Below are 72,089 nucleotides of genomic sequence, written 5' to 3'. Positions count from 1 at the left end.
TAAAAGATAGCAGGGGTGGTTAAAGGGGAAGTTCACCAAGGATGATTTTTACATATGTGCTAGCTTTGTGGTCACTTACCCCGGAAAAGCTATTTTCGCCATTTATAACTCGCAAGATTTTTACAAAAACCGACAGAAGTAGTACAGGAAGTTACCCATGTAATTTGAATCATGGGAAAAAGCGCCAAGCTTGGAGCTTGCATAATCTGATATGGAAGAGACCATTTTCCCATGGGTATGGCATTGTCCAATCACCCATGCTTAAACCAGGCTGTGCGTATTTACATAACTTTCGTTTATACTGAATATCCTTGCATAAACGATGATTCACCTACAATAAACTGTCCACTGTCACATTTTGTGTTACTGTTTACTACCGTGTTACTTTGAGTGGACAGTGTGGGGGCCATACCCGTCAGGAGATGGTCCCTTCTATATCACATTATGCAAGCTCCATGCTTTGAGCTTTTTTCCCATGATTCAAATTACATGGGCAACTTCCTGTACTATTTTTATCGTTTTTGTAAAGATCTTGCGAGTTATAAATGGTGAAAATAGTTTTCCTGAGTAAATGACCACAGAGCTACCACATTTGTAAAAATCATCCTTGGTGAACTTCTCCTTTAAGACTGAACAAGTGTCATTTCCATTCACAATGATCGCAATTATACCTTTGTATACGAACCGAAGATTTTCATTAAACAACTCGGTTGTTCAAATGTAACCATGATCATCAAAAAGCACCAAGAATATCTTCTCAGTAGTTACTTTCAAATGAAAGGAACAGTCTACCAATTACATCTGTAAATTAAAATATGATTATGTCTCTTTTTGTCGGTAAGTGTTTTCAAAAAGGCGAATCTTTATGAAAGTTTGAAGAAAGTGACATTGATATAACATAGTGCTATATTATAACATGATCATGCATTTATGCATATCATATCAATGGAATCATCTCACACATAGCACACCCTATATGCAATCGTCGGCTCTAAGTGCGATCGATGTTAACATCAGAGATGTAAACTGGTCAGAAGTGCACATTAGCCCCTTTCAAAGATCAAGGAACAAGATGGGTGTCGAGAACTCAATTCAATCGACAGCATTCACCCCAGACAGTACGCCCAGACCTTATACGAACAGGTGCAGCGTCCATCTTCGTGGCATAAACTTGATCATATTACCAAATTAGCTAAGAACTATTTTCCCTTGAAACCATATACTTTCCTAATATTAACCGTTGTAGTTAAGGTTCCGAATACTCCCTAAAGTACTCAAGGTAATGTGTACGCCTTTCATACACCTATTGTCGGACAAACTTCACTTTGCGTGTGTGTACTTGTGTGATACCTTTCGTCAAACGGGAAAATTAGGATTATACCAATATTATACCTCAGTACCTTGAGCCTTATTCCAAAAACGCTTGTTTTTTATTCGATAAGAACCGTCGTTTTAATCTGCGCGATCAAACTGATACTAAGGTCCATTTGACGTTTGCAATAAACAATTAAGAAATAAAACCCGCTAGCAACTGTTAACCATGTAATTTTCAACGGTATGCACAAGCGATAGCGAGTGCATACATGTAGTTAACTGGTAAAAATCGAATGGTACACCGTCACTTAGTGTGATTTATTGCTATTATCACATGCACAAGCCAAGTTTGTCGTCTCCGAACAAAAAATACGGGATTTATTCTCTGGTCGTTCTACGTCACGACAACCCGCGTCTATGTCATCAATTTTGGTGCGTCGGACCTTTTTTTGTCGATCTTCGGTGTGCTCGTAAATATGTAAACAAACAACATGGCGGCCGATGTTTCTCTCACGATCAAAAGTAATGAAATCGATATTTTCACAGACTACGACATTACTAATCCGAACAATGTAAACACAAGAGTGTACCGCCTGTATATCCCGAGGGAATTACGTGAATAATTTGCGGAAACAACGAACTCGAAGCTGGTCGCGTATACCGTGGGTTCCGTACGTACGCATTGCAGGCAGGGTCAGGCGCGACGTTTACAGTGTTCGCGCCGTCGAGATTCAGTCGATATTTGTTCCCGAAAAATAGCGTATCTCGTCTGTGATAAATTTCTAGGACTATGCTATCTTTGAAATAGAGTATAACTTTGCGGAAGGTAGCCTACGTGTAGACCGAGAGCTGTCATTTGCTCCACACACGAACGAACGTGAGCGTTAACGCACACTACCGACGACTGGAAATGATTGACAACTTGTGCACGGCGTACTGATATTTATTCCTAAAGTAGTTCAAAAGTTTAAACGCGGAATCGTCATGGAAAACTTATTTATTTTGCAAAAAATAACGAATTCTTGGCTTGTGCATGTGATAAGTATATTATTCCCTAATATTTTTCTTCGTTCAGCTCGGAAAATACTCGTAACGTAATGACCGTGTCACCACTCGTCTTCGACTCGTGGTGACACGGTCATTACGTCGCTGAACGAAGAAAAATATTAGGGAATAATATCTAATTATATCATAACAGTATATTGAAATTCTGGCATGGAGCGTCAAAATTTGAACTTGTCGCGAGCTTGCGCTTGTGCAATCGGCCATATCCTGAATATACCACGGTTCTTTTCACGTCATAACCAATCAGTTCGCTGTATTTGCGCCACCAATATACTGTAAGAAATAATTTCTAACACCCAAGCCTTGAAATTCGCACGTTCTGTCTGCATTTCATCATCAAAAGGAAACAACATGTGCCATGCTTGATGAGATTGATTGCTGTACTGTATATTTCCATATTATACCTAATTTTGTCGACTAAGAACAAATGTTTCTCAGAACGGTATATTAAGAAGTATTGATAAATCTACTTAAAAGAATAATTCAAAACATAAAATTATGGCATAAAAAATTTTTTTATTTAAAAGATCATTCTGATTTTATGTTGCCTTCATCGATTTCTAACTTTGTAGACATTATGCTTCAATCCTGTTATTTTTTATAGTTGTGCTACCAGTATTTGTAATTTGCTCGATGTTTTATCATTATGATAGTAATATGTAATCTACAATTATTTAGGAAATTGTCCCATGCATCTTCAGATATTCACGTCGATGCATTAATACATTGAATTTCTCATATATCAGTTGTTTATCATTTGTGCATTGTTCTCATTTTGATTGCTAATCATTTGATGTCGTCTATTTTTTGGGGGGATTTTAAAATTTTAGTATACTTATGTTCACTGATTTAGTTGAAAATATTGTAAGCTCTTATTCGGTTTACAATACTCATTTAAACAGTTCTCCCTCTTCTTTATGATAACGGTCACACCTGTGTTCAATAAGGGGGTTAATTGTCGATAGTTTTAATTAGTATTCAAAAAGTAATGGAAAATTGTTAGGTTAATAGTGAAAATTTGTAAGATATTTGCTTATGATTTTTTTTACAATTGCTTGTAAACATTTGTTCAATATTTGTATTCATATTCCATTAGCCTGAATAAATAGCGCTTTGATATGAGGAAAAAGGTATTATTATTATTATTATTTTTATTATTATTATTATTATTATTATTATTATTATTATTATTATTATTATTATTATTAATATTTTGAAGCGAATGCACTTCACTGACGTGTTAGCTCATTGTTCATAACTGAACAAAAGTAAATAATTTTAAAAGTACAACCACTCATGAAGTTAAAAAGAGAAAACTCAAAGTCACTGGATGAAAACAATAAAATAAAGCAAAGGAAGCCTCTAAAAATTTACAAATAAACTGAGTATAAAAGTAAGTTTTCAATTGCACTCAAAACAGTCAACATTTCTAGCTGCCATGATTTCCAACTACAAGTCATTCAAGAGTGTGGGCACACAAACAGAAAACGCTCTCCGACCGTATATCTTGTTGACATTATCATGAAGTAGTGTTAAACGTAAAATTCTCATTGGGTCGAAGTTCTCTGGCTGGTTCGTATTAATTTACGAAATCTCCCAAATAAACAGGCGCATGTCTATGAACAATTTTGAAGGTTAACAAGTCTAGAGTATTTAAATTTAAAGGGCTGGTGAAGAGTAAAAATGAAATCGCTGAAAATGTGATTTTCACTCGTTAAATAATACATGGAAAGGCACAAGCAAAAAATTTACGGCGGAAAAATTGTTTAAGTGCGCATTTTCGGGGGAAAAATGCGTTTTCCGAAGCTTAGTCACATTTTCCCGCGAAAAAATCAAACCCGGAAGTGTGACGTCACTTAAAGCACAGCCTATCTGTACATGTATGGAACACGATGGCGACTTCTGTCGAGTAGCGCGACCAAGACAGTGTTAGAAGACGAACAACAGCTAGATTTTGGGCTGTACATGGCAGCTGTAGGTCTCTATCAAATTGTGTCAGTCATACTGACAAAACGCTCGCTGGCTCCACTGTTATGTTAGTCCTACTGACTAAACGCCCACTGGCACTGTCCGTATATTATCCATAGAGGTAGAACTCTTCTGGTACCGCCGCGCCGTGGTATTATCGTACTGTCTTCCATGTCAGTCCTGACAAAACGATATGGGCTGCGCCGCTGATAAAGGCCGAAAAGGCTAGGCTGTCATCGCCGAACAAACCGGGGTTGTGAACATTACCGGCCGAAACAATTTGGGCTAAAACCTACAAGTGCCGAAACAGCTAGAAACCTGTGGAAATGTATCTGTGTATCATTGTATGATCTGTTGCAAGACAGTGCGCGAGCTGCGGTGTTTTCGAATCATGTACGCCTGAAAACTTCTAATCTTTGACATAGTTTTGACGTGAGATTCAGAGCCCATATAAGACGTGGAAAATTGTGGTCTCCATAATCATGACTCAGTATCTCACTTTATATTATTCCCATCGATCTGTAAACGTTGATTGACCGACTGTCAAAGGTCACGCCGTGCCGAGCTACACAAGCCAACGGCACATACGTTTTTTCAATGAATCGTTGTACCGCACACGTTTTTAAATTCAACCGTAAATTTCTGATATTTTTCACAGAGTTATTTCTTCGGCAATGTAAGCTTAGGTCTGTTGTTGTTCTAACTTCTACACTGAATACATCGTCAAGTGTGAACGGTATGACCCCCACGACTACGTACATCAGACCACAGAGTATCATAGACAGAGTGGCAACACCTATTGTTTAAGGCGTGAAGCGGTTACGTAAGCAATCCGTGTTTGCCTCGCCTCACGAAGCTCTTGGCTCTCTTTTCCGAAGAGTGCCGACCATGCACCCTTCGGTAATTTTCGGATTTTCACCAATTGTTAAGCGAAAGTATGTTCGACAAAGTTTGTGTTGTTCTTGTCGTGTGGTGCTGATCGGAATTGATGTGCTGGCAAAAACGGGAGTGTTTTGAGCTTCAGGAAAGTGGGTTTTACCGTTTTAAAAATTCCTCTCATATTTTTATGAATATATAATGAGTGTGTTTGAACCAAATTTGAAAGTCTTTTATCGATACTGTCTGGTTTTACAGAATGGTTTACGGTCAGTCATACCGTCTTTTACACGTGCGTCCAGAAAGGACATGTTTATGAAACTGCTGGCGTGTTATGTTTTGATTGGCGTGAAGCAGTGTTTCTGGCCTGAGAGCTCACAAAGTAACTATGGTTGCTACGCGACTGGCAGTACGATGCCATCTCGTCGTATGTTTCGCATAATCTCGTGTAATTATCAACCACAAACAAAGCCTCCAAAAAGTTTAACACCTTTGAAGCTCATTTTAATATGAAAAGCCAATAGTCTACCGAGACGACCATGGAACAAAAGGCATGCAAGTGTTGCCACTCTGTCTATGATACTCTGTGATCAGACGATCGATTGCGCAACACATGGTTTTGGCCACATAGAAATGCTTGGAAAGCAAGCACTGCAGTCGTCTGAGTCGTTCGACATCTTCGGTTACGTAGAACTCGTGGGGTAGAACTACAACACCAAAATAGTCTGGCCAATCACTAGTTTTATTGATAATCTTATAAATTACGGCTTGCTTTCTGGAAAATTCATGATCGTATTTCGTGAAAACAATATCGTCAGTGAAGTGTGTGTAGCGAAGTAAATGTACGCGCCTGGCTAGCTTTGCATGGCAGGGTCTGTTTTAAAAACGCCGGGCAGATCGTCTATGTAGCCGACACAAACACGAACTGTCTGATACCGGCTACCAAATACTATGAAAAATAGCAAAGAATGAGCTACAAATCACTATCAGTTTTAAGTTGCAGGTAGAATAAGTCTGTGCCTTTGTATAAAATACCTGTTATTACGGCCTCCCCGTATAACGCCGGTAACACAAAGCCCTGCCATGCAGAGCCAGCGCTTGGCTACAGGAGTAAAATTAACCCGCTTTGCTTTCACAAATTTGGTCCATTTTCTGGCCAGATCTTCATCCTTTGGCCATTGAAACAATTTTGATACTGAATGAGAACAATGCGCAGCGACACAACGCTTAGGCGCTGTCACAGCTTTTTACGATGGATTTCGAGAATGCACACAAAAGCACTGACGTGAATATATCGCCGGCGGTCAATGTGCTGTAAATTACGTCATACCCGACATTTGCCGAAGTGTACCGAAGATTTGTATCTTTGTTGCCAAGGGCGTCGCTAGGGCCTTTATTCGGAACTGGGAACGCAGTTTTGAAAATTCCAATGCAGATCTTTTTCTGACCATTTTATTCATCAAAATAAACAAGCAATAAAAAATTCATTTTTACTTTTCACCAGCCCTTTAATGTGGGCATCTACTGCATGACATGTAGCCAATGAAGATCTGTAAACGGGAAGATACAGGACCGTGGGCGCACAAAAGGGGGATTACTGATGAAGCAGTCATTTTTATATACTTAGCTGGCCCTTCTCATTTAAAGGATAGTTTATCAGGGGATATACACTATCTGATACACACAAGGGGGATTTGGAGCATGCAATTATCACCTTCTGTCTGAATATCAAAATCGCGGTCTCTGAACACGATCATATTCACTGGCCAGTCGAAATCTGAGTTCATAAATTTGTAAACGGCACAACTACTTTACACAAAAATCCGGAAAATTCATTGTATCTTCAAAACGTCCTGAAATCATTTTGGATCCAATCTGTGTACTTCACTATCAACGCAGTGTCAAAAGATACCCAGCAAACATTTATCGAAAGCAACGTGCACATATTCTGAACCAAGAGACCGCACAAGTTGTCTCTTAGCAAATGTGACCGTCTTTTTTAGTGCTATTCCTTTGTTTTGGAACAATTCCTTAGTACCTTCACTAATATAATTCAAATTTGTGGGCCACCACACTAAACGCAGAGTCAAAAGAGACAACCCTTTGACTGAGTAACATGGCTGCATTTTACGCGGTCAAGCGATGCGAGTGGTTAAAGTACATCAGGTATGTTTGACGCGTTAAACTCGGTCGGCAACTCGTTACCTATTCCGTTCGACCTCATAAAAGTATATGCGATGCATTATAGAAAACTCTACTGTGTTTGAGTGTCAAATGGCCTGCTGTTTGATCGATCGGCGCTTGGCCTTGGGAAGAACATAAATCATTTTTCCCCGTTTTCTTTATTTTTCCAAATTGATTTCCAATTTTTCTTGCTGATCATGGAATTTTCCGTCCTATCAACTTTTCTGAACGATTGAGCAGGCATGCGCATATGATGTGAATGTAAGTATTGGCATCAGTTGCTTGATGGCTATTTAGCAGGTGATTGATAACACTGGGTCAGGGGTCGATCGTGACATGGACATGTCATATGTCAAAGGTTAACCTTTAGGTGGCATGACACAGAGTGAACACGAAGCAATTTGCCCAAGACACACAGTCGCATATTGTTAACTATACATGGTATACGATTCGTGAAAAAATACTGTCCATGGATTTCAAGGTTCTGACGAAAGCAAACTGAATATAGTGGTAATATCACGGTTAAGTTCGTCATTTGAGCTATTTTTGATGCAAGTCATATGAAAATATGAATTCAGATAGTCAATGGAAAAGTCTTAAGAGGTATGAAACACGTAATCAGACATATAATGGATAAAGATAATTAATTTACCATGTGGGAAAAAAATTGTAACTTACATTTCATGCCAAGACGTCCGAGAGTAATGTTTCCATGTAAAGGAATTAATAAATTTTAAAAGTTATCCGACATTTGTCGCTCTTTTGCGACACGGTGTGATATCCATTATTTCAAACAGTCCGGTGACGGTTAATAACGCAAAGGTTCATGGGTATTGTGTGAGGAGAGAACGAGTTTTCATCCCTTTGTAAAGCTTTAGGTTTGCATTTTCAAAGTTCATTGACCGTTGAAGAAACCCCATTATTCATTAACAGGTGTGTTTTTACAACCGCTGCAACTTTCACGTACATTAGCTCTGTGATATGTCATGAACCGTTGGCTTGGATACTTCCTGAGGAATTTCTAGAGGCTCGACTAGGCCATTATGAAAATGTCGAAATTGGATAATTTTTTTGAACAACAATCTTTTGGACTCGTTCAAAGGCATAGGCAGAACATTTTCACATGAAGCCACTTTCCAAAGACTGTCCACTTTCCAAAGACTGTTCTATCTTCAGTTTTGTATATACAATATGATACAGTTTCACATATTATATTTCAAGTAAAGAAGACTGTTTCATCAGTTTTCGATGAATGAAATGAGTTCTGTCTTGACAGAAAAATAAATGCAGGGAATATATTTTCCAGGGCGCGGTACTTCAAATTGTTGTGCTTGTCAAGTTCTCTTCGAAATATCTACAACTCAAAGTCTAAAAATGTCATTTATATAGAATAACTATTCATAGCTATTCGGAGACTTACTTTCTAAGGATATTTGTATAAGATATATATTTCATTTTGTTTTTTCTGAGACAAGACGATTGTTTACATGTTCGAAAATGTTTACACTACGTGTCAACAGCTTTCAAATACGTAGACCACTTTCCTTGGGGCATTCTGATTTGTGAAAATACCGTTACAGGTATTGTTGAATCTAGCTTTCGTGTTCTTCAGGTCCAATTCACCAAGTGTTGGGCACATTCAATTTGACGGTTTGCCTAGGAGACAAGGAGGTGATAGCCGGATTGGAGGCGGGATTTTCGTGTAACCACACATTCTTTTGCGTATATGCAGGACATCCGTTTGTATCCTGTTTACCGTCCGGTTGTGTTGCCTTTTGACCTCAGTCACTACAATTTGTTTGCGCAAGTAGTCGACAAATAACAACTTGTTGACTTGCGGCGCGAAAACTTGGGCGCAAGATGGGGTTTGAATATCCAGACAATTTACAACACCAACGGATAGAATGCATGCACACATGATGAACTGCGCCTGCAATGACTCCCATGTTTGCTCAAGGTCAAAAAAAGTTCTAGAGCGTGAAATCATTCACTCATTGGTTTATCTAAGTGACCTTAAGTGCCCTTATGCAAAGTATATTATAAATATGCATAGAGTGTTATTGTGATTATACGAGATGACCCTATAACAGCAGGGACAGCCAACAAACCAATGCTTTTTGAAAACTGTTAGAGAGTGACCAATGCAGCGCACCATGACTGTCTTAGAAATGTCAACCAAAGTAGACGGTTACATTGTCATAATAATTATATTTTGGGTCATACAGGAACGATGTTTTCAGTTCCACGATACAAAGTCTTTCGTCGACATTTCCGATTACACAGACATACCTTCACGATTTACAACCAGCAAGCAAACTCCCAATTTAAAATGGGCTAAAGCCTACTAATTTCCTTACACCATTAAACTTAACTTTTCCGTTTGACGGACATTCTTGTGTTATTTATTGTGTAAGCTAAACAACGTCAAATTCCTCAGCAGGTGTAGCGTAACATGGTTGCCAGGATACTTGCCACCTGATAAATGCTTACAATCTGATACGCTCTGTCATGTGTTTTTCGTCCTGAGGTCTTATCGGTTGACCTTCTCAATATGATGTTCTATGGCTGGCGCCAAAACCGTTTTGCTCTCTTCATGTTGAAGCAGAATAAATCCATATATACATGTATGCAACACAAATTGCGCCCTCTGTAGGCATTACAAGGACAGTAAACCAGCAGAATCGTGTTTAAGAATTGCCTCTCTCTCTCTCTCTCTCTCTCTCTCTCTCTCTCTCTCTCTCTCTCTCTCTCTCTCTCTCTCTCTCTCTCTCTCTCTCTCTCTCTCTCTCTTCTGGGGTACTCTCGACCCGGAACTTACACCTGAGCTCTGGCCACTTTTATTCTATTTGCTGTCAGGAGAATTGTTTATAAGATCTTTGACCACAAGAGGAAACAGATGCTATCAAGAATCTGTTGCTTAGATTCAGTTTGTCAACTTGAATTGCTGATCAATAAACCACCTTCTGCTTAACACGCCAAAAGGTGTAATTATAGATAGCGGATACGCGTTTACACATCATACGTGTTATAAATATTATGCTGTTTGACATGGGCGTCTAATCATTTTAAATGACTACCCTGATTTGCTCTTCAACTGGTCCGTAAATATTACCATATACCACATGAATAGCTTTGGTGGCCTCAACATTAACTTCCAACGCTGTCTTGAATCCACCCTGTAGCACTATACGAAAGCCTGTTTTTAGGGTAATGCAGCTTTGTACAAATCTGGTGTATGGGCATATGTCATTTTTTTTCCATTTTATCATACTAGTACATGATTGTATATAGATAGTACAAATGCGTATACAGCTACGTGGTAGAAACATGAAAATGGCCGTGTTATATTCGCAATATAGAAGGGTTTAAAAACGCGCGAGCAAACAGTAAGAAAACAATTCCTTTTCATAATTTATGCACGAACTTTAACATGTTATAAGTTATGATAGCTATGAACCACCTAACGGATTCATATCTCGATTTTGACCAGTTCATACAACTTAATATCGCTTGTGTATATATGTCCTGAACGCTAGTTGCCCCTCTTTTGCGTGGTTTATTGCTTTGCTGTTAAAATTTGGGCAAATATCAGGAAGTATCTCGGATAGCTTGGAGCAAAAAATTATTAACGTGGTAGGAATATTGTCAGTACTACGCGTGCAAAACTAATTTGGCTGAATTTGCGATGTAGAGCTCTTTCATGGATATTGACCTATAAGTTTGATGTTACTTAATCAGATGTGGCCCAGAATGGTCTCGTACCGAGAGTTTTTGCCTGAGAACATAAAAAGGCTAAAGGATGACGTACGCCTGGTTATTGTATCCAGGGACTATTACTTAAAGCTGCAGTAATACGATAAAACATACCGATAGTGGGTTCTCTGGTAATCCAATCATGCCTACGATAACGTTGAGTGGAATAGCCCAGGCCACATCAATTAATTTTAGAAGGTGGACATCCTAGTTGAAGATAGTTTATTGCATGGTAATGATATTGTGCAGACAATATAAAACCGGCAATGACATTATTTCAGTCATTAAGACGAGACAGAGGGCTGATGGCAACGACATGCAATTGCTATGAATGATATCTGCTTAAGGAAGGTTGACATTCTAAATGCTGTACTAGCGATGATCCCCGATGTAATGAAACGACTAGTTTTCACACGATGTCAACCGTAACACTACTGCGTCCACTGGTTCATCTTTGATTTGCTGCTGGATCTTTAGGCACCTGATCTCTCTACCTTATATATGTAGACCTCGTGTTTAATTGTAAAATTTGAAAACACAGGACTCCGTGATTCTTGTACCAGTTATGCGTCTTGCTCAATTTATCTCTCCTATGTATAGTATCCCAACAGAAGTTCACGTGTTTACTTCATATTACATGTATTTACCTATTTATACAGCAACGATCGAGCTTCATTGTCGGCAAAAATAGAGTTACAGGTCAACTAAAGGGGCGGGCGATGTCGAGTTTTGTTTACCTTCAACTAAATAATTTTACTATTTCTAACGAAATCGTCTCGCACAAAAGCGGACGATCACGCGACGCCTGTTGGTAGTTTGCCAAAGCAATTCCTAATTTAGTAGGCGAAGCTATGTCTGGTGTTATGAACGAAGGGCACGCGTAAATCAAATCAAAACGGGTTGGTTTTTATTGAAAGAGTGTCCTGCATTTGCAGAATGCCGTGTCAGGACTGTATTTTGTTGAGGGAAACTAGTTTAACTTGCTTCTTTCCTCGACAGATTTACAGCCACATACGGCCATAACAGAGAAGAGCATTACTAGTCAATAAATATTCATGAGGTAGATGAGTGTTTACCATTGCAGGAAAAAGGAGTTCGGGTTAAATCGTAAAAGGGGTATTTAAGTCGGGAATAAACAAACGTTTCCAATTTGACAGAAATAACGGAAGGCAAACCACAACCCACCTCAAATCGCATTCTCAGTCTTTCGTATTTTCTCTTGTTACCTGTCGTCAAGCCATATTCCAAGCTTGCGTTCCGTTGCAAATATCGCATTTTTATGTTTTGTCTACACGATTTTACCTTTCAACATTCACATAAGGCATGGCCTAATGAATATTTATGTCATTCATGCGGCATTGGTTGCTCATTCGTTGACAGGGATCTCCTGTCGCTTGCAGTCCTCTTCAAGGCTTTCGGCGAGTTAGCATGTACTTTCCAAGTCTGTGAAAAATCACTTCTCTTCCTACGTAAGTACAAAAGCATTGTGGTCCTTTACATTGGCATTTTACGTTTATTCTGTTCGGGTTTCAATTTCATTTTCAGTGTACCAACGACAGTAAAACAAACCACAGACCCCAGAGAAAACGAGCACGTACGCTGGTTCTCAGAGCAAAATGGCGGACATTTGATTCCATTGTGCAGATATCAAAATCGGACAGGTTTTAAGTACAGAGAAGAATGGTTTAACATGGCAAAATATCGTTTAACCGTAATATGATCTGTGCCAGAGTTCACTTGAAGTCCCTTACATATTATATAGGGCGTCGGTTGGCATCCAGTGGAGACGTAATGTTCAAAATTTAACAGTTTGTGAGAACCCAGTTTTCGTATGTTATGATAAACCGCAAACTGAATGGTCTGTATATACACTGTTAGACACGGAATGAAATAGTGGGAGCAGGCTGGGTTCCGATCGGCCCATGCACTGCAGTCAACCCTTACCGTAGTACTCGCCCCACATCCACCAAAAATCATACAGAGTTAGGGAGCTGCAAAATATTAAAGTTGGTAAGACTGTTATCTGCATTTAAATAATTTTGCCAAATTTGCGATGTAGAAATTCTCATTTACATAGACGCTGGGTGTTTTGTTGATTTGACTTTACTCAATCAAACGTGACCCATAATGGTTTAGGACAGAAACTTATTTTTTCAGACTAACTTGAGACACTTAAAAAGTCTACAGGGTGACGTAGACGCTTTGTATTGAGTTCAGGGTCTATTACACTTACGACTGTCGCAATGGGATAAAACATACAAGTGATTTGTTCTCTGGTAATGCTGTCACAATGTATATGGTGATATTGAGTCGATTAGCCTAGACCACATCCATTGGTTTTGAAGTTAGGGTAGATGAAGATAGCGTATTGGTAATGGTATTGTACGTTCTCCATAAATATGCGATACCAGCCGCATTGTTTCAATTGTTAGGAGGAAAAGACAACATCGACTGGCTTGTGGCAACTGCGTCCAACTGCTATGTTGGCATCTATCCAAGGTGAAAAGGTCAGAGAAGGTTGACACTCTCAACACTGTACTAGCAATGTCCCTGTCATAATTAAACTACTATTTTTCACACGATGTCTACTCCGTCCACGTTTCATATTTTGCAGCTTGATCTCTTGGCGTGAAATCTCCCAGCCTGATATATCTCGATCCCGCTTTAACCTGATTCCGCATTTGATTCCTTCAACAGTGTGTATGCGTCTTCTACATTAAGAATTACGTAGCAGTCCAATAGCCTTTCTGATATTTACTTCATATTATTTACCAATTTATACTCCAACGAGCTCCACTGTCGGCAAAAATAGACTTCCTGTCGATCATGAAAATCACCTCAAGGGGCGGGAAGTGGCGAGTTTGTTTACCTTCAACGAAACCTGTAACTATTTCTGACTAAATCCTCTCTTGAACAAAAGCGGACTCACATGACGATCACGCGAGGAGTGTTGGTAGTTTGCCAAAACGATTCCTAATACGTAGTTGAAGCTGCGTCTTGTGTTGTGAACAAAGGCATCATGTTGTCGAGCTCAACTGAAAATCCTCGTAAATCAAATTACAATTTGATGAATTACTGTTGGCAGTTTGACAAAACAATAGTGAAAAAAACTTGTTTTGTCACTGAAACATTGTGATATATAAATGGGTTCGTTTATGAAAGCATGCCATGCATTTTCACAATGCCGTGTCAGGACTGTATTTTGTAGAGGGAAACTACGTTAGCTTTCTTCTTTTTAAACACATTTGCAGCCATATACGGCCATAACAGAACGATATAGCTAGTTAATGAATATTCATTAGGTATGATGAGTGTTTACCGCAGCAGAAAAAGGAGTTCGGGTTCAATTGTAAAATGGGGCACCGGAGTCAGTTATAAACGTTTCTAATTTGGCAGAGGGAAGGCCGACCACCACCAGCCTCAAGTCTCATTCTGCGTCTTCCGTTTTTTCTCTCGTTTCCTGTCGTCAAGCCATATTCCAAGGCCTGATTTCCTTTGCAAATATCGCATTTTTGGCTGTGCCCACCTTGCAAAGTTTAACAGAAGCATATATGGTCTCATGAATATTCATGTCGCAGCTACTGATTCGTTTAAAGGGACCTACATTGCTTGTTGCTTGCAGTTCTCTTCAAGTCTTTCGGCAAGTTAGCATGTACTTTTCCAAGCCTGTGAAAAACCATTTCTCTTCCTACGTAAGTACAAAATCTTTTTGGTCCATGACATCGGCATTTCAGTTTATTCTGTTTCGGGTGTCAGATTTCATGGTCAATGTACCAACAACAGTATACTAAACAAACCACAGATCCTAGAGAAAAGTAACAAACGTATGGCTGCTAATGAAGACAATTTAGCCATTCGTTAATTGTTCACAAAGACTCTGAGCGCCTAAAATAGCAGTTACTTTTGAGAAAAACATGTTTAACTGTACATATCTATTTTTACAGGCAAGGTAAAAATATACATGTACAGCAATGCTTTTAAAGAGTGGCGTGTTTTGCTTTGCTTGAACAAACATCCGAGAGAGACGCCATTTTGTGAAGGCTATAATCACGTGATTCGTCATTAGGATAATAATGGGTTACTATTATACACCTGTGTCTCTAACCTATGGAGTTTCGTCGTACAGTAAGTTTCGGTATCAGAAGACGCGGAGTCCGATAACTTTACACCCAAATCAAATCGTGGTCAGTCCAAAACCTATGAATTCGAGTGAAATTATGCTGCTGACCTACAATTTCTACCGTGTGCATTGCGCAGCGCGGGTTAAATTTCGTTCTGCGCGCTTAGCATACGCGCTCAACACGTTCCCAGTCTGCTCGTGATCGCACAGTACAGTGCGCGACGAGCATCCAAAAGACGCCTTAATTTCAACTTTTTTCTTGTAATGTTGGACTAAAAAGGTGTATAGTAATAAGGTTATTCCCAAAATACCGGGATTTATTTCCTCGTACATCGTACTCAACGGTACTATTTTCCTCGACGCTACGCGTCTCGAACAATACCTCCGCTGCACGATGTACTTGGACATAAATCCCGGTATTTTTGTAATAACCTTATATCATGCGGCTACTGGTTATTATTAGAATTAGACATGTCCGTGCATGGTGTAAGATATCTAACTCTCGTTCATGTGTCGTAAATCTTAGAAAAAGGAAATCAGACAAGCAAGTATCACAATGCCTCTTGGGTATTTGTCATTTCGCTTGTAGGACAACAGCTTTTACTACTCAGACTCAGCAAGTTGCAGCATTGCTTTTTTCCATCTTTTATTCACTCATTTTTTCAAAATGTAAGATGAATTCGATACTTTGAAATATATTAATTTATTTCAAAGGTATGAAAATTGATAATTCAAATTATAGTAATATATCAATAGAGAGGATCATAAAGCGGTGTATTATTTTGGCGAATTTAGTCTTTTGACCCCTACTTTGTTCATCAATTACACATGAAATGAGCATAGCATAAATATAAAATTAAAAAAAACTGTTCACAGGAAAACATATTAAAATTCTGACAATCTACAAAGCAAGACGAAAATTTACAGTTAAATAATTTTAAGTGTTATGTTCTCACGTGCTGCTCCTTGTTATACCGAATCTGCAGACGCCATGAAGTGACGGCAAGACCACGCTTGCTTTTTATCAGACCATTTTGACCTTAAACTTGTTGAACAGAGGTTTACATTACGATGTTGAAATTATCGGAGATGATTCAAATACCGAGTTAAAGGAAAGTTTCTGATCATGATTTTTACTTGTTTGTTGACAGCTTCTGTTCGTCGGGGTTTACTTCGGCGAAATCATCTCCTAAACAGGAGAGGATAAGGGAAGAGAATAGGATAACTTTCGTTCAGCGAATATACATTTCTACACTTTTCTTTCCTTCTAACTCAATTACAACCAATACCCATCTGTAGAGGAAGACATCTTGACAGGTATGTGTAGTGGTATTTTACTGAAAATATCCGAACCAAGTAAAGTAATGAACCAAGTGATGCGACAGTTGGTCCTCGTACAAATTACGGGATATAACTCTAAGACGGCGTTAAGTTCCTTATGCCGATGCTGAATGCTGGTCGTTACTATTCCTCGATAGTTACCCTCGTCAGCTATTCAAAATAACAAGGGTATTACGGCTTTCTGGCCTGAAAGAAGAGTAGCCTTAATTGTTTTAATGACGAAAACTGGTTTCCAAGCTAAAAATATTAATCCAGCGCGAACGTGGAAATTGTATGCTTGCCTTCGATTTCTTAATACTAATGAAAGGCAAACCTTTCGCATACATTTATTGTCGACCAACTTCGCTCTGCTGCATCATACTTAACACACAATACTTTAACACAACAAAATATGGTGAATTGCTAAATGTCCTATCTGATCCTGAAAATCTTAAATTTAAACACGTATATGCCAATGGTATCTAATATACTCTTCAGATACGGGTACCTGTAAGTCGACATGGAACAAAACCTTACTGAAAAAGGGAAAGTCAACAAGAAACGGTAAGATCAGTATACTTATCTAACTCTTAACAAAATTGTCATCTGGAATTTTAGCTGGGCAATGGTAATTATCGACGGAATATTAATGCGAATCATTACTTCTTTTTATCATTGCAGATCATTCTGGCGGAGCAGGAGTGTCTGTTGCGTTCCAGCTGAACGTAAAGGAAATATTGCAGAATGTGGAAGATATATTGAACGCGTATATCAAAGGGTTGAGGTGTGAGCGTGGCAAGGGTGACGATAATGACTTTTAATAATATGGACGGAAAACGAAAAGGTTGCCAATGATATCATTGAAAAAAGACCAAAGATCCTCGAACTCCTCGGGGTTGAGAAGGTGCTAGTAGGAGTTCACGATTCAACGACGTTTACAGGTAAATTATAAACGTATGCTTAGCTCCAGGCGTCCTACAAAGATTTTAAAAATGTAACGAAAACGAATGTTCACAATGGCCATCGAACAATGTTGAATCACAAAATAGTTTAGAATGTTATACTGATAATCTAAAGTTCAATTAATACTTCGATTTTCGATTAAGTCTGTTGAATCATCCGAAATTTTCAGACTTGAGAGGTTTGATTTCTGAAAATGGGGAGGATATCAAGACTGAATTACAGACCAAACACACAAGGTTCCATTACATGCAAGAAGTAAAGCATCAAAAAGAGATCATCGGCAACCTTCAGGTAGAAAATAAAGTTCTTCAGGAACAGCTAGAAGAAGAAAAACTTAAAAACAGGCTCATAGAAAGTCAATACATTGAACAGACAGAGGAACTCAAACTCTCAAGATCCGTAGCAAAGGCTCTGATTGAAAAAGATGTCTCGTTCCAATTGAAAATGGGAGAGTTGACAGATGAAGCTGAATATCTGAAGTGTCAACTACAAAAGAGCGAAAGAAGAGCGTTATCAATAAAAGAAAATAATGAACATGAGGAACTCGACACTGCTTCTAAAGAAGGTGAAAAATAATCATCATCTTTTCATTTCACGAACTCAACATTCTAGGCGCAACTTGTTGATCCAAATGTGATATTTGCATTGACAGAAGACTGCGTTTATTTTCCTGTTTCTCTGCCGCTATGCTAGTCTTGGTTATTTTATGATAAAAGTCTTTAACCGTTTCATTAACAATTTTCCACTCACATGTATTTTGCATTTCATTATCGCAGTAACACATGAAGAAGAGTCCGGTATAATCAGTCCACACGAAGTTACAGAGCTTGCCAATGGGAATCTATCGATTGGACGTTTTGGTCAATTGTTTCAGGCATGTTATGCAGGCAGACCTGTATCAGTTGAAAAGCTGGCTTCGCCACCAAAGTAAGACCACAAATATTGATTCTTTGGCTATGTCAAATATCCAGTTGATCTCCTGGTCAAATATATGCCTAAGATTATAAGAAATTCGGACAAAATTTCTATTATCTTGATATATCCATGAGCTCTCTAAACGTCGTGAAATAGGTGTTGGTGAAACAAATAGTTAATTTTTCAAAATTTCAGTTGACAAAGCTCTTAGTCATGTGTTGACGAGCATACAGCAAGGTATTTCATGCTATAAGCGGTAGACGGAGAACTAGTGCTCATACAGTGTTAAACAGAAACAACATAACCAGAGTTCTAATCTGTTTTATATTCAAACAGGATGAAGTTAGACTATCTTCGACAGGAGCAACTTATCAGAAGATATCAGCGTTCATGTGTCTTGCGATGTGATTCCATCGTGGAGGTGTATGGTTACTGTTCACATTCTGACGAAGGTTGTGCAATTAATGTTCTAATTTTTTAAGTTTTAAATACAGGTAATCTTCATAGGTGGCGTCAATGTCCGACTACAGCCTTTGCAATATTTTTCGAGGCAACCTTATTATTATACATCTTACATTCGTAACTGGGGCATCAAATTGTCCGATTACTGATCGTGAATAATCAATAACAATAATTCATCTTCCGATTTATAGCGCAAGCACAGTGTGGAATGCAATTCTCGGTCGTTGACACGCTTCTAGTATTGTGCGCTGCACATACATAGCGTGAGGCAAATTCTGGCACTCGTCCAGTGGGTCCCTTGAAACCGTTCAACAGTGAAAACGTAGACACATCCGCAAGGGCGGGGAGCCTGGAGACGGTGTATGTTATGAAAAGGCATTCAGTACAGCTATTTTTACCGCACGCAAAATCCTATCGTTCTCTACAATAGATGTAGAATAGCCACCTTAATTAAAGACTTCAAAAATCTATTAACAATATGTTGGAGAAAGTGAATAGTACAAGTACCTCGGGGTTGATCTTACACCTGCATGCAAAGTATAGCACAGTTTGTCAGTCACTTTATTCGTATTTACGTATCGTTTTACAGCCACTCAAACAGAACCTGATGGCGTACCATTTGTAAACACAATATTTACTATTTGCAGACATATTTTGGTTGGTAATGGAATGCATGGCCAGAGGGTGTCTGTCCGATGTACTGGAAGACAGTTTGTTGACTCTGACATGGGGAGAAAGAAATCAGTTGGCACTGGATGTTGGAAGGGGAATTGACTTTTTACACAGCCGTGACATGCTCTTGAGAAATACTTGCTGCGCCAACATTCTGGTATCCGAGGACCTTCGGGCCAAGGTAAGTTTTCCTCTTTCCTGATTCTAATCTTTGAACTTCATATTCCTTTTCCGTGAAACAGTCACCACACAGTGATTACTTATCCCATGTTTTGATGTTTTCTTTCAGATTTGTAACACCGGCGATGTTGAAACCACAGGTACAGCAGAGAGAGAATATCCAATTTCTCCAGAACCATACCAGCCACCCGAAATTTTGAGTGAAGAAGGAAACAACTCGTTTTACAATTTAGAAGCTGAAGCTTATGGGTAAGTCAAAGTAATAGGCAGAGTGGAGACATCAAAGTTTATATCTTCATGTAAACATATAACTAGAGAAAGCCGGGCATTGAATTTAGTATCAACATAATCCATTGCAAAGTGGCAAATATAAACTTTTTATGTAGCATGTGTCCATTTTACCTCGCCAACTTTCTTAAAACCAAGTTCAAGTTTTAGGATTTTTTTCAGTTAAAAGACCCAGCCAATCGTACAATCCAATGAAATGTAAATACAAAGGAGATTGGTCTCGTGACCTTGTACTGAAAGGACATTTGTTTTTTTGCAAACGTTGATTTTTTTTCATCCAATTCTGCGAAATTTAGTTTCAAATCAATTCGTCTTGTTGTCTTGGATGAACCGTGGATATAGGCATTATGACCTTGAGAGTAGTTATAGGTTGTTTTAGGTGACAAAAAATTGGCGAGGTGTCACACGCCGTCGTACACGCCGAACACGACTTTGGCTATCCACATGCAACGCATCGCAGACTAAAAGTTGCTTGAAGTTCTTGTATTCTGTTTGGATGGCATTAAAGCTAAAATGATCTAGAACGGAATCTTGTTGAATATTCTTCCTGGAGTTTACCAAAATATTTTTAGTAAACGATGATTTGTATTTTTTATATCCATAGGTATGGGAAGATCCTGGAAGCAATTGCAAAAGGCAGAGATATAGTCAATGGTCAGTGTGGCTTTGTTTTTTGTTTGTTTTAACTGTATGTATCTTATGAAACGTAAACCGACACTGTTCTGATGTTTGTAACGACGAATTGATATATTAAAATTTATTTTCATTTTACATTATAAGTGCCATATTTTGTTTAGCAGACTGGAATTTGAACACTAAATTAGCGATTATCAGAGGTGAAGATGTGACTCTGCCGGACGACTGCCCGACACAGTACAAGGATGCCACTCTTGGTCTCACACGGCATGAACCATCAGAAAGATTGACTGTGCGAGGTATGTTTCCTTTTTAACTTCACAATAAAACAGTAATTTATACCTTTTGCATAGTTTAGAATAGAAATATATATAGTCTGCCAGGTGTATTCGTTTAAGGTTGGAAAGTCATCTGTGGCCTTATAATTAACCTATTGTAATATGTTCCCGTTTGCTTGTAGACGCAGTCGAACTACTGGCAGTGTAGCAGATTATGACCTCGTCGCTCCGCAGACTTAATTTGTTAACCAAATTAGCTGTTGTCAAAGGTGAAATGTCACTTCTCCGTTTAACGTCCTGCCTGACGATATGCTAATCGGACTTCACGTTGCATACCGAGCCACCGTTGATTTGGTTGGCAATTAATACAGAGGAATCAATTCAGAGACTGGTTAATATGTTAATAGACTGATGCAGTGAGCAAAATTCTAAAATTTCAAGAATCTTTGATGAAGCATTTATATTTTAGAACACTCACAGCTGTTATTATGAGCATGATAGTTATACATTTATGATTTACATGTTTGATTTTCAAATTGCTTTCAAGTTCGATATGGGCAGATTTGTTGGTCTTTCCTAAAGGGAAATTCTAGAAAAGGCACAAAGATGCTTACAACCTTAATGTATATATTCTTAATTGTATGGTTTCCTGAGAAAACATACCTATAGAGGCGTTTTTATGTTTTCAATAAACTGGACACAAGGAATGACCAACCATTTCAATAAATATGTATGTTGTCTTGTCATATCTATACTCAAGGAACCAGAGCACGCGTGTTTAATTGAGAATTAACACATGATTCATTATTTTGTGTGATTACTGGCAAGCTGCCAATAGTATAGTCGGGAATAGTTTGAAATCATTGCCTGTAACTAGCTGTTATTATTTCATTATTGCAATGACACTGTGTTTGTGAATTATTAAAATGGTTTCAAATTACACCGAACGGCGGTCGTTTGTCTTCATATTACCTGAAAGTGGCATTCAAAAATTTGAGAGAGACCTAAGAGTCTAAGAAGAGCAAATGAGAAAGTAGTGAAAGATTCGGGTTACTTTAAGTTGATTTGGTCCCAAATAAGTCTGTTGATGTTAGTGACTTCGTAAATCAAATAGAAGTCAAATGTTCCGCAAGCTTTTCGTTGAAAAATCTGTTTTTCTGACTTCCCAAGCTATTTCTCGCGTCACAATACCCGAAGTTTGACACGTAATTATAACTGTATGTACACGTTTATCTTATAATCTTACTGCTCGCAGGAAAATAAGTGACACTGAAAAAACGCCTACGATGACTCAGGTTTCGACATTACTTTTAAAAAAATAAGGTCAAAGGTTACAATGTTGATCAGAGCAACAAACGATTTGTTTTTGCACAGGTTCGATGGGCGAAATGGCGAATTTACAGTGTTCACGAGCAGACTATACATATCAAACATGGCCTAAAATTCACAGTGAAAACTTTACTGGTTATTGATCCACACAACACATGTTGACAAAGAAAAGCTGTCTAATCTCTGAATATAGCAACCGACGCTTTACTATGCAATAACATGCAAAGTTTGCAACCAATAAACGGACCAAAGGTCATGCCCCTTTTGTCCGAGCAAGTTGTTGTTTCGACCGAACAGATCTCTTACACAATATGGCGGACAACAAAGTGAAAGTAGCTCAACGGCAATTACGAGTCCCTTTTACTTCGACAATCACTAATAAAATTCATCCCATTTGAGAACATTCAGATCAATGATTTCTTTATTTGTCCATGCGAGAGAAATTGATAACACTGGACATAGTTCCAAAAATTAAGGCTGGGTATATAAAGCCTTGAAATTGAGAGTCACACGTACACATGCAGAGATTGATCAATGCATTCTCGTCACTGTTCTTTTGTGTTACAGTTGACGAAATTGTATGTGTTTCCCTTTCTTTCTCTCTGATTTGTATTATTCTCTGTCACAAGTTATGTATTCTATATAACTCCTCTTTGTATATGGGCCTGTGGCCTTGGAATGCAAATAAATACTCTACTACACAATTCGGAGCTTTGATCCCCTTTTTTGTGTATGACCTAGCTCTTGTGTACCTGTTTGTTTATGGTCGCCTAGGAGCTACTGGTGTTGTATTTAGAGTACCTCTGCACGCCTTTAATCGTCTCTAATAGCAACCGAAACTTTACTACATAAATACGATGTCATGTAAAGTTTGCAATCAATAAAAGGGTCAAAAGTTCATACCCCTTTGTCCAAACAAGTTGTTGTTTTGACTGAACAGAACCGTTCGTCCAACACTTACTCAATATGGCGGAAATCAAAATGAAAGTAGCTGAACACCAACAACCCGTCCCCTTTAATTCGAGAAGCACATAATAAAATGTATTCAATTCAGGAAAAATTCAGTTGACTGAATTGTTTGTCCCTGCAAGAGAACTTGTTAACATTGACATAGTACACAAAATTAAGACGTTTTCCCCACTCTGTTTTACCTGAAAGTTGTCCAGTCTCATAGTAGCAGGATGCTTTACATCTTCAGCTAAAGACTAAAGACTTTGAATTTCAACGACAGCATAGGCAAGCCCATTATGCGCTGGGCATTTTTATAACAGTGCACCGCATACACTTGAGCTAGTTGCTATGTTGCTCTGCAATATGCTTGAAAACAAATGTGGTAAATATATTTTATCAATTATTCAAAATAATTACTTTTTCATACCACAGTGATCAACTTGACAATGCTCCGGTTATGTTGTACAAGCAAGAGTACTCAAGGTAATTTAAGAGTAGTAAAAACGTGTTCACAAATTATGGTTACACTCTAGTCCAGCGCAGCATGCTCGAGAATATGTACTTGCTGTCTTCATATATAAATTTGCAGTATTCTCAAGCAAAGTCAGAAAACAATTGTGTATTGCTAATTTGCTATTCTAATTAGTACCTGCTGGTTCTGAAAGACAGTGTTAGACCCCATTTCTTTTATTCCACAGCAGATAACAGAGTAACGGATTATGTGAAGCTTTATGTACCTTTCAAGGGTTTTAATATGCTGGCGAAATACAAGGTTCACAATGGTGATGAGCCACCGAAAACTCTCTGCTTTGATCTCAATAAATTGATGGTTTTGTGAAAAATCAAGTAACAAGATAACAAAAAATAAGTCAAATTTTGTCTTGCTGCGATATAATCAGTGAATGTGCTTTCTTACACGACCTTTCAGTGTATTTTTTATGCCTTCTCAGGCCAAACAGACGTGCTATCAATTACATTTGCTGGCTTATTTATCAATCGTTGTAAAATTTGAGGCTGGTAATTGAAAATTGCAGTACTAGAAAACGGTAAGGGAAGGCTTGTCAAACCTTCTTCTTAAATATATTGAAAACAAAATCCAAACCTGTGATGGACATTTTGTGGATGACCAAGCTCTTGTGTACCTGTTTGTTTATGAGTCGCCTATAGGAGCTACTTCACAGTACAGTAATACCCACAATTTTCTTTTATTTGTACATTAAAGGTTACTTTTCTTATAACTTTTTCAGCTCTAGGAGACATAGTAGAATTCACTGAAAACTCTCCGAGGATACAAATTTTAAAGAATTATGGGAAATCTACAGTACTGTGTACTGGTGCTGTCTTTAGAGTCCCCTGATAGGCTCTAATCGTCTCTAATGGCAACTAAAACTTTACTTTTGCCTATGACTTTTCCGCCAGATGACTGGGTACCGTACATTGTGAGTTCGAATCCGACTGAAAACACTTATTTGTTGCATGGCCAACCTATTGTGTACCTGTTTGTTTATGAGTCACCTCAGAGCTATCGATGCTATATTTAGAGTTCCTCTGTTCCTGACACAGTATTTTGCTGTGTGCAGTGATGCAAACAGTGAAGACTATTTCAGCATAGGTGATTCAAATGTTGTCGTTTAGATACTCTTATGAGTTGCCTTAGTCTGAATTAGTATATATTTCACGCCTTCATAGTCTTTGTACAAATGTAACACATATTTTATTGGATCCTGAATAGATGATAGAATGAATAAATAGGTGACAATGAACAATGACATCATTTCCAGCTGTCCCGGGTTCAGATAAACGTTTTCACAAACAAGGTTAAAAGGTTACCCTGGTGATCAAAGAAGGTAGACGGAAAAGTATAGACCCACACCTCAGAATATTTATGATTTGTAACACAGGTGACATTGAAGATGAGAACCACTTTCCCATCTCCTCAGAACCAAGTTTTTACCGCGATTTACATATTTTGAACCAAACAATAACAAATTTCAAGCACTATTATATGTGTCACCTGCAGAAAATAAGACACTCATCGACCTTTGCAAATATGTGTTCAAAGCCATGGAGTTGAGATCTTCACTTACAGTATCAGCGAAATGTGATTGTGTTTGTATGTAATTACTTGCGCATCACCTGTACTTATTATTTCACTACTAGTCGTGTATCTATTTTGCATATGGGCCGGGGACCTAGAAAAGCAATACACCATTACTTACTCTATCAGAGTAACACAATAGAGGCTTTGTGTGACCTTTCGGTATGGAAGATGGCGAACCTGTAGTGCAAACGAACAAGGAATAAATTTCTAAATTCAAGGTCTCTGAATTCAAGATAATATGATAAGCTTATGTACTGCCTCCAGCCTAAATAAAACTTTATTGGATGCTGTTCTTCACAAACATAATGCATATGTCGATTGTTTTCTAAATTATGGCAACTAAAATCATTACATCAAAGCAATTGCGTCAAAAGTTCTTATTCATTACACACATCAAAGGTGCCCCCCCTCGAAATGGAACTTGTGTGGAAATTGTCATAACTTTCCAGAGAAAATAGGACAGTTATTTACGACTGTAGCCATACAAAAGCCCTATTGCGAAATATTATACATACAATGGATCGATCACTAGATCTCTGTTCGACTCCATCAAGCTTTGTATGATTCTTGGTGATCCAGCAGATAATCTTAATGTGAATTTTGTGTCTTTGGTAATTCGTAAATATGTTTACGGATCAAAATTTTCAGGGCAACCCCTTTCTTTTCGGGGTTTTGTTTTATTCCTCAGAAAAATTCATGATATTAAATTATGTGTAACTAAGACCAAATGTCAAACAGTCAAGAATTCATATTAGTTTTTTTTTCAAAATGGCTGTGAGCTGTCTTTTTTCAAAACACCTCATTTCACTTTAAATTAAATGTACAACTTCCATTCGAATATTACCGGCATCGAACTTCATTGAATGGTATACAACAAAATACAATAAAATACATAATAGGATATATTTAACTTCCCTTTACAGATAATATATTACCTCTTAGGATGTAATATTATGCCTTTTATACCTTATATGTATATATATATATATATATATATATATATATATATATGGGGGGGTTGTGTGTGTGTGTGTGTGTGAATTTTTTGTCACTCAGTTCTAAAGCAGTCTGTGTCAAAGGCTAAACTCTACCAACCACATATAACAGCACACGAAATGTCAAAAGGTCAAGATTTCCTGATGGTGATTTTCGCAAAGGCTGTAGTCTTCTATCTAAACACTTTTATGAACTTTAAATAAAATATATAAACAGATCTACAAACTGATCAAACTTTGAATTCATTAATGATCGTCAAGATACCAGCTAAACAGTTTGTACTAACTCCTACGTTTTTGGTAAAATTGGAGTAAAATAATGTTAGACAGATAATGAGTAAGAAATTCAGTCTGAAAACAAGTAGTTGAAACCACATACGTACAGGAGGTGATTATAAAAAAATTATAGAACAAGATTAAGATGAAAGTATAAAATAACTCCTGTAAGGAGAGCAGAAAATGGAATGCGTTATAAGCGTTGGTTTTGAGTATAAAATTTTCATGTGTTGCTACGACCTGCAATCTTTGCATTACAATTATCTGTGCGCTTGTTTTTTCACATGTAAAGGGTAGCTTCTTTGCCACTTCCAGTGTAACTCGCAACATTTTTTGGGGCGGAAGTGATGACCAAAGTAACGATTGTCTGACTGTCTGACATTAAACCTCAAATTTTGAAATTAAAATTCAGTAAACGAACAGCACTAAACATATAGTATCATATAATCAAGGTAAAGGTTGACCTTAACTATCTCCAAAGTACTAATTAAAATAGACAAGGTGATGAAGGTAGCAGAAAACACTAGCAACAAATAATTTTGCTTAACTTCATCAAACATTTAAGGTGACCAAGCTAAAACTCTAGACACTAGATATTTTTCATTAACCATCTGAATGTAACTAATGTCAAAGACTACAAACAAACAATTTCACACAACAGGGGGCCCATTTGGAATTCATTCAAGAGCTGAAGGATTCGCTTCGTTCCTTTCATACAACGTATACTGCCGTACTCGGCGGCATCTTTTACGTATTTGTTTCTACATATGATCTGCCATGGTAGACCATTAGTTAACTATCTTACCTCCACCTGATTTTGCTCTATATTAATGTGGCCAGTACACAATGATGTATCATTTTGATTGCAAGTTGGAATATGGCCATTTTCACTATTGAATGGTGGCTAGCTCATGGACTTTTGTGTTTCTGAGCTTGTAAACTCGTTCGGATTCTGACTCATACAATCAATTAAATTTATTTAGGGTTTGCTCTATTAAAAATAAAGATTTTGTTCAATTGCCAATTGATTCAACATGTTAATTCATTAGAAACCCACCATAATCATCAAAAGAAAACTTCCCATTTTGAGATATATGTTTTAAAGGTAAAGATAGACAGAAAATAGACAGATAGACACACAAACCAACAGACAAACAGACAGACAGATTCAAAGATAGATAGATATATAAAATACTAAGGGACTGGGCGTAAATTAGCAGGGGGGCTGGGGTGATTTCGCTAGAGTGTGGCCAAAATCATGACCCTCCCCCAAAATTTAGTCCAAAAACTTATGACCCTTCCATAAAGTAAGGCTGGAAAATTTATGACCCTCCCCCAGTTTCAAAGAAATAGAATTTTACAAATTGATCGAATCTTCGAAGTTCAAAACTTGAGGTGGGGATATATCACACAGGGTAATATAGATGGACACCAGCAAAGGATGCCTGCAAATTTCTTATTTGCTTCTGCTTGTGACAAGAACAAGTCTAGATTTGGATGTAAGCCTTGCCCATGAATACTTTCGATGAATCGGTGTCAGTCACACATGACCAGAACGGGTAAAACTAATCTTGTAGACAAAAATCTGGATAATTTTATGCTACATATTTTTCAGTACTTTTAATAAAAGGGAAACCCCTGATTTCTCTGCCTACACAATAGCATTTCAATTGTTATGATAACGGTTTAATATACTGTTTAACTCTTACACTGTTTAAACTTAGTAAACTAATCACCAGATAAAGGAGTACTGGCATTCTTGTTTCTGGTGTGGTATGGATGGATTGTTCTGGGGAACACATGGGATAACATTATGATTGAAATAATTCATCGTTTGATTTTCTGCACAAGTTTGATGAAATGCTCAATTTTACATTTTGTCAGCACACTTGTAAATGTGGAACAAACCATAAAAACGGTTTTTAAGACTTCACTGGACAAAAAAAAATGACACCACTGCTCAAGTGTCACCAGGCTTTGCTGACAAACTGAATCAATACAAAGCATATCAGGCTAAAATACAGCAACAAATACTGAAAAATTCTGAACATAATATTCAGCTCCTATCCTCTTTTACTGCATAAAATTTATTCAACTTCCTCGCCAGGTCTTTTGTCGTCCCTTTAACAAACCTGTGGTACAACACATGTTTGGTTCAGCAAATTTAGACAATTGCCAGGTCAGAGTTGTGACAGCAAGTCTGAACACACATCTAGAATACTGTAACGTGTTGGGTCTGATATCCTTGTTCAATAATGCATCAAAATTAATTATACCATTTATAAATTTTCTATAGTAAAAATAAAACCATTTTTCCTGGTAAACTTCTGAAATGTTATATATAACTCTGACCTGCAAAGTAAGCAACAACATGAGCAACAACACCTGATCCATACACCATTGTTTAAATTACAGTGACTGACAGGCAAAAATAACAAAACAGCAAACATGGAATTTAGCCATTTTCACTAGCCATTAAAGGGACAAAGTCACTCATTTTTGACAAAATTTTGGTCACTTTAATTTCTGTTGAATATATGCTTTTCTTCTGTTCACTGAAAGGGGCTCAATTGCAATATCTGGTTGTCACAGCTCAACTCATGTGCATGCATGTACATAACATGTGATCATTTAACAATTTAATTTTAAGGTGTGTCCCAAAATTGTAACATAGTAAATTTCACATGTTAATGTGTCTTGTAAAAGGTGAGAATTGAATTGCAATTTCAATAACCAGAGAGTGAGCATATTTCAGTGAGAATGATCTATCAAAAGAAATTTAAAAGGCAAAATAATGTCAAAAATGAGCAACTTTGTCCCTTTAACTTGGTATTAACTAGTATATAACTAGTATAGATTCTTTTAATTTATGTGTCAAGTAGCATGACCATTGCACTGTTGAAGTATTAAAATGGTGGCAATGAATATTTTTATCATTGGTGCATTGACAAGATAGCCCTGTAAAATGTTGACAAAAATAGCTTTGTCCAAATTATCATAGTATTAGCCATTTCTGAATATTTGAACTCAAAAATATTTCCAGTATGAAAGTGCAGTCTTCTGCTGAGTGCCGAATGATGTATGTTGTACACCATGGAGGTAGACACCAAGCATAGTATCATGTGAATTTAAGTCTTGGTACTAATGACCGCTAAACAAGATCGACAGTCTGCTTGTTTGAAAGCTATTTAAAAACTTTCTTCTGGGCCTACTTCACATCATACTTGACCCCCTGGACTTGAACTGCAAGCTTGGTACGTACATTTTATTTACATTTACATTGTATTTACATTGTATGCCGTTGTTGGAGGCAATCAGAGCAGCCAATAGCTGAATACTCTCTCCATTCTCAGAGAGCTAAGACTTCACCAAGTCAATGGCATATATCATGTAATGTAGGTAGTAAATATGAACCCTTTCACTTTTGCTTTGAAATGCACATGTGGAATGTTATGATTCAACAGGCTGTCCAATAATTCCAATAATAACTGCCCAAATTGGCTCATAATGGACTGGAGCACACTTATACTCCATTAAGAGTGATTGTAATAAATAATGCACCTCAAATGTTTTCTTTTATATTAATGCACATGTGCCTGCCATTTTTTCTTATTAATTATAATTTAACATTTATCAAGATATCAGTGAAATTCATATTTTGGAATGCATCACATTGACAATTGAGGGAACACTGGAAACACAATGTGACACTAATCTCCACAACAATGTTATACGGTCATGTACAATATATTGAGCTGTTCAATTTCTTCATGGGGAGGAAATAGGGGAAAGTATGTTTAAAATGTTTTCCTGGTACAGATATAAAACTACATGTGTGTGCATGACCCCATTATTCACTGAATTTTATTATATTCACGATAGACCTGTGTAGTCAGAGAACTGAAAATACTTGTACATGTGCTCATAGCAAATCCAGTTTTACAAATGCACTATGTCTTCCAGTAGACAATGAGAAGGTTTGGTCATGTTGTCCTGTTTGAAGGGAAAAGTCGACTGAAAGGTTATGCCTATTAAAGCAATAATTTAAGCAAACAATTCAAAGTATGGTCGTAGATTGAATGCTTTAGTGTGAAATTATGATGTTTTAACATTGACAATACTATGTAAATTTGCGGAGGGGAAATGTTTTGTGCCTTGTTTCTTTGCATTTTGAACATATCACAGAAAGTAGCCTAGGTAATAGGGGATAGATTGATACTGATATGATACAAAAGTGGCAAAAACTATTTCAATCAAGTCTATATGTTCTAAAATGACATTGAGTAGGGTATATTGCTTTTTAGTACATAATGTTATGTCGAGATTCTCAGAAAAGGGATTTCACCATATTTAATCAAGTTCAATCTGAATTTGTAATCAACATGGCTAATTCAAGAATTTTCAAATGCACTAGGTTTTCAGGGTGGATATTATCTTTGGAATGGATGTAGTATATTATTGTTAAGTTTGGTTTGTGAAATTATGATATAAGATGCATGTATTGACCTACAGATTTTATTTGTCTAGTTTATGTTCTGATTACACCAAAAAGACAATAATTTGTAAGAATTTAATTTTTTTTTCAATACATTCTTGTTTATTCATTACCCACATTGGATTTCAACAAATGCCATATATCCTGCCACCACAACACAAATGAAAACTATCCATCCCAAAGATAGTGCCCACGTGGTAAAGCCAATATAAACTTGAAAGTGCCACAAGTAGCCATGCAAATCAGATGACTGTACCTAAATATTTAAGTATATTAAAATCACTTTTCTGGAATCATAATTATTCAGTATCACACCAAAGTTTGCTCTTAATTTCAAGCAATTGTATCTCTAAAAACTAAAATTCATGTACCTAAAAAGTGACTGATGCAGGGTAGAGCTTGGCCATAAACTCCAAAGGAAAGTGGCTTATACAAGAGAAGCAACTTTTATTGATCAACAAAAATGGTATGAGAGGTTCAAGATTGACTACATCAGTAGAACAATGTAAGATATTGTGGTAGTATCCAGCAGTGTTTTTGTTAAGGGTGGTACCTAGGCAAATATTACCGGGGTTCCCCAGTCATTTTACCAGGGTTACCCTTGGTATATCAGTGCAGTCATACTAGCGGACAACAGAAATTTTACCAGGGTTCCCAATGTTCCCCAACCTTAGCAAAAACACTGTCCAGTGTTTATTAACAAAACACACTACATGTACAATGTACAGCCAGAATGCCACGAGTCATTCCCTTTAATATGGTGGGTTAGCTGAGGAACAATAGATTGGATTTGCTATAAACTTAATGGCGATAAGAATAGCAACAAGAGAGACAATCCTGTTTAAGATAATGGTTGGGAAGAGATACACAGAGAGTTGGGAATGAGCATTTAATAGAAAGTAAGAGGCAGTGTGCGAGTGATGTCATGTGCGCATATTGTCTTTACAAACAATTTTGCTACTTTGAGTGCACCGACAACAGGCCCGAAAATTTGTGACACTCCCCCTCAGAGGAGCTCAAAAATTGTGACCCTCCCCAAAACAGAGGTTCAAAATTTGTGATCCTCCCCCAAATCCCCCCTGCTAATTTACGTCCGGTCTCTAAAATTGGAAATAAAACAAAAATAAATCATGAAAAGGTGTATGAAGGAAGTGGAATTTTCCATCACAGTTAATCATATTAGCAAGATACTAAAAATGTGATAAAAGGCCTATGCCTTGCTATTCCAGATCCCTACCGTCAATACTAACCGCTCAGAGTAAATAGATCAGCGACACATTTTCACGCATGAGTATGCTGGTTTCAGTCGAATGAGTCATTGACCAATACATGACCTGCCACATCAGGCTAGTCAACAGCATCATGGGAACTTTGCCCTGCTTCTGGTTTCAAAGTGCAATTTACATATAAATTAGCGGGTGTTTGTATCACAAGGTAAACGCGTCCACAAAGCCAATACAGTGCCTTACCTGAATGTCTATTTTTCTGAGTACCACAAAAATAAAAAGAAAACTGATGTTTACATTGCTTCAAAAATTATTTGCTGGAGATCGTATGTCGGTCATCAAATTACATTTAAAATGGTACAAAAACAAATTGCAACATGATTTTCTGGTTTGGTCTGCAGCTATATCCCTTGAGCAAATTTGTCCATCCCGGTCGCTATTTACTTGTTCTTGAAATTCGCTAACATTATCAAACTTTGGATGCTGGTTTGTCAGTTTAATATTTGATCACATTTCTTCTTGTAACAATTTGTCCGATTCCAAAGGAGCCAGCTTTACTTGTGTGAAGACATTGTCTGAACACAAAATTACATTTTCTGCAGTCGGTTAACTAAACTTGAAAGCGGGAATCCGAAATTGTTGCTCATGCCGTTGTTAAAAACGGCGCATTGTCAACCTTCGTTCTGCGAAAATTTCGGTACGTTTTGCGCATTGAAATGCGAGCACAAATATTTGACCATTATAATTCTTTTGCGTTTTCACCTTATTTGACCTTCATTTGACGTATCTACGGTATAATAAATGAAGTACAAATCAGGCCCCCCAAGCTCATTAATATTATACCAACAAGAAACTACATGGTGGACAATGTCGGCAGGCACATAGGAGCAATGGACGAAAAAGTAAGTTAAGTATATGGCAAGCATTTCATTCGTTGATCTTTACCATTGATTAAGTTGATTCTTGTCTGTCCCATCAACTGTTCTACAATTTCAGGATCAATTTTATCTCTATTCAATCAAATAAATTAGTATCGGTATAATGAATTCTCCTTGTGAACGGTATGCCAACGCCTATCTGTATAAATAGCTGGCAAATATCGTATTGTTCACTTACCACGTAGATTCGCGCACGAAGGCTAACAGACGACGCAAGCGCCATTATAAATCATTGGGGTACAGTCCAGCCGAAAGCTACCGAAAAACCAGTCATCAAAGGAGAGCAAAATTGATTCAAAATGGTTGGCCCACCTATGAAGGGTAAGTGTATAACAAGACACGAACATAACAGTAAATTATTCTTAAATTCGGAACGGTTTTTGTATAAAAAATAACCCAATAAATAAAGTGTATACTCAAATCTTATATGTCATAGGTATACTTTAATCGGAACAACGTTGCTTATTTGAATCACATGAACGATTCTAGTTTTTAGCAGTATTGTCGAGCAAAAAACTTGGGGAAACATTCTTTCTGAATCAAAACAAGAAAACACAATAGAGCTACGTGGCTCATGCTTTAAGATAGACACATCAGAGTATCAAACTCGGTATATTTCACTAAATTCGGCAATGGTGTTTAATTACAAATGAAAGAAAGAAAACCTTTCGTGTATTTTACAAGGAAAAAATGACAGCCTTATTACATTAAGTGTTCTGCTGCGGGAATGTTTGTTTCAATCATCTGAAGTTTTATGAGAGAAAATGGGGGTGATCAGTTATATAGTGAGAATTGGGAACATACTTTTATTATAATAAGCATTATTAGTACGGCAGCCTTTCAGAAACCGTGTCTACGTTTTAAGGAAGCTACGTAATGAAATTGACATTTTCAAAATGAGAGATACGTTCTAAAGGCAACATTTTAAAACGTAATCACAAACTAGTAAGAGGGATGCCGACTAACTGAAATTTCCGTTTTAGTGATATTTTGTTCAGGGTGAAATATGTACATATATATATTTTTTCCATATTTATAGCACATTGATGTTATTAGGTAAAGAATCATTTGTGCCGCTTTTATTATAGAGACCTTGGTAAACGGTTTGATTTTTTTTGCTAGTTGGGCATGCATGAAGCAATAAAAGGAAAGAGATGTTTAAGGTGAAATGTGTGCATGTGTGCGAGCGAGAGAGGGGCAGACGAAAAGACAGATAGCCTCTATCTTATCGAGTGAAGAATTAATTTTGATTTAGTAGTGATGAAAGAAACATTCTCAGTTCGTTGATGAGGAATGCACTCTCGATATTTGTTTTTTCCAGGAAAACATCGAAGAAAAATAAAAATGCTAGACAAGCGTCGCTTTATGTTGATGAGATTGCCTCCTGACACTCCTCACAAGAATATAGTTCGCTATCTTGAAGGAAGGGCGTTTACATGCAAAACGCCAACTTGAATTCGATGTCAGTCTTCGTTGAGTTTCAAGAAGATATCGAAGGTATGGCACATTTCAAGCATGTTTTGTAGCAGTGGCATTCCTTGTTTTAGCCAATTCATCGTTGATGAGAGACAGAGCAACATAGCAGAAAAGCCGAGAAAGACGCTGAGAACGACTCGGAGATATACAAGCAGCTTGACTAAGAGAATATCTATGACCGTTTTCCAGAATTAAAAAAACCCGTAGATATCACCACAGCAGGGACGTCAAAACGTGACGATCGCTTGTTCAAAAGATGTTACATTTACACAATGTATATGATGTGCATTTCTCATTGTCTAGATTTCGAAAAATTGAAGACCAGGATCGCAGAAAAACCTTTGAATCAAGCCCAACCATTGATAAAGAGACTACCCATGCATCGGTCGAAGAAAGAACAAGTTCATTGGGTCAAATCTGTATCCGTACAATAAAAAGATGATGAATTGGTTTACTTTGCTAAACACAGCATTTACAGTCGTCAAAATCCAATCTCTGTAAAAATAACATTAAGTGACGTCATTATTCTTTCAAGTTTTTGTCACGTAAAAAATAAACATGATAACGAATAAAAATAATATCTATCTATCTGCAATCTAAACTCTTCACTGTTGTCTAGAACACCCGCCCATGTTTTTTAGTTTTTGGGGTTTTTTTTTTTTGTTATTTTACTTTGTTTTTGGGGGGTCGATCTTTTAGTTTTGCAAAGTGTTACGTGCAGAGAAAACGAACAAAGGGTGAACTCAGCAGTTTCCGTTTAAACAAAATTTATTACGAAAACAAAACTAATTGCTAAGTTAGGGACAGAGTACAAGCTTTAAAAGTGTACAGACTACTTATCTCAGCTGGGACGGCAAAGCTCCAGTCTCAGAGTTGTAACAGTCAGTCGGATGAATGAACAGTCCTTTGGCTTGCAGGCTTGAAGCTGCACAAAGTCCACAGTATAAATCCAGCGTTGGCAGTGAAGGTCTTGAAAAGTCTTGAGAATGACTACTGCTGGAGTTTAGTAACACACAAGAGACACGATCCCAAAAGTCTGACTGGAAGCTGAGCACGTCCCTTTTATAAAGGCATATAAGAACAATCTAGAACTTTTATTGACATGCTAATTACTGTTCTAAAATTATCTCCCTTACACAACTAATCAACTTTCCAGAACATTCCAACATGACTAATTGAATTCAAGGTTGTGAGGTCATCAAGGGCAGTGACCTTGAGAATGTTCTAGACTAATTGAACTCAGGTCATGATGAGTGTGGGGGAATGACCTACATAACACACCCCCTCTTCAAAAAAAGAAAATTTTTCAAAGAAAATCTTTCTTTTGCAAATGTAATCTTGAAAAAGATTTAAGTACTCAAAATTTGTTTTACTCTAAAGTAAAATTTCTTGAAAGTGAACAACAATAAACTCTAAATACGAGAGAGACAGTCTGCAATTAAATTGTCTCTGCCTTTGATATGTCTAATGTCAAGATTAAACTCCTGTAACATTAAACTCCATCTTAGCAATCTCTGATTTTTGCCTTTAAATTTCTGCAGAAAAACAAGAGGGTTGTGATCAATATAAACCACTATTGGCTGATTTGAAGAAGTAACATAAACTTCAAAATGCTGTAAAGCTAATATCAAAGATAAACACTCTTTTTCAATTGTAGAGTAGTTTCTCTGGGATTTGTTAAATTTGCGTGAAAATAGCAAACAGGATGATCTATACCATGACTATCCTCTTGCAATAAAACAGCACCAGCAGCCGTATCACTAGCATCCACAGCTAATTTGAATGGCAAAGTGAAATCTGGTGCAGACAACACTGGAGCACTTTGCAGTATGGCTTTAAGTGTATCAAATGCATGTTGGCATTGCTCTGACCAAACAAACTTTACTTTCTTTTTAAGTAAGTTAGTCAAAGGCTCAGTAATTGTGGAGAAATTTGGACAGAATTTTCTGTAGTAACCAGCCATACCGAGAAAGCGCATCAGTTGTCGTTTGCAGTTTGGTATGGGAAAACTTGAAATGGCACTGATTTTAGCATCAACAGGTTTTACCTCACCCTGTCCTACAGTATGTCCGAGGTAAGTTACCCTCGCCCAACCAAACTCAGATTTGGCAAGGTTGACAGTCAACATTGCTTTACTCAGTCTCTCAAAGAACTTCCGCATGAGCTTGATGTGTTCCTCCCAGGTGTCACTATACAGGACGACGTCGTCAACGTAGGCTGCACACCCGTCTAGCCCGGATATGACGTCGTTGATCATCCGTTGGAACGTTGCCGGAGAGTTCTTCATTCCGAATGGCATCACCTTGTACTGGAACAATCCGTCTGGTGTAACAAAGGCGGATATTTCACGAGCACGATCCGTCAGAGGGACTTGCCAAAATCCCTTCAGTAGGTCAAATTTCGTCACATACTTGGCTTTTCCCACTCGGTCGATGCAGTCATCAATCCTCGGGATTGGGAAAGTGTCTGTCTTTGTTAAAGTGTTGACCTTCCTAAAGTCCGTGCACATACGATAACTGTGATCTGATTTGGGAACAAGTATGCACGGCGAACTCCAGTTACTTTTACTGGGTTCAATAAAGTCATTGTCCAGCAGGTATTTGACTTCTTCCTGGAGATATTTCGCTTTTGTTGGATTCAGTCTGTATGGATGTTGTTTTATAGGCTTACTGTCCCCAACATCAACGTCGTGATAGATGACGTTTGTCCTCGTTGGAACATCTTGAAACAGGTGTTTATATTCGTGGAGCAGTTCTTTCACCTGTTGTTGTTGTTCTGGCTGGAGGTGTGCCAACTTTGTAGACTCCAGCTTCTCCAGGATTTCTGAGTTCTGAAGCTTGACCGAGCCCAGCTTTGAGTTTAGAGTATTTTCACTCAAGTCAGTTTCAGTATCACTATCTTCATAATGGTTTGAACTGACTGCACTGACAGGCTGAGTTATAGTAGGATTATCCCTATCCAAATATGGCTTAAGCATATTTATGTGACATAGCTGTTTTTGTTTTCGCCTGTCAGGTGTTATTATGATGTAATTTAAATCACTCAATTTCTTATCAATTAGGTATGGCCCAAAGTAACGAGCATGGAGTGGTTTGCCAGGAATTGGAAGTAGAACAAGAACTTTTTGACCTGGTTCAAACTTCCGTTTTGAGGTGCTTTTATCATATTTGGTTTTCATTGACTGCTGAGATGACTCAAGATTTTCTCTGGCTAATTCACATGCTTTAGAGAGTTTCGTACGAAAATCTGACACATATTGCAAAATATTCAGACAATCATCATCGTCTGATAGGAATTTCTCTTTAACGAGCTTAAGTGGGCCACGGACTGTATGTCCAAATACAAGCTCAAATGGGCTAAAACCAAGAGACTCTTGAATTGACTCTCTAACAGCAAAGAGCAAAAATGAATTCCTTCATCCCACTGCTTCTCTGTGTCAAAACAGTAGGTCCTAATCATGTTTTTCAAAGTTTGATGAAATCGCTCAAGAGCACCCTGACTTTCTGGATGATAGGCGGATGACCTATACTGTTTAATGCCTAGCTGATCCATTACTTGTTGAAAAATACCAGACATAAAGTTGGAGCCTTGATCGGACTGGACACATTTAGGGAGGCCAAATAAAGTGAAAAATTTGACTAAAGCTCTCACTATAGTCTTTGTCTTTATATTTCTCAGTGGTATGGCTTCTGGGAACCGAGTTGATGTACACATTATTGTCAGCATGTACTCATTTCCTGATCTTGTTTTTGGTAAGGGCCCAACACAGTCTATTAGAATCCTACTAAATGGTTCTTGAAATGCAGGAATTGGCTGTAAAGGGGCCTTTGGAATGGTCTGATTCGGCTTTCCTACCATCTGACATGTGTGACAAGTTTTACAGAAATGTGTTACATCCTGCCTGAGATTAGGCCAATAAAAGTGACTGAGAATTTTATGATAAGTTTTCCTTACTCCCAAATGACCAGCCCAGGGCGTTTCATGGGCCAGGCGCAATATTTCAGCACGATAGGGCTTTGGAACCACAATTTGATGTTTTATAGCCCAGTCGTCATCAACCAAGACATCTGGAGGTCTCCATTTACGCATGAGAATACCAGACTTTGTATAATAGGAAACAGAGCTATCTGAAGTTTTATCTTCATCATCTACCCTGTCAAACAAAGACAAAATATCTGGGTCTTTGTGTTGTTCTGCAATGAGATTTGATCTAGAAAATGTCTGACTTTGGTCAGCAGAAGTTTTACTGGAAGTTTCAAATCCCGAGGGATAACGGAATGCTCCGTGTCAAACACCTGACTGAGAAAGGTGTCATTTAAGTCAACATCTGTGACATTATTTTGAGAGTATTTTGATTCTCGGAAGTTTTCTTTGACATGGCTCGAGTAATGGCACATGAAGGAAATAAATCGGGTATCTCTTGTTCAATTGGCTCTGGATCCTGATCTAAACTAGGATTATCAGTCACAAGTGGATTAGTGATGACCTTGTCCCCAGCAAGGTCGTTTCCAAGAAGAAGGTGAATCCCTTCAAAAGGCAAAAAAGGCCTAATACCTAAAGTCACAGGTCCAGAAACAAAGTCCGAAGACAAATAGACATTATGGAGAGGAACAGGAATAAAGTCATTGCAATCTACCCCCTTAATAAGAACTTTAGAACCTGAAAATGACTTTTCAGAAAACGGCAGGGTATCTGCCAACAAAAGAGACTGGGAAGCCCCGGTATCTCTTAAAATTTTGACAGGGGTAGCGGAAGAGAAATCACTAGAAAGTGATATAAAACCATCATGAATAAATGGTTCGAAAATACCCATAATGCTATCTTGAGAAGAATTGACCTTGACCTCATTAATTGGGGATGAGAGGGGTTTAACCTCAGAAAATGTGTTGCACACATTATTAGACTCTAATTGAGTTGATGAAGAAATAAAGCCGGTGGGCTTAGATCCACTTTGACCACTTTGACCTTCACGTTTTCTTTTCAATTTGAAACAATCTGACATTAAATGGCCGTCTTTCTTACAATAATTACAAGAAAGTGTACCAAACTGTTTGTCAGAAGGAGATTGAGACTTGGGATCTGATGATGTGTTACTTGAACTCTGTGAACTGTTGTCATTTGATTTTCTACTGTCCTTTAAAAACTTCTTGGATGAAAAGGAGGAGTTAAATTTACCTGCATTGTTTCTGTATGAAAAGGACTGGGATGGTTTGCTGAGAAATGAAGATTTGTGGGTCAATGAATAATCATCGGCCAAACGTGCAGCAACCTCTAATGTATCTGCCTTTTGTTCATTGATAAACGTCTTGATGTCACTCCGGATGCACCTTTTAAATTCCTCAATCAAAACAAGTTGTCGTAATTTGTCATAATTCTGACTGACCTTTTCCGAAGAACACCAACGATCAAACAGTTGTTCTTTTGTTCGAGCAAATTCAACGTAAGTTTGATCTTTCACCTTCTCACAATCCCTAAATTTCTGACGGTAAGCTTCAGGCACCAACTCATAACCCTTGAGAATTAATTCCTTCACAGAATCATAATCTGAAGCCTGCTCTACTGACAACTGAATGTAAATTTCTCTGGCTTTACCCACCAAAGCACTCTGCAAAAGCATAGACCAGGACTCCTTAGGCCAATTCAGACTCTGAGCAATTTTCTCAAAATGGAGAAAATATTTATCAACATCCTTTTCTTGAAAAGGGGGAACTAACCTGAAATGCTTAGTGATGTCAAAATTGCCTGAAGGGAAGAATTTTCCTGACTTTCCAAGCTCTAAACGTCTCATTTCTAACTGCAGTCGGTGTTCAGCTAATTCTCTTTCCTTTTCTTTTTCCTCTCTTTCTTTCTCCCTTTGTCTTTCTTCCATTTGCAATTCTTTTTCTTTCATTTCCAATTCCCTCTCTTTCTGTCTTTCTTCCATTTCTAATCTTTCCTGCCTTTCTTTTTCTTTCTGTCTTTCTTCCATTTGCAATTCTTTTTCTTTCATTTGTAATTGCATTTGTATTTTTTCTTTTTCTAATGCCAATTTTTTAAGCTCCAAATCTGCCTGAATTTCTAATTCTAATTTTTTGAGTTCGAAGGAAGACTCAGGCTCATAATCTTTTAAGGCAGACTCTTCAAAATGGCCAGAATTAACTAAATGTTTTGCAATCTTGAATTGAATTTCTCGCTTGCGCATAGATCTTTTGACTTCTACTTTAAGGAAATTTGCCAGTGCTATGAGGTTGTCTTTTCTGAGGGAATTAAATGTGTCCTGATCAAGGTCATCCATAAATTCGTCTGGCTTGAATTCCGCCATGATTGAATTTCGCTGAGTTCACAGTATACAGTAGTTTTTGAAAAAGGCAGGCAAAATGTTGTCAAACGGCTCAAAATATTCGTATCCCGGACGAGCCCCCAATTTTGTTACGTGCAGAGAAAACGAACAAAAGGGTGAACTCAGCAGTTTCCGTTTAAACAAAATTTATTACGAAAACAAAACTAATTGCTAGTTAGGGACAGAGTACAAGCTTTAAAAGTGTACAGACTACTTATCTCAGCTGGACGGCAAAGCTCCAGTCTCAGAGTTGTAACAGTCAGTCGGATGAATGAACAGTCCTTTGGCTTGCAGGCTTGAAGCTGCACAAAGTCCCAGTATAAATCCAGCGTTGGCAGTGAAGGTCTTGAAAAGTCTTGAGAATGACTACTGCTGGAGTTTAGTAACACACAAGAGACACGATCCCAAAAGTCTGACTGGAAGCTGAGCACGTCCCTTTTATAAAGGCATATAAGAACAATCTAGAACTTTTATTGACATGCTAATTACTGTTCTAAAATTATCTCCCTTACACAACTAATCAACTTTCCAGAACATTCCAAACATGACTAATTGAATTCAAGGTTGTGAGGTCATCAAGGGCAGTGACCTTGAGAATGTTCTAGACTAATTGAACTCAGGTCATGATGAGTGTGGGGGGAATGACCTACATAACAAAAGTCATCAAGTCAAAATTCGCTTACTTGGGGAAAATATACAAATACATTGCAGCACGGGTACACTTACCGATAAGTCAAGTAAATATACAGTTAAAAAGCTATTTTCATGATTTTTCTTTTTAAATCAAATATTAATGTTAAATAATTCTGCAAAAACTAATCGCACTAACCCTGACGACATGAGCAGGTGTTCTGATTATTTGTTTATCATAGTGTGTAAGGTTGTGCGTGAGAGGAGAGAGAGAGAGAGAGAGAGAGAGAGAGAGAGAGAGAGAGAGAAATTACGTTCGATTATCCCGCCCTGAAAATATTTACCAACAACTCAGGGAGAAATGGCGAAAAAAAATTGTTAAAAGGAAAATATTGCTATTTTCGTGTTAGAGCATCCGCCAACGTTATCTTCCTTCTTATAAGGGTTGCAAATTCTTAAGCATTTCATGAAAGCCAACATTTTATAAAAAGATATTGAACACGATAAACGCTATTCCAATTTTCTGAAATTTTTTAACGGAAACAAAAAATAAACAAAAAAGCCTCAAAAAACTCTGTTAAAAATTTAGTTCGAGCTTCTGATAAAAAAACAAGAAAATATGAATATATCTTGTTTTCTGAAGACAAATTCATGTAGCGAACAGCTGATCTTTTTTATTGTTTCCCATGCTATTTATATCATGGTCTTTATCAATGTGTCACGTGACAGTTATGAACCAACCAAAAGCCGCCATAACATACAAACGATCAGTAGCGCCTGAGAGCGGCAGACCAGTTTTGAATGACGCAGTGCTTTTTCAGGGGACATGGATAGGTCTGCAAATCAGAAAAACAGTGAAGATAGTAATGGAACCAGAGGTGAGCGAAGTTACGAAGCAGCTATAGCATTTCATTTAAGTAGCTCATGCAACGTTTATATTTCACCGTACATATTTTAAAGGACAGTGAACAAATTTGGCACTTTGCACTTTTTCACTGACAGCAACCCCCAAGGACTCAAAACCTCGATCGGAAACCAAAAAAAAACAAAACTAACATAAAATTACAAATAAGAACTTGAGCAATTTTTGAAATATGCCAATAATTTTATTTTATTTTTTTTCATTCCCCTGGATATATATTATTCTTACTTCAAACACACCTACACGTATATTTACTCAAAAAACATTCCATTTCGGACAACATATTCAAAAGCTAAAATCTAAAATGCATATAACATTTTACAGCTCACATAAGGGGCCTCGTGTGTAAGCTGCGTAACGGATAGCAGTCTCTTTAATGATATACTCTTTTAATTAATTTACAACCTGTCAGAACCAGCAGCGACGGATCAATAATGTTTTTAACATTTTTAATCGCTTCAGGCATCGCAATCAACAGATGTCGCCAGGTTCACTGCACCTTGTACAGCAAAATGGGAAGAAAGAATTCGAGTCTAGGGCAGTTTTTTTACAAACGGGACTATGTGGATATCAATTTCGTATAGCTAGCGAAATGAAAGTAGTTCGAAGATGCACGCTCTTGCTCATATTAAGAAAAAAATCACCGTACTACGATTAATATCCACCTCCAAAACGAAAGGGTAAACGCTTGTCCAATCGTTCAGATTGAAAGTTTCAGATATACTCTCATCAAATCAAGACCAAAACTAAAGGTTACGGTGTAAGAGTTTAAAATTATCTTGCGAAACATATAAGCCAATATTTACCGATTTTCCTCAAAATGGCCGCCATCAATGTGTAGACAGTATTGGAAGATAACATTTCCGATTTTCGAAAAACCAATACTGTGACAATTTTGCTCACCCTAAAAGCCTTGTAAGGAGTTTCAGAAAAGAATTGCAACATTTGAGAGTTTGATTATTATAAGTTTTAAATATTCAAAATCACAAAAATTAACTCCTGCAAATAAAATATGCCCTTTTCAAATGTCTTCATTCTCAACAATAGTTCTTTTACCGGTTCCGTGATGCTGAGCGAGTTAGGGTAGTGAAAAAGCCTACGTTAGTCATATAACTTTTCAGCCGTAGGATATATGCAGAGAGTGATACTCATAGAACACTTTGGCAGGTCACGTCCTGCCCTATATTGTCGTGTCCGATTGATATAAAATATACGAGGCAATTGCGGCATTACAAATTTGTGTCAATCTTGAACAACAATCCGTTGTGTGACACAAAATTAGTACGTTTGTTTTTTTTTGGCGTATATGGTGTTTGATACAGCCACTGTGACAGCAATTTATTTATAGGATAAACAGCAATATTACATAATGTACCACAGATTACCAATCTGTTGGCTGCAAATAAAGTTGGTATTTTCACAAAGGGTGTCAAAATTTTTTTTATAGTTTTTTTTTTCTAAGACTCTATTTTTTCATTTTTGAAAAAACAGTGACACTTTTCTGAATATTTTAGCTTTTGATTCAGGTAATTATCACTGCTTTCAAATATTTTAGTAATTGCTTACTTTTAACAAAATATTTCTCGTGTTTTGCCAACTGCAAAGCATTTTGCAAACAGGTCGCGTGCAATTAAATAATTATTTATTGCTTAATATTTTACAAATAGTTATTATCCAGTAAAACCTCCTCTTAGTTATTATTATAGCCGGCTCCGGAAAAACAATAAATATTGAAGCGGATTGTATACTTGTCGAGAAAACATAATTATTGCGATTTGCAGAACTGTTTTTATTTTTGAACATTCAGAATCAGAACTTGTTTATCGAAGTGAAACGAATATCTTGGCATGGACGGAAGGAAAAACTGTGACTACGATGGAATTGGTAGCGGCGAAATCTAGGATAAAGCCGTCGACATCCGCAAGATTTGTTGCAGTAGTCTCGACCGAAAATGTCAACGCTTTGGTTGGGTTGCAAAACAAACAAAAACATCGTAACGTTATGAAAACGGGTCGCGAAGTTGTCGTTTTCGTCTAACGGCGTCGGACAATAACAACGGAAACTAGTAGCCTCGTGAGTATTCCACCAGTCAAGATTGACCCACTACTTGCTAAAGTTTACGTCAGCGTACGATATCATAGTGACGAAGAGTATAAGCTATATTCGGTATCCAGTTATCAAATCAATAGCCAACGAAGATCAACAACGGCAAATGAGTAAAACGTTGAGTGGAGCTGATAACAAATTCAACCCGTGACCGAGAACATCGACAAGCGAGAGTGTAGCCACCAGTGTCGGCCATGGCAAATATCTGTTGCCATCTGTTGGCATGGCCAGCAACGCGAGCGATAGATCGGCTCCTGAAGACAACGCGCCGATCAGTACTTGGCAATCCTTGCAATGGTGTTGCCAGTTCATCACAGTTGATCTTGTTGCTCTAAATGCCAATTTTGTTCACATGTCTTAAAAGTATTTCAGATTTCTGTTTGTTTGCATCTGGTTTGTTTTTTCTTAATCGAAAGGGATACACAGTGACAGAATGAACTCCGCATCAAAATATTCGCATATAAATGGTGAAAAGTTTCCCTTAGCCAATCAGTGAGCTCGCAGCTGATGAAAAGGGTCATTCACAGCATATCAATGCGCTATTTAAAAAATCTATATGCAGTCGGACCGATTCACGATTATCTTTCTTTCGACGGTGATCGACAAAGTTCGGGAACCTATGTAATATAACAGAATCCATGTCCTCGGAGGGCGCTCTTTGGCGTTTCCAAGTTATTTCCTAAGGTATACAGTGTACTCTGCTTGTACTTTCCGAACGAAGCACGGAAAAGTTCTGGCGACAGAATACACCGTATCCCCTTGGTAATTGTACATTCGGCACGCCGGAGAGTGCCCTCCGAGGTCGTAGAGTTTTGTCAGAAAAAGTAATGTTATTTTGTTTCATAAAATGTAACTCACATAATTTATTCTAGACTCGGATGTCCCAAGCGCCAGAAATAGCATACAACTTCGCTTTCGCAATGCAGACAGCTACAAACAGGTGATGGACACATTGGGCTCCGGCATAAATTCCGGACACATCAAAGGAATAGAATACATTTACAGGGAAGATAAAAGTGTTATTTTGCAATGTCAGACTAAATTCGGTAAGTGACATGCTCAACATATGGATGCGTTTGTTTGTCAATTTGTTTAAGGATTCATCTCAAGTGCAAGTTTGTAGATATGCAACATAATGCATCGAGTAATATTTCTTTTTTCCCTTTCATTACTGGAAGTTGATCGTCTGCTTGAAGACTTGGAGCACCGCTTCGTCGGAGATGACGTTTTCGTTAACAAGTTTGTGCCAACACTGTGTGCCCATGCCCGTAGAGATGAGAATTCATTATTGTTTATGTGGTTAACAGAAGACTTGAGCGATGAACAGATTTTAAAAATGCTTCGACATTGTGTTAAAGGAAAAGAGGAACCAGCATTGGAGAGAATAAATAAGACGTCGGTGATCGCTACTTACTCACATAAGATTGTTGGTTAGTAAGTTTTAAGATCTTCTGCTTACCTCAAGCTTTCGTTGTGTATCTGAGTGTTGATCACTCATCGGTGAAATCTTTATGTCTGACTTTGATTTTATCGTTGGTTGTTAATTAATTCGTTAAGAATGCAAGTACACTACTTCTTTCTGTACCTATTTCATCAGAATTCTACATTTGGTGTACTTCATATCATTTTACAAGCCTAACATTCGATATATTTTTTCCGATATTATAGATTTTCAAACCCTGAAGGAAATGTTGCGAACACGAGAAAGAGTGGTAGTCATGAAGGTGTTTAAAAGATCTTTCCTACTAGTTAAAAATATTAAACACAAGAGCACAACCTTGGATGACATAGACGTATTTTACAGTCGTCCTAAAATTGGCGGAGGGGATACGATAAGTAAAAATATGGACCAAGAAAAGAAGATTGCGGTAATTCAGTATGAAGAAAGTGAAGGTAAAAACAAAATTATTGGAATAGAAGGGAATGCTATGTATGTATGTATGTATGTATGTATGTATGTATGTATGTATGTATGTATGTATGTATGTATGTATGTATGTATGTATGTATGTATGTATGTATGTATGTATGTATGTATGTATGTATGTATGTATGTATGTATGTATGTATGTATGTATGTACGTACGTACGTACGTACGTACGTACGTACGTACGTACGTACGTACGTACGTACGTACTTACGTATGTATGTGTATGAAGGTAGGTTGAAAGGTAGGCAGGCAGGTAGCTAGGTAGCTAGGCAGGCAGGTAGGCGGGCATGTATGTATTTAATTTATTTTCATATGTATTTGTATGTGTGTTCATCGATCGACCTATGATATATCTGTTAATCGATCCATTGATAGATTGATTGCTGGATTAATTCATATATTAGCTACTTTGGCAGGTATATGTATATTATTTATTTTTTGGTGTAACATTTATAACCTTTAATTGTTTTGTGCTACCATAATGTTTTTAATGAAGAAATGCACACATAATTCAAAACAACAATGATACGTGAACAATTAGACATCTTCAGAATTTTCCGCCAAAGCGCTATATTGAGCCAACGGAATTTTCATTTATACATCTAGCTGTAGACAGGTTGTGAGGACAAAGGTGAAAGATGAGGAGCCGCCGGGAGACGTGGAGTTGTACAATTTCTTTGTGTGCAGTGAGGTGAGATTTCATGCTTAAGCTTACTTTTTGTCGCTGGGTTTTTATTGCTAAGTGAGTTGAATAATTAAATACAAAATAATGCTTGGAATAAATGTCTAAACACAGTATACTGTCAGCAGGGCGGCGCAAGTTAATAGCCGACCTGAAACGCTTAACATCAATAAAAGTATGTTTGGAACCATGCGCTATCAAGGTCATGCACAAATTGGGCGAACACCCGAACAGTGCACGCGATGCAATGAAGCCCTAGCACATGCCTTGAAACCCTATATATTGAACGGTCATCATGACAAACGACAAGTACAAATCCGTTGGTCAAACATTTTTGTTAGAGAGATCATTGTTAAGACTGTGATCAAACGTTGTAAGGCAACAGTAAAGCAACAAATTCCATCATTTGACGTTAATTCAAGTTTAATCCAATAACAAAACATGTCACATCCACCTTATCGCACTTAGTAGGAAAAGAAGGTTCGTACGTGTTCTTAAAATATGAATTTTCTCAAGGGGTTATAGCACGCATAATACCTAAACGCACAATGTAAGAATGTTCCAAGTGCACAGCATCAAAATGATGAATAATATAAAATATAGCTACAGTTTGAACTCTCAGATGAGGGACAGTAGCAGAGGGCAAATTAAGATCAGTCTGAGCGTGAGGGATGACCTCTAGACCTCTACCTGCAGGTGGCGCTGTATGTTGTCTGTCTGATAAAGTTACTGACGTTGTAACTCCTTATTGTTTTGATTACTTTTCAGTAAAGACTCATAGTTTTTGTTTTTAAGGGAAGACTCAGGTCTTCCCCTGTATAATCTGCAGCTAGATCTATTTGTCTCTGTATGACTCATATTTCGACTGTTTAAAATTACAACGAATCTGAACATTCTGTATGGCCGGATGACCATAAACAATTATGCATTGTTTTTTGGTAATAGGTTTTTCAAGAGGAATCTATCGCTGAATTTAAAACTGTCACCGAACAAAGGGAAGAGTCAGGTTTGTGATAGATGAATATTCAAATAGGATTGTAGCCATAACGTGTATGGTGAAGGTTTAATATATTCAGTAAAAAATAAAATAAAATGAAACTATAGAATGAGGAGTGCTGGATAAATGATAAGTCATGTTAAGTTAACGTTCATAAAATGTGTTCAGTTTCAGTTAAGGAAATAAGGGCATAATATTAGGATATATTTCTACTTTCGGTAAACAAATGGATCCTTTGTAATGTTTTTCTTCCATCAATTTTGGAATTACTGCATTTGCGTCATGGGAATTTATTACCTACAGTGTTGGCTGTCTTTGATAACTTTCAAATATACAAACTGTCCTATTAAAGAGAGTGATGTGCTACAATTATCAATATTTTGTGCATATTATAATATTCGACGCTCTTGATTATTTAAATCTTCACATTCAACCGTTCTCCTTGATGTCGTTTATATTCTGGTTCAGTTACGAATCGGGGGCTAAGTGGTGAGCAAAGTCGACACAACCATCAGTGAAGCAAAAAATATTGGAAGAAGAGAGGGGTGAACTGCAGAAAGATAAGAAACAACTTGAAGACCAAGTCATGATATTACGTCTTGAAAATGCTTCACAACAGGAGTTGATAACGAATAGGAAATGGAAATACACAAGATGAAGAATGAAGTTGCGGAAATGCAAAAACGTAATACCGCCTAGACTATTCACATAAGGAGATTGGTTGGAAGGCCTATAATTTGTTTTAGGCGAACAATTTGAAACGAAAAATATTTTCACTGACAATTTATCTAAGGACATCATACAGATATTGCTATTATTGTTATTAATTTGTTTCAAAAAAGTCTTATAATTCCATTTATTCAATAATAATTACATTTTACAACCAATTTTTTCAATAATTTTCTTACTTTTATTGTCATACAGTTTTACAAACAAAGTACAGGTCTGTAGAAAATGAAGACTGTCGACCGCAAGATACCAGAAAAGTTGAATACGATATGGAAAGATTGGAGCAACTTCTCAGGGAGTGTCTCAAGCGTATCGAAGTTCTCGAATGTGACATGAATAGCATACGAACACAGTTCAAGAAAACAACAAACTTAGAAAAACTTGTACTTGAACTGAAAAACTACGGTAATTAATGGTATATTTTAATAAATGCATGCAAAATCCAACCATTGAAAAATAGGGACAGTATTTTCAGGATATCCCTCTTGCAGGATGTTTTAAAACATCTATGAAAATAGCGTCAAATTCAAATCTTATTAAAAACCAGTCAAAACGCTTGATAATATTTGTCTATGATCGATGTACTTTTTTCAACAGTTCAAACATAGTGCACATGTATTATAATTTACTGAAAATATGTACATTCCGTTTCATTTATCCTGGTAAAATATTGGTGAGAAAAACACCCTACTGCAAGCTCATAATGTTTATGCATAAAGAAGATTGTTGAAAATTCAAAATCAGTACCTGCTAAGGAAATTTAATAGAGACTTCGTTTTAAAGATAAACTGGTGATTCTCGGTCAGAGATAGAGCTTTTGGAAAGGAGTCTAACAATATAATTGGGTGGATTTTGTATGTACTATTTTAGCTCACATAGATATTGTTTGCATTCCTTCTGAGAGTTGTCTCTTTATACCGTACAGGAGACCGCATGGAAGAAAAAAGTGCCCTGTATGAGAAAGAGTGTCTTGAACTGGAGACGAAACTAAAGGAAGAAAAGCAGAAGGTCAAAGCAATGGAAGCTCAGTGTTCTGAATATAGAAATTCCTTGAAAGAGTCCAAAATGTGCCAAATGGAAAGAATCATGACAAATTGTGGTACATGCAACCGTAAGTCGCTACGGCTAAATTACAATAATATGTAAGGTATGATAGAAATATATGACTGCCAATCAATGTGTTTTGACTGAAAAATATTGTTTACCTCTTAGAGGTCCATTTTCTTGTTCAATGTCATGAATGGTTATAATTATGATACATGGAATTCCATCATATAGCTGGACTTACATGTTGATTGATTGATTGATTGATTGATTGATTGATTGATTGATTGATTGATTGATTGATTGATTTATTTATTTAAACAGCAGAAGCACTAGTTTGCCAAGAACTGGGAAACTTCAACTTATCAAGAGATGACATCTCTGAATTGACTTCAATGGATGGGACAGATACTAGTTCTGTAAGACGAGCAAGTTCGCTGGAGAAACTGTTGCTGTAAAAGAGTATATTCCAAGACATCGGTTTGAAATAAATAAATTGTTCTAAACATATCTCCTTACCCATACATACATTAAAGCAATAATGTACCTCCTTCCTGCCCATAATGGACGAAAGCAAACTTTGTACAACATAATGTACGAGGCGGATGAGAGTACATTACGTAGTGCAAAGTTTGCTTACGTCCATTATGGGTCAGGAGGGGGTATATCATTGCTATGATTTTATTATTTTATCGATGCACATGCATCTGTAGATGTAGAAATCATCTTGGGCCACAATGCTTGATAATCCGATATATTATAAATAATAATCTGAGGTATGACATCACAAAAGTTTTTAGTAATGACAAAGATAACATATAGTAAGTGTTAATTTGATGTTTCTTTTTTATATTCGTGAAGTAAAAGATATAACTCTTACAGATGAAGACGTTGTTGTTGTTGATGTTGATGGTGGTGGTGGTAGAGGAATTATCGGTGTCATAGGTATTACTGTATCTATCATTGTTGCTCGGCATACAGGTATGTTTGGGGTTTATAAAGCAAGGCTTTTAAGTAGCCATTTGGTTTCTTTAAGGAATCAGAACTGCAGTCGTAATATGCTATACAGATGCTTTCACCGAATGACTTCTTGTGACAGCAGGCACTATGTTAAGGTTAGAGGTGTAGTGGACGATGTGGAGACAGGTAGGCCACTATGTGCAATTTATCAACGCATTAGGGACTGTATGTATTCAATATGCAGATCGAATGCCTATCGATTTAAATACTATTTTCAACCGACGAAGCCATCGAAAGGCTGGTGCGTTCAAAATGCATTTGATGTTTTCTTTGACCCTTTTGCAAAGGTCTCAACATCGGAAATAATTTTATGTAAGAAACACTCAATGCATAGAAGTACATATCAAATCTGATTACTGAGAGACTCAGAGTGAGATGTAGATTTAGGGTCACCTTTTGAGAACCACCTATATCTTTGAAACTGGCAGATACACACTGGCTCGTGATGGAATACGAGGAAAGGGGTTCGTTGAGGAATGTAATAAGCACGCATTCTGGAAGCTGTGAGTGGACAACGAGAGTGGATCTCGCTTTGGGCGTATGTGAATGCTTACAACTATTACATGACTGTGACCAGCAAACTGTGTTAGGAAAGATCTCAAGTCACAAATTTCTTGTCGGAGGGGATGGGCAGGTCAAGGTGTGTGATGAGTTTCTGTTATTACAGCTGTCAACTAAGGTATCTTCATTACAGCATGTGCAGTCAGCAATACCAATTTTTTTACCACTGTACAAAAGATTGACGGCGCCTGTAAGCACTGAGTGATCGCTAGTAACTGTGATGGCATATTGCTTTAATATAATGCCATCACAGTCTATTATAACTTTATTGTGAAACAAATAAAATACTTTTTATCGCTATATATAAAAGGTCAAGTAAAATTGAGTATTTGTTTGCCTGTTGTTGCACGCGTGTACGCAACTGTTGACTACCCATAGCACATATTTGCTTTTTCACACACACAGGTGTACGATTTTGATTTCACCGACCTTCCTGAATTGGCCAGTGAATATCTGAAGAACAAAAACTGTTCATATATGCCCCCGGGTTATTTATCTGCACCACCGGCTACATACGGAGTAGAAACAGAATGTTTTGGGTAAGTCCTTGATTATGTGTATGATATATTGTTTCTGTAACATACTAACTAAAATATTGAGTTTTTCTCAAAAGTTAATATATTGACAAATATGACTTTTAGTAAAATCACACTGTTTAAATCTTCTTAACGTTTTTTACAGTCGTTTCGCAATGGAATGTGTTTTTACTTTCCTTGCAGGGCAGGAGAGATTTGCTATGAAATCGCTACAGGAAAATCCCCAACTGAAGGTACAAATGGTGCTTTTGTCATTTTCTGTAATCAGGAAGTCAGTGAACGTAAATATTAAGCAAGGAAATTATGATGTGTACGAATAAGCTTTAGATTGTATTCTTAGTTTGTATTATGTTTAGTCATCATTCATCATTTCGATAAAATGTTAATTGAATGTTCAGTGTACCAATTTACGCCTAGTTGTTGCCCATGTTGTCGATTCTGACAGAATTCCATATTATATTTCTAGAATCTTGATACAGTCTGATTTCGATTGCGATATAAAATATGGCTACTGTTATTGACTGTTTAAAACTGGTAGAGGAAGTAAACATGAAACACGTGAGAGAGTTTTGGATGATCGCAAGTTGTTGGTTATTTTCCTTGAAAATCGTACCAAAAGAGCTGCTTAATTGTGTCAACTTATCTTTTATTCAAGGTGAATCCTTGCCAGATGACTGCCCGGAGGAGTATCAAAGGGTCGCAAACGGACTTAAACACCAGGAGCCTTCAAAAAGAATGAATATCAAGGGTAGGTTTGGATAGTATTTAAAGGGAAGTTCATCAAGGCTAATTTTTACAGATATGCCAGCTTTGGGGTCGCTTATTCCTGAAAAACCACCTTCTCAATTTATTAGGCACCACGAACATAATGTATTTTGAATCATGGGGAAAAGCGCCAAGCTCGGCGCTTTCATCACCTAATATGGCAGAAATCATCAACCTATGGGTGCAGCATTGCCCACTCACTCACATTCGCTGTGGTTTGCAAATTCGCATAACAATTGTATGTACTACGTTCCCTACATAAACAATGTGTGAACGTAGGAGCGAGACTCTCCGTCTATCTGTTAAATTTTGTCTGTGTATACATATGTATGTCTATATGTTTGACTGTATGTATGTATGCAACTATGTCTTTATGTCTATTATGTATGAATGTATGTAAGTATGTATGTAGGCCTATGTATCTATGTATCTATCTATCTATCTATCTATCTATCTATCTATCTATCTATCTATGTACGTATTCTTATTTTAGTATAGGTGTGAATATATGACAGTGACAACTTTTGACGATTGATCTTTTTTGTAGATGCCGTGATGGTATTGCGTAATCTGCGTAGGCGTCTCTATGCAGAGGGTAACAGTTGTTCCAGCTGAGAGCACTTTTCTGCCAGTTACCTGCTACGTTCTTCCGTACTTTATTCGTCGAGGAAAAATGTCTATCTGCGGGAAGGTTGCTGCTCTGTTTTCATGAGGGCTCCAACATGCCGAGAGTCAGTAGCGCAGATAATACTTCGATGAGAAACTTGTCTTAATCGAATGCGATTGTTTGATCATCTAAAAGTCTCGGACAATCATCGTCAAGAAACAATGACTTATGGTCAGTAGGCATTGCTTCATATTGTCTGATTTGAAAGATCTATTTCGTAAGTTTGAAATGTTGTTACTTCAGATGAACTTAAATGACAAATGCAACCTTTTCGGAATGCTGAAATGTTTGTTGTGAATCTTCTCTTCATAACATAACTACACAAACATGACACTCTAGTTGTGTTTGCAGGAAACGGCAAGAAAATGCCATTAAAGACTCAAATACAAAGTAACTCAGCCTTGACAGGCTTTTATATTCTATTTATGATGAGTTTCTGTCTTGATATCTCAGCAGCCAAAAGGGACATGTGAGAATCAGTCACAATAAAAGAAATTTCAAAATTTATCGGCATTTACAAAAAAATTATTATGTCCGTATGTTTTTTCGTCTTATAGGCCAAATACTTGGCATTTACATAATGAGGTATTGATAGTGATATTAATAATGATAGATAATGATAATGATAATTAAGGTAAATTTTGAACTTGTAACCCATGATAGACAAGTGAGATCTCACAAGGACAACTATCTTGTTTTCTTATTTTCTTTGAAAATACAATAAATTGACAGCGAATGTTCAAAAGAATATAAGTGCAATAAAAGAACCGCAAGTTGATTAAACTGCGGTATCCGTCTCATTCGTATATCTGGTGAACCTCTCTATGTAATACTATACATACCACAATTATCGTGAGTCATGTGACAGAAAGAGAGCGGGAGAGAGTAAGAGATACAGGGACAGAAAGACAGACAGAGATAGATATAGGGATAGAGGGACAGGACAGGCAGACACACAAACAAAGGGGTAGACAGACAGACAGAGAGGTTGGCAGGCGGACAGCTTTCCCAATCAGTGCGCAGACAATCCCTTATATAACTTCATCTTTATTTACTTTTATGTGTTTGTAACCCTTTGCATACAGTCTAATGTATGGATAGGCCTATAGTAAAAATCCTTTTAGTATATATACATGTGTCAATTCGTTCCCCGGATCGATTCCTCCGAATCAATCCCAACTTCACAACGTCAGTCAGAATCCAATATGTCTTGCTGTTCTCCTGACTACCCGAGCAGAATCAAACGCTTGGAACACTGTGAAGACTGTTAGCCTGAAGTGGATTGTTTTAGACAGACGTTAAAATACCGCAAAGGGCAGCTCAAGGTACAGTTACACTGGCACCAAAGTAAAGTGGATTAGCTACATAGTTATCTATACATCTATTTTTCGTTTGTCTTGAATTAGTTCTTTCGATTTCAAAGCGATCAATGTGTCTAGTTGATCAAGTAACGATTTGACACGTGTGGTGTTCAGCTATAATGAAATCAGCATAGCGCACGATTTAAGAGATCTGTATTATGACAGCGATGGTTGACCTCTTATCGTATGGTGCAGCCTGGCATAGGTATGCATATACTGACCTATTCAAATGATGCCTTTTAGTAACCGGAGATCGCTATGAATTAGATTATCCGGTAAGTATTTGTGGGATAAAAGGTCGACATACTCCCACTTTACAAAGTTTTTTAAAAAATCAATAAATCATGATGCATTAAATATGATACAAGAATTTTCGAATTATGACAACATATGAAATGGAAATTGATGACTGAGTTTTTAAAGGGCAGTCTAACAGTTCAAATCAAATGAAATGGTCATCATCATAAGTGCTTGCATGAGACAAACATTATCTGCCAAGGTAAAGTAAAGAGGTTTATATGACATCAGCCACCCTCAAGAAACTGGCTGATTTTGAATGCATGAAAGTTTGCGTTCATTTCCTTTTCTCATAGACGCAAACATAGATTATATTTCGCATGTCGATGTATTTGTGTTGGTAGTAAATACTTGTGAAATCATTGTCAAAAACCAATAGGGTGACAGAATAATTGACGAGGTCAACACCTGAAAGTCTTGGTTTTCTTTCGATATATGTCAAGCGTTTCATTGCAAACGTTATTTCCTGCCCTTGTAAGCTGTCATGTGTTCATCGTTGGCATGTGTTACTTTTTCATGCTGCTTTAAAATTTAAGGATGTATGCGCGGCTTCGAAAGTGAAAGACAAACTTTTGTTCAAACTTTCCTCAAAGCATATTTCAACCATTCTCTTTAGCAATCAAGAATATAAAAAACGGTAGTCACCGTGCAAACTTCGGTACTAGAGAAAAATTACGCAATATTTACTGAGATTGGAAATTCAAAATGGCCACCAACCCCGTGCAAACTAAGTGAGGAAAAATGAAAAATAAATTTTGAATTTTCAAAAAACTAAGGCGGTGAAAGGTTTCTTACATCAATAGCCTTAAAATGAACCCCAACAAGTGGTAGATCAAATCAGAATTTTAAAAGTATGAGAGTCCAACTCTCTCTATCCGACGCGCATTCGTGACCTTAATATGTGGAATGTTTGTTGTGGAAAAACACGGCACTTTCATATAAGGAGAAAAACGATTGGAACTAATTTTTGATAATTGGATAGTGAACTTATGTCGGTTTAATCTGCAAATATAATTCATCTGCTTGTCTATTTAAGCTATGCCCTTGTTTTTCCGAGCAATTTGTTATATTACAACATTTACCCATAGGAAACCCGACACTGTCGAGAAATTTTAAAAATATACAGATCCAATTGTCCCAAATTAGTTCCAATCGTGTTAATTTTAGATAATATAGGAAAGCTATTAAAGTTCATTTGATAAGAACGCTTATAAAAAAAATCTAACTGAAAGTACATAAATGTAAAGACGAAATCAGACAAAAGTCAGTGTTTAAAAGAAAGCCTATAACGAGATTTTCATTTTCGAAGAATCCGACCGAAATTCGAACAGGAAGCGAATCTTCAGTCAACGACAGAGTTCATGTACTACATTAAACACCAACAAAATCAACACATACACTACGTGATGTGAGATTCCAACTTATTGCATTGTTGATGAGAGTGTGGTTACATTGTCCGGTGAGTTCGTTTTGCTACATATCTTGATTCTCTATACTGTGGATGTTATGGTACAGCTTGGACAAGATATGTTTATTCCGAGTCACTGAAATGACTGAAAATGGACTTGTAAGCGAAGTAGTGCTATGTGTATTGACTTGAAGGTCACAAAGCTGCTCGGCAAATTCCTATCAGACAATGAAACTTTCAAAAAATTCATACGGGGATTTGAGATTCATGACGACGAACAGTGTTTAGAGTGTTTAGAGTACTAAAACGTAATGAAGGGGGACGAATTTCAGTTTCAGAACACATGTACATTCTATTACATTACCATGCCCTGTCCTTCGCTTTTAATTGGTCGAGCTGAAGTATGTGACTGCCCACAAATACACAGTAATGGCTCGTTTTCATGCCCGTGAATATGAATAATACCGTAAACACAGTAACTTTACGGCTGCATCGAAAATTATGATTTGTACATAATCAACCACAAAATAAAATGGGGCATTTGTCGACCAAGTTTGGACACTTTTTTTAAAAAAAACATCTCCGGGTTTGCAAAATTTTTGCAGCGCGCACGACTCACTGACAGGTTCTGCGGCCCCGTTGTCGTTCGCACGGAAAATTTTCGTAAATCTTGACAGTTTTTCGGGGTTCGTTGATAATAAAGTGGAAATAACAGACTTTAAGGGCGCGGGCTCGAGGATAGCCAAATTAACGGGCTCGGCAAGCCTCGCCCATTGATTTTTGGCTTCCCTCTCGCCTTTGCCCATCAATAAACGTTAATGGTCAGCGCGTCGTCCGTTATTTCCATATTCACTGATCTAAACTGAGTTTTTTTATGCGCAACCAAGACATGTGCACCGGTTTGAATATAAATGGACACTTACCGCCATGTGCTGTGAAAGGCCATTGAAAGATTGTTGTCTATGTGCCATGAAAGATTTATCTTGGGGAGGTCAAATCTCAGAGGTCATCAGTCTCTGAGGGCTGAAGCCAAAATCTTGTGTTACCAACACCAGTTGTTTGTTTCCCAAGTTGCATACTCCATAAATGCATGGATTCGTGCCTATGCCGAGATATTTTCACCTCTTGGTATTTTTCTTATTGTGATACCTTTCTGAATGTTTTTGTCGATGGTGACATGCACATGTTCACTACATTTGGCGATAAAAATAAGGAATATGTAACCATTGTAAGTATTTTGATATATGAATGCATATGAAAATCCGGCGGATTCAAATGTGTATGAATGAAATGAGAAAATTTTCGGTGTTTTAGAGGTGTCAATCACGTATGGCATATTCTGTATCCAGTAGAACAACAAACTAGTTGTAAAATCACTGAACCGACACAAATTACGTATGTCGCCCTCTACGCTACACTTCAGAACACGAATCTGAAGCTGCTTAGTCAATACGATTTAGTGTATAAACTTAAGTATCAACGACATCAACACATAACACCATGTGGTCATACTTCAACGTATTCTCGATGAGAAGCTGGCTTCGTGCCCGCAGCTGATAACTTCATACAGCTCGTTTTGTGTGTTCCATGTCAAATTCAAAGGAGGGGCAAGTTACTTCCGTCGACAATGAACAAAGTAACTCAAATGGTGGCGCACTTAATGGTCTAAAATTTCCTTCTGGTATGATCAAGTGTAATGAAAACCCGACACCTTTGTCATTATTGCAGATGTTCATTTTAAACCCCCAAATCATGCCGATTTGTTAATGCTAGTACCATTGCACTATTCATCAGCGGCTCAGCAACATTCATTGTGTATAGCTGATGCGAACGTTATTCTTTCAAGGGTTAGTAGCGGTAACTTTCATGTTTGTTCCCCTTTTTGTTTCGTATGTCAATTGCAAGCTTTTCGTTCAACTCCCCAAAGCATATTGACACACCTGCTACTTAGCTTGTAGATACACTGTCCGTGCGTTTAAGTTGCAATATTATTGGCTATATAGGAATTCTATTCCGGTCCTGAACTCACTTGTCAATCACTAACAATGCAGTCTGCACATATACAGGCTGAGTTGACAAGCTGAATACTGGGTATCTCAATGATCTCCTGGAGAGGAACACAATAGTGTAGTTGACATTGAAAACAAAAAATAACTAAAGAGTTGTCAAATGCTACAGCTACTGACCCTTAAAGCTTGGAGTCGCTTAAACTATATGCAATGGTAACAACAACAAATGAAACCGACGCAAATTCCCTGTTCTTGGTAGAACTATTAAATTTGTTACATGACTTGCAACACATTAAGCTAACTTTTGTCTGCCCGCTCACCTTCCCACCGTGACTATTATCAAATATATCGTCATCGCTTATACTGGTCAGGTATGGGGCAGTCTTTTAAAGCGAAGTTGCTCTTATTTCGCTTTTTTCTGATAATACAAAAACATTCAATACTTGTATAAAGCCAATCAGTGTAAAAAATGACGACCATAGATCACACAAAACCACCCCTTTACCAAATGAAAACAGATTATTTTGCTTGTGACCTCCATACAAAATGGATTTTTTCCGAATCGAAACCCTTTCCTATGACAAATAAACATGCAACAATTTAAGGGAAAGCTGCTATTTTTATCTATGTGATAGGCACTGACAGTTAAGAGTTCATTACAAAAGCTTGCATGAGGTCCAAACTTTATGTAACTGAAAAGTGTATATTCAGCCATCTACCGTTTAAGGTGTACACTTGATCTTTTGAACTTGATTTTATAGTACAGACTTAATCTTCTCTAACCGCCAGTATTAAGCCGAGTTGAGGCTATGTACAGTTGGCCAGTATCTTGGCGACCTACTTTATACAGTAAACAAATTCATGGAAAAAAGCTAAAAAAGAGCATCTTTATCCCTAAATTGAATTATATAGGTACTATAAAGTCCACTGTTATCTAAAGTCGTTGCTCTATTTTGCAATGTTATATCATTTAAGTATGTATTTCATTTATCTATTACTGACACTTTTTAATATTCGGTATACATTTCTAAAACTTACCTTGTAAAGTGAATTTAAACTTATTGCACTGATCATTATGCATCAAATGCCAAGGGCAATGTCATGAAAACTCTTTACAGTCAAGAAAATAAAATGTATGGCGAGAACGTTCACTAGGTACACTTAAATCTTATTAACTAGAAGTCATTTATTCTGCCAATGTTAAAATTTACCAGTATGCTGCAATGACATACATTATCTTGGTCAGACCCTATGAGAGAAACATTAATAAAGCTAATTATAACAAACATCTTGAAATGAAACGAAAAAGATATGAGACGGTGAATTATTTACAGATGTTGAAATAACAAATTGTAAAAGATCAAGTGCTTCAGTTGGTAACAATGTACACACACTGTAGGAGATCAGGTCAACAAGACACGGGTCACGGAGGGTACTATTCTTATCTGGTACAGTTCAATAAGAACGCCTGGGCATCCACAAACTGTTGGTAGTCTCCGTTGATGGTGTAATAATCATTTCCTTTCTTCGTCACCATACTCCACGTCGCCCCGGACTCGTCTGCCATGCGGTCAAACACTGATTTCTTGTCATCTTTGATTAGACCCAGTATGTCATCAGACACAATAGCTCTGACCTGACTGAACGGCTGCGAATGAGATACACAGAGATATAAACTAGTGAGGACAGACAGTCACTGTAGATCATTTGCAAATCGATCGCATATAGATTATAACAGGACATTAGAGGATGTTTGACTCAGTAGTTGCATTTAGATTAATATCATAACATTCTAAGGTCACACTATTTTGAGTTCACAATTGATCATCAGTTGGCTTTTACGATACTTACCACTATGTCATCAGAAGCTTTAGACGATGCAATAGATTTGTGGCATTCAACATGGAGTTCACACTTCTCATCAAAAAGTTGCCTGTGTTCCAATACGCGTTGTGTCACTGAATAGAGTAGGAAAATGATGAATACAAGAAGCAATATGAAAAGTAAGGAAGATTTTTAAGTGGAGTTAAGGATAAGCAGTGTGGCACTAATTGCTCTCAGTTCATAGTACTTACAGATTTGAAAGTTTGATGTGAAAGATACGTAATTTACAGCTCTTATCATACTTAGGGCATTTCCCGTGAAAAGACACTACGGTTATTGTTCAATGACATCATTGTTAAATGAATTATATTTCATAGTGACTTATAAGCCCGATGGGCTGGGTAATTCATCCTGCATTTTTCTCTTTGAGTTATATACTTTGGTAATTACATGTCACTATGATAAACATACTACTACTACAACTACTACTACAGTACATCAGTGAAGCTGCAGCATTCAAAGATCGACAGTTGGGAAATTTAACACGATTTGCAACTGCTTAAAGGCGAACGAGAAAAAACTGTTAACAGTTACATCAAACATTTGACGGTTAAAAGACAAATTAAATAAACATATTGTGACACTCTCAGCATACACGCCTTTTGGTAACATTAAAGAACCCGTACATCCAACAAAATAACGGGGCTATGCTCACTATAGATGTACAAACACAGAGACCCCATATTGGTGGCATTTGCCGTTTCTGTCGTACTACTTTTAAAATGTCACTCGCCCTGTTCGCGTTTCAAACTTATTGCAGAGGTAGTGTGCGAAATTAACGTCGGTCCGACGGTCCGAGACCGACAGATTTCTCGTCGGGCCGAAAGTTTTTAGCAACATGTCGGTCCTTACGACCGACTGAAATTTGGAATAAATGATGAAAATTTCTCCGTCAAGACCTGTAACAGATGCTGATGATGACTGACTCTGAATCATGTGATTCAGACTTGAATGCCATGCATGCACCTATCAATGTTTTCCACAGTGGAAGTACGGGGCAAGAGGGAAAATTGATCGCACTTCGAGTTCTGGTAGTGGGGAATTCGATCTCTATGGTACGCCAGACGAGGAGGGGGTGGGGTTGACAATGTCGCAACATGGTAATTTTTGTCTTGCGACTTTTTGCATGTACGAAGAGTCCAATCCCTCCGATCGACGCGCATATAGCACGGTGCAGCTGATTACATTCAGATCAGTATGAATTACGTCCATGCATGCAGATTCTAGCAATGGAATGGATTGATTTTGGTGAAATGATGCGATACAATATTATAATAATACTCTTTTAGTGAGTGTAACCCTGGTAATGTTTAAGCATATCTGTGTCATAAGACAACAACACCCAGTATCACTTCACTAGTTCTACACTTTAAGTGTTTGGAATTTACATATACACAAATGTACATAATACAGCCCTTCGTTTTATCAAACTGACTCCATTTTCTTTGCTTTGATTTTCATTGAAGCGTTCAAAACATCTACAGTTCATAGAAGAGTTTAAGACAAAAACCTACTAAGAGAACAGTGCTGTTGACTAATCATATTTGGTTTTGAACATGGAGGTATTTTTTTACCTCTATGGTTTTGAACTACGCCCGATACAAGGACTAGATGTTACACGACAGCCCAATTGTGCTATTTGCAGTCGGCAATCAAATTCACTTTTCGCTGTCACAGTGTTTGTTTGTGGACCGCTAGAACATCTTGCTTGCTCGTTGGTCTTTCCAAAGTTCACAAGGCCGACTGTTACCACGATATATCGACGTAATAATAAGTATACATTTTATAAGGACTAGATGTTACACGACAGCCCAATTGTGCTACTTGCAGTCGGCAATCAAATTCACGTTTCGCTGTGTTTGTTTGTGGACCATTAGAACATCTTGCTTGCTCGTTGGTCTTTAACCAAAGTTCACAAGGCCGACTGTTACCACGATGTATCGACGTAACAATAAGTATACATTTTATAAAACAGAGCGGCCTTATCATATCAGTTTGTCGAGTTGCACGATCCGTTGTGTATACTCTCTGAGGCTTCAAATTGTTTCGATGTATATCGATACCGTTTTACGACAGGCATGCAAAACTCACCGTCATCCTGGGCTGTAGGCCTAAATGTCGAAAAAATACGTCTTTTAAGATTTTACGGTATCATTATCTGATCGTGTCGATAGTTTTCAGCAGTATCGAGTGTCTGTCAAACTTTTCAGAGTCATTTTGATAACTTTAAGCTTTCAAAGGGCGATGAGACCCAGCAATCGCTCAGGCAAAACTTTTCAATCAAAAATATGCATTCATTTCCGCGAGTGGCGACGTGTGCCATTCATGTTGTCTGCAATTTCTATAATCGAGAAAAAGTTACGATACTTGTCCTTTTAAATTAAAAGTATAACTTCATCTGGTTCTTCATGAATACAACGGAGGCCACATTTAAGCATATTTATTTTTGAAAAATGTTGAAAGTAATCCATACGTCATATCAAAATACATACCAAGTATTTTCTCCCCTGTAGACGTTGTAATCAATGTTTGCATAAAAAATATTCATACACCTATGACTGTTTTCAAGGTACTAAGTTATTCACTCACTCTTCTACCACTCGCGTTGGCTAATTTCAGAAGTGATTTTCAGCTTGCCAACCATTTTCAAATCACAATATCACATGCCCTGGTGTAGTGTACAGTTTTACTCAGAGAGAGAACACCATTCCCCGTAGAAAGTCATGAAAGACAAATTTTCTCGCTTTCATCAGCCACAGGTAGCCAGTGCATGAGTCAGTATTTCCCGGCCCCTGGGTGTTTGACATCATTTTATAGTCTGAGAGTGGGGGATTTGACATGGATAGAAAAAATGTCAAATTTTCCTGTTAGTCCCATAGTCCCCTCCCCCGAGGTGGAAAACATTGATAAATGTGTGCGCGAGGAAGATGAGACCTGTGATCTTTTTCAGATTCCAGATCATGTAGATAAATGATTCATGATCATTCACCTACACTATTCTGCAATCTATGTGAACAATAGTCCTTTTGAGTGAATACTTACTGACTCTATTGATAAAAGGACATGAAAAATTAAATATTACAACATTCAAAAGCATAGTATTGGTGGAGAAGTTGACTTTAATGGTCGTTAACAACTGCATTTATTGAGGACCGGCAGTTTTCTGTAAGGACCTGAAGCTTTGGCTTGGTGCAGGTCCTTATGACCTGAAGCTATTTTCTCTTAATTTCGCACACTTTGCAGAGGTCGAGTTAGTAAATAAATGAAAATGTTGGTGAAAACTTACCACGCTCATCTTGAAAGGTAATAAGCGCTTTGTGGTCACAGCCATCATACGGGTACGTCAAGTCTACAACGTCACCTCCGCCGTTTCTCTTGCGTTGGAAGTGAACCGTAAGTTTATCCCTCTGGAGTTCAAGATCGGCAGCCGCCGGTATGTTGCTGACAACGATTGTCTTTCCGACAGACATTTCAACTGCACTTGACCTGAATAGCAATAGAATACAAACAACAAATCGCCTTGATTGTCAATGATTAAAATAACACTGATAGTGTAGCACAGCGTCAAGAATAAAACGCGATAGAATTGTGACTACATAAAATTCCATCATCACCCAGAAAATGTGTATACAAGAGCCGTCATTTATTTTCTCTGACGGATAGCGCCGCCAAAGCTGTTACATGATTTTCGCTTCAGGTAATTAAGCACTCAAAACATACGCAAACATTGCTTCTAAAGACAAATATCACAAAGCTAGTCGGCCAAAGAGAATAAACCATGTAAATCAGTTACCATCTTCGAATTCTATGTCTTTTTTATTGTAGGTGCGATGACCTTTAACCCGCGCGAGAAGGAATTCCCTCAGTCAACCTTTGTAACCTGTTTTGAAGCGTTGCGTTTGCTTTTAATAAAACATCCGTTGCAGCGCCACTGAATATATATCTTAGACTCTAGTCTCACGAACTTAACGATATATCTTCATGCCGGGAGCCTGCGCCTAAAGGCAGACGAATACACATGGAGTCTTCCTGAAAATCGATACAACAAATGCAGGAACGAACGACAGAGTGACAAACTGTCAGCATATTGGTATCACCGACGTGTGTTAATACAAGGTCACAGGTTTCAGTCAGTAGTTCCGAAATGCTAACCTTCAGGCAAGACATACTTACAAATACTTGATCGACGACGGACGGCGATTTCGTGAACACTGTTGGCATGAAGAGTCTAAGATGATGCGACGCTTGTAAAGAGCAAATTACGCTTCCGCCTTAGAACGAATATGGCGATGACGTGTGCTGTTTTGTGCGCCAAATATAAAAGCTGACGTCACCAACCGACGACAAGAATAATACCACTTCGGGATTCCCCCCACAAGTGAGGTCATTGTATGCGAAAGGTCAGGGTTCGTGGTGATGCGAAGATACTTGAGTGTACAAAAGTATCAGAGCGAACAGCTTTGGTGGCGCTATCAGTGAGAGGAAAAGCAACTGAGTACGGTACAGTTCTCATGTTGTTGGATATTTAAAGATAACCTCGGCCTTTTTCCAAAGATAATCTTCGAGGAACGTTCATTGTGAGTTGCGAGGCTCACTTCGGCTAAATGTCTATGTCAAATCTCTTAGGGACTGGTCAGTTTCTTCGGCCGGGGGGGGGGGGTGGATTATTTTTTGCCGACGTCAAAAAGTGGCTGACCCCCCTATTCCAAATTTTGAAAACAGGGTGACCCCCCTATTCCAAATTTCGAAAACAGGGTGACCCCCCCGCACGCGACATCTGTAATATGTTATAATATAATACTGTAATATATAATATATATATATATATATATATATATATATATATATATATATATATATATATATATATATATATATATTTGTGTGTGTTATATTTTACATACATTTTTATTTTAAGTCATTCTGTGTTTTAATGAAATTGTTGGCATGTCAGTTGTAAGATGGGAATTGCAAATTGTCAATCTTAAAGTTTGAATACAGTACATTTTGAATGAGCTGTGAATGTATTTCACACTTTCTATGCTTAACCAGATGTCCTGAACTGTAGTACAGAAATGGATGTCAATCATTAATATCAAAGAGGAAAAAGCAGTAAATCAAAAATTTTGATGGGTGTTAAGACTTGCCAGCCATCCAATTAAATCTCCTGAGGAACAATAGAGAGGCATTTAGCCAAATCTGATGTGTGCAGAGTCTGAGATGACCTTTTCTTGTAACATTGATATTTGTGCATGTTGCTTTCTCATACTGAATTCTCATAGAGAGAACAGAAAAGTATCAGGAATTTGTCATGCTTTTCATATGAAATGCAAATTTCATAATAGTACACTTTCACTTAGCAAACATCAAGATATCTCTGGCATATATCTCTGATTTATTAAAGTATGGCGCCCGAAGGGCGCGGAGAAAAATATGAAACATCCTGATATCTCTGATATATATGTCTTGTATATTAAGGTAATGCACAGGAAGGGTGTGCTGAAAAATGTCTGATATATTAAAGTAATGCGCTTGAAGAGCACGCTGAAAAATATTGAACATACATATATCTCTGATATATGTATGCCTGATATGTTAAAGCTGGGCGTGCTGAAAAATATGTCTGATTATTAAAGTTACGCGCCCCGGGCGCGCCGAAAAATGCAACTGGATGTAATTTGTGGCTGACACGATGCATTTTAAGCAATGATGAGCCTGTGTCGAAATTCAAAAACACACTGACCCCCCCCTATTGGGCATTTCAAAAACATGGTGACCCCCCTATCACCAAAGTCAAAAACAGGGTGACCCCCCGTCCCATGAATCCACCGCCCCCCCCCCAGGCCGAAGAAACTGACCAGTCCCTTACTGTGGAACATTTTGCAATATCGAGTAATAAACGATAACAATTCATGACGGGAGCTGATGTGACTAAATAATTGTTACGTCGGATTTAAGTCATATATTGAACGACAGGCGAAAGACGTGTAGAAAATGTTGAGATAATCCTCGTTGCAGGGCACCAAGACAGAAACTCAACGTAGTTACAACGGAACAATCCTTAAAATGCATGCATCAACTTTACAATTTAAAAGAGTGCTTCAATCGAATGTAAATCACGATTTCTAAAAACACCAGAATAACAGTCTAAGACAATCCTCCTACAACAGAGATCGTGCACCCTGACATGTTCAGCTAACTCAGTGAAAGTAAACCATTGTATTGTGGGTACAACTTATTGTTCGTATATATGGATTATGTAACGTGAAAGTGGGCACATATATAGTTAGTATATATGATCTCGAGTTAGTTCAATGATGTACTCATGTGTAAAGCATCAGTAATCATACCATATAAGACACCTTTGAAGAGCGTCATCGTTTGTTGATTGATTACAAAAAGTTCAAACGTCATATTGCCTATACAAAGCATATCCGAATACGTTAAATGTATTCTGAGGGCGCAAAACATGCGAGCGTGAGAATCTAGTCAAGATGAATGCTCTTGGATGCATCGGACCGGAATGTGTGCTCTGTACTGTACGGAGAGTTTTCTATCAGATAATGAATTGTTGATATTTTCTTCTGAAGAGTAGTGAAAGCATCTTTGAATTTTAGGCCCTAACTGTTGTTAATTATATCTTCGCACACAATGACTAGCGATTGTAGCTTTAGTTATGCTTGATTTGTGTATTGGTTAGGCTTCAGCTGATTTATATTATCGGAACTCCGCTAACTTAATATATTAAAGCTTACTCTTGATATCCATCAGCTAGCCCCAGCCCTTGCACTTGCCATATATCATCCGACACGAAATATTGCAATGAAGCTAAATTTTGAGTTTGTACTATATTAGAAAATGCCAAAATTCCGAACATGCATATACGTGTGTCAGCGGTTTCTCACTATTTGACGGCTGTTCAGTAGTCCTAACTCAAGTGTATTTCTTTCGTTCCCATTCAGTTTCGAATAGTGGCGCTATGGAAATTGAATTTGCGTAGGTTGTTTTTTAGGTTAAAAATGGTACTGACACACACACCCTCTTTTTAAAATCTGAATGTCCAAATTGTAAATGATTCTTTCCACGAAATATGAATACCTATCTCTATCCAAGAACAATATTAGAGCAGCAACGTCTTCTTCACATCCATAATTTGCAGAGTGGAGTGATGTTTCTACAAAAGTGCCTGGCCTAGTTTTTTGAGCACATTTTACATAATATTATATCAAAGATTTGTCAACGGAAAAACAAAGCGACAAAGTTGTATTGAAATATATTAAGTTTGCTCAAGGGGCCTCCAGAAATCTAGGCGCGTGTGGACGCAAAACAAAGAATTAAATTACCAAAGCCAAACTGAACTTGGCAACACTCATGACTCAAGCGTATTGCAAGAGGAGTACTAGTAGTGATCTTCATCTGGGGCAATGTCTACAGCTACTACAGTTGTACAATATGATGTCATTTAATCTTAACGCATTATATTTGAACGTGTACTGTGTTCAGAGCAGGTGACGCCATAGGAGTATGGAGAATGATATGATCATGGCTGACTGCCTCAGGTAACGTAGTCCAGGTGTCAATTAAAGCCGTAGCTGATCTCATGATATTTCACTCGTCATGACAAAAGCAAGAAGTGAAAATACTATTAAAAATAATGGTTTAGAAAACCTTCATTTTCAGGGCAGTTTTTAATCCCCTTTAAATTATAATCGAATTAGAATAAATGGGAACCGGACGTCACTAGTTTCTATTAATTTGCTAGTTCAATTTAATCGCAACAGCATTTATAGTTAATTTGGATGAAAATGAAATTAAAAATTATAATGATGAAAGTTTTACATGAGAGTAATGTATTGTTAAAAATAAAAGTACTTTTCTCTTAACAATAAAATGTACTTGCTGTTGTAAATTGCGTCAACAGTGACCTCTCAGGAACCATGAAAATGAAATACCGAAATTTACATCATGTTCATAATGGGTAAACGTGCATGTTAACTATTTTATTTTTCCCCTTGAATTTAGCTGTATTTATACGTCATTTAGTTGTGCTCACTAGGCAATATGAAATGAATTACACTGTAACACTTTATATCGTACAGTGCATTTTCTCATGTGCATTTTCATCTCCCATATAACAACCAATTTACTTTTAAAAAAGCAAATTGAGATTTTCAGTACATAATACATAATTATCAATCCATTTTTAAGTTAATTTTCCTACATTCTATCTATAAAAGACGTAAATTTTTATCATCTCTTAGAAAACCAAGCAATCAATACAACTGCACATATACAAGTTATTAAAACCGACTTTGGTAACTAACAATTTATATAGGGTACCCAACAGATTAGCCTGCCCATGGCTGCATTTAAGAACACACAGAAAGACGTTTGACTTGGGCCTTATTTTGCATGTGTGTTCCTGCTGTTGCCTGTCCAATATAGCTGTCAACATGGTAATACTTACATACACATAGTCAGCGAAGTATATTTCTTAAATTTTCACAGGAAATCGCAACATATTATATTGTGAAAGTCAAAAATAATTTTGCTTAGAATGTCTTTCAAATAACACGATGAAGATGTGCTAGAATATGGTAATGCTATAACCAAAGACTGCAAAATCTATGCTACATCATTAGGGGTACCGCTGAACCAGTGTGTCGTCGGTCAAACTAAACTAAATTAGCATAGCTATTGCAGAGACTGTCGTTGAATAAGCTTACAGGTAAGAACTAAAGAATGTCTCGCTTGCATTCTAAAGTGAAGTGGTACTAGCACAGTGTTATATGGCATTTTATGGGCGTTTGACATTACAGCAATTTATGATGTTATGCGAAAAGTTCATATCAGACGTATGCAAGAAACGTAAACAGGGTTGAGATCAAAATGGCGGCCCTGCCCCTGCAAAATGTTAAGTCTCTGGGAGATGTTTATTAAGAGCATAAGTTATCAGAGGACGTACAAGTGTGAATGATGGTTCCTTAAATCAGAGCATGCAACACCGTTAGCTAGCATTCGCATGTGAATTGAAATATGTAAAGTTAGAGTTTTTCTGGCTCAACCTGAACTGAGTGTAATGGTATCATACACTTAGACATTTCTCATACGATGTATTTTTGGCGCTATTGTAGTCGTTTGCACATGCGCGCTACGTCTCAAATCTACAACTATTCAGCTCTACATTACTCACTGGCGACGGCATCGATAGGTAATACCTGGCGTTTGCTGTTAGCTTTTTTGACTAGTCAACCAGGTATGTATCAGTTACAGCTAAAATATTCAAAGCCTCCAGTATAACATTTTGAACGGCCGAAAGAATTTTTTTTTCTTTTCTTTTGAAGGTCCTCACGTTTTTCCAACCATCCAAACAAAGTAATCCAATATCATATATACTCACCACCCTCTATCAACGAGAACCTCTTTTTCCCCGTTACTTTGCTCTTTCTCCCTTCCTTCAGAAATCGATGTCAACATTATTAACATCGCACTTTTTAATTTTACCTATCATTATTTATCCTCGCTTTATACTGTTGAACTATTTGTAATTTAGATACCTATTTTATCAAGTCACCATTCTCAACTAGCTTATGTACACTTTGTAATGGCTATGGAGATTATTTACTATTGTGTTGAAATATGACTTTGTCAAACAAACTTTAGAAGCCGAAATTAGTATGACTTGTCGGTTTTAAACTAGGGTCTACTCTAAAGAGATATTGCTTTGTGATTGATTACATGTCACCAAATTTTCTTACGGTCCGAATATCTTTTGGCATTTGAATATGTAATAAAGAAACTCCCGAGTGTGCTAATGTTACTGCATTTCACTAGAAGCTAAGCTCCTGTTTATGTCATTGCTGATGCAGAAGAGAAATTTAAGATTTACATAAAAGGGGAAGAGTATGCGAAAAATTGGCTGGAATGTGATGTTGACTATATGACCAATTTTTTCTACCGACCAACCCGTTATTTGTGAGTTTGATCAGATATCTTCACTAATAGGTACGTTTACTCACATTGGTACACGTAAAATTATAATAACAGTTGTTATGATTTCTAAGAGCAAACATTTTTGGCCTTAAACAAGGAAAGCTTCAGAAGAGAGAAGTCGATAGTCGTCGTCAATGATGTTGTAAAGGTCGCTGGAGGACAAAGTTTGGTGTGATATCACCAGTCAATTTATTGTAACTCTTCATTAACTTCTGGACTATCCCAACAACAAAACCATTTTTTAAACTCAAATTGGTTCAAATGTATTAGGTGACTTTAACAAGTTGTTGATCACATTATAAACCCTTCCCTTCCTTTCCTCCGCACTTGTCTACAGCATTCTTGCACAATATTCCATGAACAAACAAGTTAACATGGAGTAAAGCCAAATGCAAGCACTTTTCGCCGATAGTCCTGGTCCGTTAATGTCTCATTCAACAGTTTTTCGTTCGAAAATTGATCTGGAGTACAAAATGACTTTAAATTCTTCACTAGCAAAGCACTTGAAACTATATATTAGCTTGGTGAATATTCAAAACAATGTATGATTTGATAGTTGATGCAGAGCACGATGGTAAGTGGTCAATTCTACGCTGATTTTGCCACGTATGCCTTCAATGACCCTCGCTCAGAAACGTAAAAATTGGTAGGGGCAAAAGCAATTTTGTTATATGATGTATTCACGTATCGTCATAAATTGCAATCCCCACCCTATGCTACATAATACGTTTCATTAAATGATGTAAAATAACGTTTTAACAGGAAATTTACTCGGTTGATGTATCCAATGAATGCAATATTTTTGTATTATTTTGATAAACTAATCGAATTTGACTGCGATGACTCAGCAAGAACAAAATGAGCGGAACCCCAATGCATGAGCGGGTAGTCGACACAGTCGTCACAATTTTGAACTAACTCTGGCTTACGGATATCTTATCATGACAATGAAGAGTTATCAACTAATTGTTTGGGATATGCAGCTTTGTTACAAAATCTTCGGATGCCGTCATTAATACGGCTGTTCTGTTCTAAAGGACTTTGGGACCTGGAAAAGATATTGCTTGTTGATAGTAATTTCCCCATGTCATCATATTTTCTTATGGTTGTACTGTCTTGTAGATTTGGGACTCTTATAAAGAAACTCCAATGTTCGCTAATTTTTCTGAATTTCATTGAAATCGAAGCACATGTTTCTTTCTTGCTGATGTGGAGGAGAAATTTAAGATTTACATACAAGGGGAAGTGTACACGAGAAATTGGCCAGAATGTGATGTTGACTATTCCAAATGTTTTGACCGACCAACCAATTATTTTTTTTACTGCGGTCGGATATCCTCACTAATATGTATAAGTTTACGCAAAATGGTATTAACAGAATTATCATCATAGTTGCCATTCTTTACACGAGCAAACATTCTTTAGCCTTGAAAGAGGAGAGCTTCAA

At 37.4% G+C, this 72,089-nt stretch overlaps 3 protein-coding genes and 3 long non-coding RNA genes across 11 annotated transcripts in view; 4 read left to right on the top strand and 2 right to left on the bottom strand.

Moving 5' to 3' along the window:
* The window catches only part of LOC139130049 (uncharacterized), a 128,150-nt gene extending 119,912 nt beyond the window's left edge, over positions 1-8,238 (bottom strand). Inside the window, exon 1 of the long non-coding RNA XR_011551765.1 lies at positions 8,086-8,238. This is a non-coding gene — a long non-coding RNA (uncharacterized lncRNA). The remainder of the gene's footprint in view (positions 1-8,085) is intronic.
* Positions 8,239-17,265: 9,027 nt separating this feature from the next.
* Positions 17,266-20,099, top strand: LOC139130044 (probable serine/threonine-protein kinase drkD). The gene is made up of 6 exons (XM_070695765.1): positions 17,266-17,541; positions 17,733-18,128; positions 18,340-18,490; positions 18,815-18,930; positions 19,588-19,793; positions 19,902-20,099. Exons 2-6 carry the CDS (start codon positions 17,810-17,812, stop codon positions 20,043-20,045), a joined length of 936 nt encoding a protein of 311 aa, XP_070551866.1. The 5' UTR covers positions 17,266-17,541; positions 17,733-17,809; the 3' UTR covers positions 20,046-20,099.
* Positions 20,100-20,705: 606 nt separating this feature from the next.
* On the top strand, positions 20,706-21,936 carry LOC139130043 (uncharacterized). Its single transcript, XR_011551760.1, has 2 exons — positions 20,706-21,015; positions 21,177-21,936. It is a non-coding gene; the product is annotated as an uncharacterized lncRNA (long non-coding RNA).
* Positions 21,937-33,490: 11,554 nt separating this feature from the next.
* LOC139126571 (uncharacterized) lies at positions 33,491-35,269 on the top strand. Its single transcript, XR_011550643.1, has 3 exons — positions 33,491-33,626; positions 34,627-34,802; positions 35,085-35,269. It is a non-coding gene; the product is annotated as an uncharacterized lncRNA (long non-coding RNA).
* Positions 35,270-42,485: 7,216 nt separating this feature from the next.
* LOC139130042 (mixed lineage kinase domain-like protein) lies at positions 42,486-54,473 on the top strand. Of its 6 annotated transcripts, none has more exons than XM_070695762.1 (16): positions 42,486-42,608; positions 45,631-45,804; positions 45,937-46,188; positions 46,427-46,651; positions 47,296-47,380; positions 48,317-48,377; positions 48,837-49,053; positions 49,293-49,502; positions 50,023-50,208; positions 50,466-50,621; positions 51,178-51,287; positions 51,590-51,801; positions 52,128-52,261; positions 52,442-52,491; positions 52,914-53,006; positions 53,571-54,473. In XM_070695762.1, the coding sequence occupies exons 11-16, from the start codon at positions 51,200-51,202 to the stop codon at positions 53,636-53,638; spliced, it is 645 nt and encodes a 214-aa protein (XP_070551863.1). In that variant the 5' UTR covers positions 42,486-42,608; positions 45,631-45,804; positions 45,937-46,188; positions 46,427-46,651; positions 47,296-47,380; positions 48,317-48,377; positions 48,837-49,053; positions 49,293-49,502; positions 50,023-50,208; positions 50,466-50,621; positions 51,178-51,199; the 3' UTR covers positions 53,639-54,473. The 6 variants fall into 4 exon arrangements, 4 of the variants coding, with proteins under 4 accessions (XP_070551863.1, XP_070551862.1, XP_070551861.1 ...); XM_070695761.1 differs by having other exon boundaries at positions 50,469-51,287; XM_070695760.1 differs by having other exon boundaries at positions 50,466-51,287.
* A 5,439-nt stretch (positions 54,474-59,912) lies between these two features.
* On the bottom strand, positions 59,913-64,960 carry LOC139130041 (RNA-binding protein 43-like). Its single transcript, XM_070695759.1, has 4 exons — positions 64,823-64,960; positions 63,936-64,135; positions 60,617-60,723; positions 59,913-60,413 (listed from the first exon to the last, which is right to left on the bottom strand). Exons 2-4 carry the CDS (start codon positions 64,117-64,119, stop codon positions 60,207-60,209), a joined length of 498 nt encoding a protein of 165 aa, XP_070551860.1. The 5' UTR covers positions 64,120-64,135; positions 64,823-64,960; the 3' UTR covers positions 59,913-60,206.
* Positions 64,961-72,089: the final 7,129 nt, after the last annotated feature.

Source organism: Ptychodera flava, chromosome 3 (genome assembly GCF_041260155.1).
Source record: "Ptychodera flava strain L36383 chromosome 3, AS_Pfla_20210202, whole genome shotgun sequence".
Classification (NCBI taxonomy): Eukaryota; Metazoa; Hemichordata; class Enteropneusta; family Ptychoderidae; genus Ptychodera; species Ptychodera flava.
Note: the sequence above shows the minus strand (reverse complement) of the source record. Positions and strands in the feature narration are given on the sequence as shown.

Coding starts and splice junctions, on each gene's coding strand:
- LOC139130044 (XM_070695765.1), top strand. CDS start 17,810: ATGCAAGAAGTAAAGCATCAAAAAGAGATCATCGGCAACCTTCAGGTA. Junction 18,491..18,814: donor AAGCTGGCTTCGCCACCAAA/GTAAGACCACAA, acceptor ATATTCAAACAG/GATGAAGTTAGACTATCTTC. Junction 18,931..19,587: donor CTGTTCACATTCTGACGAAG/GTTGTGCAATTA, acceptor TACTATTTGCAG/ACATATTTTGGTTGGTAATG.
- LOC139130042 (XM_070695761.1), top strand. CDS start 50,978: ATGTTTCTTTTTTATATTCGTGAAGTAAAAGATATAACTCTTACAGAT. Junction 51,802..52,127: donor GAGGGGATGGGCAGGTCAAG/GTGTGTGATGAG, acceptor TCACACACACAG/GTGTACGATTTTGATTTCAC. Junction 52,492..52,913: donor AGGAAAATCCCCAACTGAAG/GTACAAATGGTG, acceptor CTTTTATTCAAG/GTGAATCCTTGCCAGATGAC.
- LOC139130041 (XM_070695759.1), bottom strand. CDS start 64,119: ATGTCTGTCGGAAAGACAATCGTTGTCAGCAACATACCGGCGGCTGCC. Junction 60,724..63,935: donor TACCTTTCAAGATGAGCGTG/GTAAGTTTTCAC, acceptor TACTCTATTCAG/TGACACAACGCGTATTGGAA. Junction 60,414..60,616: donor AAGCTTCTGATGACATAGTG/GTAAGTATCGTA, acceptor TCTCATTCGCAG/CCGTTCAGTCAGGTCAGAGC.